The sequence below is a fragment of the Protopterus annectens genome, chromosome 3.part0 (genome assembly GCF_019279795.1).
Source record: "Protopterus annectens isolate FY-2018-M chromosome 3.part0, PAN1.0, whole genome shotgun sequence".
Lineage (NCBI taxonomy): Eukaryota > Metazoa > Chordata > Ceratodontiformes > Protopteridae > Protopterus > Protopterus annectens.
The window spans coordinates 580,075,773-580,147,861 of NC_056731.1; positions in this window are offsets into that span (position 1 = coordinate 580,075,773).

Sequence of the window (72,089 nt, forward strand, 5' to 3'; positions counted from 1 at the left end):
AAGCAGTCATTAATAAATTAATAACTGATCTAAAAAAATAAAAACTTTCATACATTAAAAAAAATCACTTAAACAACTACATAAACATAGCAACAGACGTTTATAACAATTCAGTGCTTCAAACACCTAGCCTTAAGCAGTGGTTTAAGAGGGACACTATCATTCAGACTCATGGCCTGATGTGCACCTAACCTAAGAATCCACTCCAGTTCTACCACCTCAGTGCAGTTCACCAAGTCCCCCCCCACGTATGTGCGGACATAAACATAGCAACAGACGTTTATAACAATTCAGTGCTTCAAACACCTAGCCTTAAGCAGTGGTTTAAGAGGGACACTATTATTCAGACTCATGGCCTGATGTGCACCTAACCTAAGAATCCACTCCAGTTCTACCACCTCAGTGCAGTTCACCAAGTCCCCCCCCATGTATGTGCGGACATACCACATGTAAGACTTGAAATAAGAAGGAGTGTGATGAATCTGTCTGTAATACATGTTTTGCCAGGGCACTATAATCGTGTCCTTTGTGAATACAGTATAAATGATCACTAATTCTCTCCTTAAGACTTCTATTAGTTTTGCCCACATAAAACTGGAAGCAGCATTGGAAGTGGGCAAAATAAACATCTCTGGAGTTACAAGTGGCACTTGTCTTGATACTCCATAAATGACTCCATCACAGGATGCCTAAAAAATCTGGATTCATCAATATATTGACAGTAGTTAAAGTTCTTACACTTAGATGTAGCATCAATACTGGAAGGGAATGGAACTCTAACTTTAGGATAACACAACCATTGTTTTAAATTCCTTTTATTTTTGTAAACAAATCTAGGACCATCCTTCAAGAGACCTGAAAACCTGTTGTCTACCTCCAGGATATGCCAGTTATCCCTAATAATTCCTTTCACATCCGTCACTCCTTGTGCATATGTTAGCACAATAGGAGGACAGTCACTCATATGATGTGGTGATACTGAAGTGAAACTCTTCTCAGAGAAATATGGCCTAGCTCTTCCTTCCCTTTCACTAAGGACTTTGAGACATGCTTTCTCTACATCTATGTCACTGCATCCCCTGGACATAAACTCACTTTTCAACCCCAACAGACTGTTCTCTAATGCTCTTTCCTGGCTAGACAATCTAGATACTCTAAGGGCTTGTCCAGTGACAATGTTGCTAAAAACATGGTTTGGATGCATACTATGTCTATGTAAGTAAGAAGGTCTGTAGCAATCTTTTCTATGCATACTAGTGCATATACCTTCAGATTCCTTTCTGATGTTGACATCAAGGAAATCAATAGATTCCTGTGATCAGGACATAGTAAATTTGAGAAACAGGCTGCTGCCATTCAAAACCTCTATAAAATCATCGCGTTATTCCCTGTCCCCCTTCCAGGCAATAAATAAGTCATCTACAAAACGTTGATAAATGACTAAATTGCTCACCCATCTCTCCATAATATACATGTGTTCCCATTCAGACATCAACAGATTTGCATAGGAATTAGCACAACTCGTGCCCATGGCTACACCTGATTTCTGCCAGTAGCAATTGCCCTGAAACAGAAAAATGTTGTGCTCCAATACCATCTCCATTAACAAACACAGTAAGTCAATATATTCATTGGTAAACAGGTCACTCCTGAGCAAAGCTGTTTTAAACATACCTATCCCCTCATCATTGGGGATGCACGTAAATAGTGACACCACATCCAATGTGACAAGGAAGTCGATGTTAACAACATTGACTTCCTTGGAGGTTTGATATAAATCCCTCAGGAAATGCTCTGTGTCTTTAAGGATCACCTCACTCAAGACAAGTACCTTTTTAAGTTGTTAATCTAGAAATATAGATATGGCCTCTGTTAGCCACCCACTGCCCGCTACTATTGGTCTAAACTCTTGTTGGAGGGGATTCTTATGTATCTTAGGCAACCCATGCCCCTGAGGTATCACAGGATACTCTACAAGAAAATAATCTAAAAGCTCTTTGGTTAATACACCTAGCCTGTAACTCTATAAAGGCTATTATCAATTTCCACCTTCATAAGATTTACAATTTCAACATCAACTTCTGTATAAACACTTGTATCAGAGAGCATTTGATGCATTTTAATACAGTAATATTCAAAATCAAGTATCACAACTGGGCCCCCCTTATTGGCAGGGAGAATAGCTATTGAATGGTTATTAGCTAATTGATTCAATGCATTGCATTCATCCCTGTTCAAATTGCTATATACACTGCCATGGAATCTATTCCTGGCCATATACAATTGTTTCTCACATACAGCCAAAAATACATTAAATACTGGTGGAAAAAATGGTGTGAACACACTGGGTTTTCGAAGCACATGAGAATTGTCAATCATAGTCTCGTTGGCAGATTCAGTCTTCTTGAACAAAACACATAACACTAAATTGTGCAAAAATACACGTAAATTCAACATGCAATCAACAAAATCTACCTGGGTGGTGGGTATAAAAGATAACCCCTTGGAGAGGACTGAATGTTCATCCATCGTCAATGTTTATTGCGATATGTTCCACACTAAGCCAGTGACTCCATTCCCCACATCTTTTTCAGTGATCGATTGTGTTGGAAGGATGGAAGATCCTTCCGTTTTTGCCCTTTTTGATTTTCTTGCCCAAATGAGTTTTGTCTCCCCATACGAAAGGGAAGAGGAAGTCCTGGAAAATCCTGTTTACTCTGTTCCAATAGAATCTTCCTACGGACCACCTGGCCTATATCCATAGATTGAGCCATTGCAGGAGAAGTATTCACTACTGGAACCTCTGTCGCTGGTGTCAAATACACCGATGATGGAAGAGCCAGTGAAGTCATACCTAACTGCTGCTCATCATTGGATCCTGGGTTCACAAACACTTCGCCATTGGTTGACACCTCCCCATTAGTTCGTACAACATTATTCAAGTCCTGACAGGATGGCAATGAACGTTCAGCAGTCAACAAAACTTTTGAGCGCTCTGTATCATTTACACTGTTAGTTTTTGTCATATTGCCACTATTTGACTTGACCACTTGTTGTACTCGAGGCCATGCAAACACATTTTGGTTAGCAAAGTCAGTAACATCTCAAGATAGTTTCTTTCTCTTCTCAGCCAATAAACGTTTCTCATAGCCATCTACCTTCTCAATAAGTTCATTCAGAAACAGTTCAGTGTCGACAGCCCCATGAGTCCATTCAGTTCATTCTGTTGTTCACATATCATTTGACCAAGTTCATTTTCCATAGGCATAAAAAAATCAATCAATAACTTTAAATAGGCTTGTCCAGTCTCTAAATTAATTCTCTGCCAACGGGCCAAAAGGTCAGGGTATGTAGTGCCATAAGACGGCATGTTCAACACCTGTAAACCCCTAGGGATAATGTAGTGTTCTAAACATGCCTCCAGATGAAAACTTTTGCACTGTAACCTCTTGAATTTATACAGGTTATTCTCTAAACCTCTTTTAGTGTCCCATACCTTATTGTCCACCGGACGTGAAGCCTCCTGTTCAGTCGCTAATTGCAGCTCACCCGAACACAACGGATTCTGTTTCAAATTTAAAATGTTTTCCAATCGATTATTCATGGACTTGCTCACCAAATCCAAAGCATTCTCTGCCATAATACAACCATCACAAGTAATCCAAAATAAACTGAAAGCACAGCAACACAGCACAATGTAGAAAATGAATCCAGTATCTTGCAGGAACAATGAAGAATCAAACTCCAACGTAAAATTTAATAAATATGTTAGCACTTTCACCGCACCACAAAGCCGATTCATCAAACAACTCAGAAAACAGCAATTTCATTAATATATCTTACTATAGCCTATTACAAAGCACATCAATTAAATGCAATTAATATTTAAAGCAATATAACAAAAAAATCACACAAAGACATGAAATACATAAAAAATATCACTATATAATGTACTAAATTAATATCAAAATATATATATCTAAAATGCATTCTACATTGATAAGAAAATCTAGTACAAACCATGTATGAGAAGCAGTCATTAATAACTTAATAACTGATTTAAAAAATAAAAACTTTCAACTTTCTAGTGATATTTTTTATGTATTTCATATCTTTGTGTGATTTTTTTGTTATATTGCTTTAAATATTAATTGCATTTAATTGATGTGCTTTGTTATAGGCTATAGTAAGATATATTAATGAAATTGCTGTTTTCTGAGTTGTCTGATGAAGTGGCTTTGTGGTGCAGTGAATGCACTAACATATTTATTAAATCTTTTGTATTTTTTTACGTTGGAGTTTGATTCTTCATTGTTCCTGCCAGATACTGGGTTCATTTTCTGCATTGTGCTGTTGTGCCGTCCTTTGGGTTTATTTTTGGATTACATGTGTATGTATGTGTTGTGTACTGTGTGCTGTGTTTTTTCGAGGTTTTATGGTTTTGGGAGTTTGAATTTCGCGGTTTTGTGTCTTCGGGATTTAGGTTTTGCGGTTTTGTGGTTTCGGGTATTTGGATTTTCTACTTTATGGGCTTGAGATTCTGAAATTCGAGATTTCAGAATTTCAACCTTATAAAGTGAATCCATATATATATATATATATATATATATATATATATATATATATGTGTGTGTGTGTGTGTGTGAGTGTGTGTGAGTAGAGAGAGAGAAAGTGAGAATCACAAGATCACACACGAGTGTCCAACACACAATTTAGATCAACTTCTAGAAGTAGAGATCGCAAAGTCTTCCGCAGTGAAAAAGTTGGCCCACAACACAAACTACTGGTGGTCACAATCAGCTGCAAGCAATATTCAGAGAAGGGTATAAGGTCAACAGAGACTAGGCTGAAGACCTGAAAGATGAGTGGACTGAAAGTACAGGAGTTCAAAGAAATATTTAGGCCTCTAGTACCTCAGGAAGAAGAGGAAATAGGTGGATTTGAAAAAGAATGTTAGTGTCTCAAAGCAGCATGTGTGAGGACTATAGAAAAGCTATGTGGCTGAGCCAGGTATGGAAATAAGGTAGATAAGGAAACAAGGTTGTGGAATACATAAGTTCAGGAAGTTAGCAGTATTAAGAAGGCATGCAGGAAAACGTGGGATATAGGAAAGTCAGACTCGGCTAAGAAGGATTACTGGTTGGCTGACAAGGAAGCTAAGAGAACACTCTACCAGCTTCTGAGTAATGCTTCAGCAGATGGAAGAAAAGCACTCTATCAGATTGCTAGGAAAAGGCAGAAAGATAAAGAAGATAGTCATCACACACCATTCATAAGGGATGCCAGCAATGATCTGCTCACCCATCAATAGACAAAGGCAGCAGGAAGGAGTACTTCCAGCAACTTCTAAAAGAAGAAAACCCCACAGAAACTGTAATGCCCATATTCAGCCTACAAAAGAAGAGTCCACCCTAGCAGAAGGACGAATAACACCAAATAAAATGAAGTGAGGGAAAACAGCAGGCACAAAAGAGTTCACAGCAAATATGATTAAGATATTGGATGTATTATGGGAGAAATGTCTCCTGAGAGTCCTTGTAGCAGTACAGAGAGAAATTCATATTTCAAACAATTGGAGAATAATCATTTTAATGCCAGTGTACAAGAACAAAGGGGATGTTCACAATTTGAGCAGTACAGAGGTATCTACCTGCTGTAATACTGCATAAAAGTGATGATGAGAATGACTGATGAATAAGCAGAGTAATAGAAGATGAGCAGTTCAGATTCAGATTAGGATGCAGAACAATCTACCCAGTGTTTTCAGTGCTATTTATCTATCTATCTATCTATCTATCTATCTATCTATCTATCTATCTATCTATCTATCTATCTATATATCAACATATATGAGAAGAAGTTAGACATGAGGAAGGAGTCCAAGTCAGCATTCCAAGACTTAGAGAAAGCATATGACAAGGTCACAAGAAAGTTGATTGGAGCAATCCTGAAGTGGGGTGGGTTCCCAGAAGCACTGGTAGAATTAGTGCAGACTATGTACAAGGACCCAATTACAATATAAAATACCTGAACTCCAGGCCACAATAGCACACTACTCCCCAGACATAGTTGCTTTAACAGAAACCTGGCTAAATAAAAACATAGCTAACTCAGAAGTTCTCCCTACCGGCTACAATATCATTAGACAAGACAGACCATCAATTACCAAACTCCTACCCCTCCCCCAATAATTGGGACATACTTATCTCACAACTTCAACTTCACCCTAATAAGGTCATCACCACAATTGTGATCTATATTCCACCTGGTAATACACCTGCTAGACTTGAAGACTTCTTATCCTGGTGTTCTTCCACATACTCACAAGAAACCCTTATTCTGGGGGACTTTAACCTAGATTGGTTCACCTGTTTATCAGAACCACCAAGTAATCTAATAAATCTCCATGGCTACCAGCAGCTAGTCCAAATTCCAACTAGATGTGATAAAAAATCTAAAAGGGAATCCATCCTTGACTGGGTCCTAACTAACAACCCCACATTGTACTCTCACACAGGCAGTCTCCCAGACACCTTAAGTGACCACAACATAATATACTTTATACGTAGTAGAACAAGCATATGCAAAACCATTAACTATATATCCACTAGAAACACAAAAAAATTCTCTCCTGAGGTCCTCAACACTTTACTCTGTAACTGTGACTGGACCCCCCTAAAAACCCTCCCACTTGACCAGGCTGTAGCATATTTCAACAAAACATTTCTAAAACACCTAGACACTGTCGCTCCATTGCTCAAAATCAAGGTTAGAACCTCTACAAACCCCTGGCTCAGTAAAGAAACCAAACAAATCCTCAAGTCCAGAGACACTGCCTGGCTTTACTATCAAAAAAACAAAGAAACACAAAGCCTAACTAAGTACCAAGAACTGCGCAACCGTGCAAAAAATGCATTAGGCTGGACAAAAAATCCTACTACACAACATTACAAACTAAATACCAACACAACCCACAAAAATTTTGGAAAAATGTAAACCAGCTACTAAAATCCACCCAAAAGGCTACCCCCAAACCAACCACCCCTGACACTAAAGTTCCCATCGAAACACAATTCAACTCCCACTTTGTGAACTCAATTCTATCCTTAGTATCACAGAACAGTTCATTCCTCACTATCCCCCAACACAAATAACACTAATACAAGCTTTACCCTCAAAACAGTTTCCACCACTTCAATCAAAAGCATGCTCTCCAGACTAAAAACCTCTTCAACAGCAGCCGACCTACTCCCCAGCTATTTCTTGAAACTCACAGCAGATGCTATTGCTATCCAAGTCTCCACTCTCATAAACAGATCAATTGCTGAAAACTATGTGCCAAAACTCTGGAAAATATCCTATGTTACACCCATATATAAAGGTGGGACCTCCACTGAACTTAATAACTACAGACCCATTGCTTTACTCTCCCCCATGGCCAAAATCCTAGAAAAATGCATCCATACCCAGATGCTAAACTATCTCCTAGACAGCAACATCCTGTCACCTACTCAGCATGGTTTCAGACCTGCCCATAGTACCACTACAGCCCTCCTCTGCTTCACAGACACAGTAAACCATCTCAAAAATGAAGGCCTACAAGCGTCAACTCTTTTTTTGGATATGTCCAAAGCATTTGACACAGTCTCACACCAACTCCTGCTAAACAAACTAAACTAATATCATCTAATAAATTCCACTCTTACCTGATTCCAAAGCTACTTAACTGACAGGTACCAAGCTGTGAAATGGGAAAATTCTGTCTCTCCTCAGCTGCCCATAACTATAGGAGTCCCAGAGGGTTCTATCTTAGGACCACTACTATTTACAGTCTTCACAAATGACCTCTATACCCCCACACAGCTTGCATCTATAATTCAGTATGCAGATGACACTACCTTAATCTGTGCTGCACAAAACATTCCCACCCTCCTGAAAACAACTCAACTAGCATTCTCTGATGTTGAAAACTACCTTACCAAAGCCCAACTTATCCTCAATCCAAAGAAAACTCAGCTTATGATTATAACCAGTTCTAACAAAAACACTAACAGTCAATTCACTATCTACTCCACTAATGCTACTCCAATTGCTCCAGTGGCACAGGCTAAGCTATTGGGAATAACCATAGACTCCCACCTAAAATTTGATAGTCATCTCAACTTAACTATTAAAAAAGTACTTACCAAACTGAGGTCACTCTACCATATCAAACCATTACTTACCAACAACACAAGATCAGCTATTGCCCGTTCCCAACTTCTATCCACCCTACTCTATGCATCTCCCATTCTGACTAATCTCAACAAAACTGAACTAAGCAAAATGGAAGCCTGCTATAACAGAATTGCCCGCTTTGCTGCAAATTGCTCATATAGAACTCATCACTGTACTGCTTTGAGACAGCTCCACTGGCTTGAACTGCCCAACCTCCTAACCTACAATCAGCTCTGCCTCTGTCATTCTATCTATTACCTCCCCAATAAGTGTCCTGCCCTCAAAAACCTAGTACAACATCACTCAGCCAAAAGGCCTCTTAGATCATCAAGCAAACTACTACTAGAAGTCACCAACAGCTACAATAGCTTTGGAGATGCACTATATAGTAGTTCAGTGGCTATAAAATGGAAATCTGTCCCTACAAGCATTCAAAACACATCATCCAAAGCCTCCTTTAAAGACCTCATCAGGCAACATCTCAAGGAAAGTTGGCAGTGCTATGATTGCTCCCCAGGCTAGTGAAAGCGGATAACACATACATACAAAATCTAGAGCACTTGATAATAGTTTTCAGTCTTATTCACAAACACTGGCTAATCTACAATGTATGTACTGTACCTGTGTATTATGTATGTATTCTACCTATGTTCCAAATTTCAGCTGTACACCACAAATCTATTAATTACCTTTATTTTTAAAATTAATATTTTTTTGTTTGTTCTTTCCACTGTAACTGCTTATGTGCTGCATGCCACTGTAAAAACATGTCTCCTGTAATTTGTGTGTATACTGATTATGTCTAAATAACTAAATGTGTCTGTAATTATTCTTTGTGGAGCTTTTCTCCCCGGGCCTCTGCTGAAAGAGGACCTTTTCGGCTCAGTCAGACACCCCCGGTTAACAAATGTAAAATAAAATAAAATAAATAAATAAAAATTAACAGTGTTCTGAGTCACAGAAGTGTTCCCCGTGGGACTAGATATGCATCAGGATTTAGCTATGAACCCCCTACTGTTTGCACTACTGTGCTTTCACTGCTCAGGTTTCAGAACTATGCAGAAGTACTGGCTGCGTCACTGTCTTGTTCCCCTTATTTTTCAGCTGATTTGACATTCTTCTGACACACGCTATCCCTGATGCTGTATATCTACATATATATATATATATATATATATATATATATATATATATATATATATATATATATATATATATATATATATATATATATATCCATATCCCCTTCAGAAGCTCAAAGTTTCAAAATGTTGAACTTCAAATGTCTGAGACCATAAGATTGAAGTTTTGAAACTTCGAACATTTTGAATGGAGATTGCCATACAGCGCAGAATGGGATATTTACCATTTTCCACACCATAGTGCAATTTCAGAGTTGATATATTTATTTAGCAGGGGTGTGGGTGGTGCAGGTGGGCGCCCTGCTCCACTGCAAAAAACGTAAAAAAAATGTTTTGGTTTTTATTTTTTTTTTATTTCATTTTTGTAGCTTCAAAACTTCGATCTTCTGGTCTCAGCTGTTTGAAGTAGAAGTTTTGAAACTTCGAGCTTTAGAAGTAGAACCATATATGTATATATATAATCAAGATGTCTATGACCACAGTTTTCTAGACAGCCCATCTAAAATCAAAGATATTCTTATCTTGATGCAAAGCCGATAATGAATTGATTAACACTATGACTTGATCTTCACCTTCCTTGTTTTGCAAAAGAAACAAATTTAACTTCCAGATGAAGCCAATATAGTTTTTTGGGTTATATAATAATTCTTAGATAGGTTAACAAATTATCCAAAAAAGACCTTGCTTCCGAGAAATATTAGAGGTTATATATTTAAATAATCCCTTTCCCCGTATTGTGCAAAGCACAATAAAGTTAATAGGGATCATATGCATTAATTATTAATATTTACATATCACAATTGTTATGTGGTACAGCTTATCAAGAGGAGTCAAGACTTAAATTCTAATCTCCAGCTAACACAAAACTGTAACTGATAAAGCCAAATAAAACATGTGAATATTGAAATCAAAACCTGGATCTGTCATAACACAGTGCATATGTATGTGCTGAAAGAGGGAGAACAATTGGTGATGCAAAATACTGAACTACAAATGAAAGGGAGGTGACATATAAAAGGAACACCCTGACTGGAGATGAAGTGAGGTGACAACTGCCTTTTGTGCTACCCGAAGCAAAACTAAGGCAGAGATGAGCCCCCTTGGTGAATGTATTCTCTGCTGCATCCTGACCTAGTTGGTAGTTGGTATGCTGGGCAGTATTGGGCAACAGTATAATTCTGCTAGTTGCTTGATGAAATTTCCCAGGCAGCCAATGCAGGTGTTAATCTATCAGTCCACCAATGCCCTCATTACCTCCTCCAGCTCCAGGAAGGTAAAATACTTCCACTGACTGTTGGTGTCACTAGGCGATGCAATAACACTCCCCTCTAGTGATCAACTGCTGGTGTCCATCAAGAACCCACCACAGCTGTTTTCCCAATGCATGACCTATGTCAGCCCCATGGAGAGCCAGATATGGAGGTATGTTAAGACCCAGAAGAGAACAAAAGAGAGAGTAAGATGACAGAGTGGGGACCGCTGCTGCACCAAAAACAGAGGTGTGGCTGACACTGCTTAAAATAGTAACAGATATGAAGGGAAGTAAAACAGCAATCATAAAAGTATAAATGAGGAATAGTGAGAAGGAGACAGAACAAATATTAGTATCATAACTATGTCTGACCATCAGGCACAGAGACAGCTTCAGATGGACTAAACATATGGTAGGTATGCAATTATATTAGGGGCATAATTATGATACTGCATATCATAATTGTGGATCTAACAAAATTTGGGTTTGTCAAGGGCAATCCTTGTCTACTCAACCTGATAGACTTCAAGAAGACCACCAAAGAAATGGACACGTGCAAAATAGTGCATGGTGCCTACCCTGACATGGCTAAGGCATTTAATACAATACCTCACTTGGTCTTTGAAGAAAAGCACACTAAAGAAAAGGCTGGCTCCTAATAGGGTGCATCATTTCTCAGTGCTTAGGCTATTCATGCTTGGCATCTGCTTCCCTGAGGTCAAGGCTAATGTCAAAGGCCTCTGGCTGACCAAGTCTGCAGATGATTGCAAATTGAGAGCAGTTATTGAATACCCCAAGACACAAATATTCTCCATTATGGATAGTCAGACATAGACTAATAATTGGTTTCAGAGTCAAAGTCTATAACTCAGTGCCAAAAAGGGCATCATAGTATCTTTCAGAAAGAAGGACACCTCGCAAAACTATTATATTGACAATACATCCCTAAGAATAAACTCTATATTCAGGGATTTGGGAGAGCATGTAAGCAATGATTTGACATTTAACCATGATGAAAGCTTGGTTTTACTCCATGGCAGACTAGTCATACAGATGGAATGACATAGGTATGCCATGTATAAGTGGCAGAGGTTTGGGCATTTTGCAGGGCATTGCATGTCACCTATGGGGAAATGTGCATGTTGCTCATTATAGTTTGACAAGTCATAGTGCCACTGTAAAATGGTATGTATATACATGGCATGACAGCATGGTTTTATAGTGTGAACAGTATGATGTCATGAGTGTCACAACAGCACAGTACTCACATTTGCTTCCAGGTCTGCACTATAGCAGCTACCACATATCTGCTGGGGTCAGTAACCCTCCCACATATGCACAAAAAATGTTCCAATCCGCAAGTGAGTGTGTGGTCTGGGATCCCTTGTAGTGCAGCCTTGGTTAAGTGTGCATTGCAATAAAAGTGTGGTTCAGAGACATTTAGTTGAAATTAGCTCATTAGCATATTTGCCAAGTTATAAGCATTGAAACTGCATGATAAATGCTGTTGTCATCTAGCTATGAAATTCATTGCTGTTAGCAGACTCAGAGTAAGGTATTTTTTGATCCAGTGTCATGCTATGGGCTTCCAAAACCATTACAGCTAAGGTAAGTGAACTGACGATATTGCCTGCAAAAGATGGAACATTGCTTTTGTCAGAGGCACAAGTATCACACTTGCCTTTGGTGCAGAAGGCTGTGAGTTGCATTCTCACAACAGGAATTGATAGCTGACACTGCAATGCAGTATAAGGGGAATGCTGCACTCCTGAGTGTATTTTTCTTTGGATGAGATGTTAAACCAAGGCTGTATCTGCTTAAGTTGGTGGTAGCTCAGATGGATGTAAAAGATCCCGTGGCACAATTCAAAAAATTAGGGGTTCTTTATTTAAAAATAAATTTTAGGTACAATACTATTTACAAACTTGCATATTTACATATTTATACAGTGTACACATTTCCATTATTTCCATTATTGTCATACTATCATAGATATCTTACTTTTCATTATTACGCTAAACTTCTATCTTTATTATCTTATTTGACCCCTACTCCTTTTTCCACAACCACCATCTATTTTTCTTAAAATTATTGCTAGTCACCATTTACCATTTAAAATAATTTCATTTAGCCTTTCATTCCAAATGGCCGCATGACATAAAATAATATTTTATCTATTTTACTAACATATTCCTAATTTTTATGGCTATAATATACATACATGATCATTTCCATTTTTATTTAATTTACTTCCTTTATATTTTAAAAGAAATTTTATTTACACAATTTTTCCACAATTTTGCAACCCTTATACATTGTAAGAAAATATGTTCTATAGTTTCTTCTTTACCACAATACATACAAACTCTTTCACTGATTTATTTATATGGCATATTTCCCTTTACTGGTAATTTATTAATCACTAATCACCATAAAAAATCTTGACATTCTACTTGCTTATTACTCCATTCTTTTTCTACCTTTATAGCGTTAACTTTTTTCATTTACTAGCTCATCCCAAGGATTAATGTAATAATATTTTATTGTGACATTTTATACCACACTTTCCTCTCATTTTCTATTTCATCAATTTTTATTTTCCGTAAAAGTTTTTTTTTCTTGATAGCATCTCATTACTTCATTTAAACATACTTTTCCTCTTTTGAATTTTTAACACATCGTAATGCCACTAATATCTGTACTTTAGTAAATTTACTACTAACTTTTCATTTTTATCATTTATCCAAAATAAAAATTTATACAAATTCAGAGAAGCAGCATAAACAATTGGGTTTATCAATCCTAAACCTCCAACTTTTACTTCTCTATTCACTAGATTCAATCTTTAAGCCCATATAAAAGAAAACATTACTTGTAGTATTTCTTTTTCATAGAATATTTGGCAAAATATTGACACAGGCTAAATATGCAGTCTTTCACAGTATAACTGAATTAGTAAAATAAATCTTTTTATTAAATGACAGCCTGTATGTTTCCAAAAACAATAAAACACCTTTACTTCATCTAGTATCCTGTTCTATTGTTTCTCACTTACATTTTTACCCCAATCTTATTCCTAACACAGAGATTTCTTTCACTAAGAAAGATACTCCTCCTATCTTTACTATATCACCCAGTCCTTTATTTTTTTCTTTATTTAAAGTCATGCCTATTGTGTTTAAACATTGATGCATATAATATATAACTTATTTCATCCATACTTTGTTTCTAGTAATCAATATAACATTTTCTGCATAAGTAAGCATGACTGGAATTTGTATCCCTCTCATGGTAAATTTACATCTCTGACTAATGCAAGAAATATACTACTCATAGGACATCCCTAGCATATGCCATTCTTTATATCTATGTTTTTGTTTAACCACCCATTCACTAAAATTCTTACTTAATTTTTATTATAAGCAGAACAATAGACATTCTTAATTGTCTTACTAATGTTATACTATTCCATAATTGTCAAATGTTCAAGTTGCACTGTATCAAAAGCTTTAAGATCCTATCATGATCTTGGTCTCATCAGTCCTATTTATAATATCATCCACAATTTCCCTTACTATGAATAATAATTATTGCCACTCTTTTCATTTTAAACTATATAAGTTACTGTATCTTTCATAGCACTTTTCATTTTATTTTCAATTCCCTTCTGAATTATTTTTATAAAAATCTAATAATCCATATTGTTGAATACTATAGATCTCCAATTTTAAATTTTATTTTTAATCTTCTTTTTTCCATACAAATTTAAGTATACCACTGCATAAATCTATATACATAAACCCTTCATTTAACCACTCATTCATAACTTTTAAGAAGCATTTTTTCTGCCAGTCCATAAAATCCTTACAAAATTGGTATCCTATTCCATCTGATCCTGAAATTGACTGTACATTAATGTGTCTAAGTACCTTATGAAATTCATATAAGGAAATCTTGTTTGAAGTTCCTTTTTTCTTGTTCTTTCAATGTTTAACACACCATTTTTTTGCTTTCTTCTATCTTAAAATGTCTTCCTTACAAAATGTATTATGATAGTCATAATTTGTTCCTGAGATCTTACCTCTTCTCTATCATCTTTCACTTTTCTCATTATACTAGTATATTTTTTTACTATGCTACTCAAATAAGGTGATACATCTTTTTTACCTTGTAAATAATATCTTTGCTTAAATAATTATTTAAATCTTTCTTGATTCTTTTCATAAATTCTATGTTCGGTCACTTAATATTCTCCATTATTCCTTTCCAAATCCTTTAAAGCATCCATACACAGTCTTTTATAATTTATTTTTCTGCTTTCTTACAACTAACTGCCATTCTAAAAACAACTTTTATATTTTTCTTTCAAAGCTAGCCACCACTCAGACTAGTTTTTATAACATACATTAGTGGAAATGTGATCTTTTCATAAACATACTTATTATTTTTCCATTTTCATACCATAATTTCTCATTTATTCTTTTTATTCCTTTTCCCAATCTGATATATATACATACATATATATATATATATATATATATATATATATATATATATATATATATATATATACTCCTTATTTTCTTGTATTTCTATCCATATAGCTGACTGATCTAAAAAGCATGTTACAAGTGTATCTCCCTTCGCCATATTTAATACTTGTGTTATAATAAAATAATCTATTTCCATCGTATATATAGCTTCACTGTTTGCCCACAAATTATTATTTTAAATCTTTAAATTGCTGCATTTTGTAACTTCCAAAACCTTTTCTTAATATCATTTCCTCTCTTCTTCTTTTTTCTTCTCAAATCACAATTAAAATCTCCTGTTACTATCATATTCATATTAATTACTACATAATTCAAACTTTTATGAAATAAATTGTCCTTTTCTTTACTTGTATCATAGGCATACAATGCTATAATTCTATATAACTGATTATGTCACCTGAGATCTACAATAGTTAATCTTCCCATTATTGCCAATGTTATGTTCAATAGTTTCACTAACGTTCTAAAAAGTACAGCTATGCCTGAACATAGTTCCTTTCCTAGGTTCCATATCTCCTTCCACAAAGATGTTTTTTTGTTTGTTTGTAATCTCTATTCTTGTGTCAAAAACTTACACATTCCAATATTATTACATCACCATCACACTTACACCAATTTAAGATGCCTATCCTTCTACTTATATTTTTGATACTGTTTACATTTACTGGAAGCACTCTAAAGTGCTCATTATGTCTGTGTTGTGGCTTACCAGAAATTATGCATATGTGAAGCATTTATCTCATTTGCATTATCCATTTCCTTTCTTTTTCTCTTATAGACTTATCCCTTTAAACTTTCTTTTTCTGTCTCTTACTCTTTTGCCAATAAAATTATTTTTACTTTTCACTATTTTCCAATTTATATCTTCATCATCACTTATTTCAGACTCTTCTTCTGTATTAATTTCTGTTCAATTTTTCATGTTATCCCTCTTTATTTTTATCTTTACTTTTACCCTGATCATGCTTCTCTACTTCCTCTTTATCTTCTATTAGGAATGTTTCTTCTCTTCATATACTGTCGCCACTTTTGTTTTCTTTTTTATCATCCTTTTTCTCTATTTTACAATCCATAAATGTGAAATTTTGTTAAATTTATAATATTTCAATTCACACTTTTTTTGCATCATGATCTGTTTTCCCACAAATATAACATTTCCTATTATTACAGTTACTTATGAAAAGATCATCTTTTCCACAGAAAAAATGTGTTTTAGTGCTCCCAATATTTTACGACATCTGTTTTACCTTCTATATTTATCATACTAGGGATATGATCATTTTTTTTCTTTCTCCATTTACAGTAGAATATGACAGTCCCACCCCAAGATCATAATTATCATAGACTTTGTTAATGACCATAATTTATTTGCAAAGTTTGCTTAAATGTCTCTCTAAAGTCTCTTTTTCAACTTCAGTTCAAAATTGAACATGTACTTTCTTTTTTGTTTCTCTGTGAAATGCTTTAACCCCATAGGATTCTATGGATTACAGTTTATTTTTTTTCTCATACTCCCCCAAAATACTTTCCAGCACAGACCTAGTCTCAAATATAATGTCACAAAATGTTTCTTTATGAATAAGAATAAAAGTTGTTACCTCCTGAGCCTTCACTCCCAATGGGACCATTAAATTATCACAAATGTCATATTTTTCCATGACTTTTTCATCATTGTTCTGAATTTTCACCATAGATTTCCCTTGATTGTTGACATTTCCTTCCCTGCATTCATTTATTGTTACTTTCCCTACATTTGTTTAACAGACTCAGTGTATGATTTATTTGTCTGGTAATTTTCTTTCAAAATAGCTTCTGATTCCTCCAACTGAATTTTGGCCATAATTTCACCCCATGAAATATTTTTTCCACTCTCCAGCTCACTCTGCAACAACAATTCACCTAAAATATCATCTGACAATCCTCCTATCTGGAGAATTATAGTAACACATCCATCATTGTTTTGAACATTTGTTTCTGATTAAACAAACACATTTTGCTGAAACAGCTCCTCAGAATCTGGAGGAGCTTCATATTCTGCAATGGCATTTGCTTCTGTGCTATCAGCCATCTTCGATCTCCTTGACTGTTGTTCTCCCAGCTGCCACTGCACTACAAATGAAACAAGCACTCTTGTAATCATACCTCTCAAGTGTACAGATTTTCACAGAAAGTCCAGATTTTTGCCTGATATTTTGTTCAGTTCTTCATAAAATTGTGTTTTTCTGGCAAATTAGTGGCAAATCATTAAGGATTGAAGTTAAAAAATAATGATATACATTTGAGTTTCAGACTTCACACCATTCAGAAAATCCATGCTAATGTAAAACCTGTTACTCTATCAACTTTCTAAGATTGTAAGAGCAATATTTAAAAATTGTCCCTATTTTGGGGCCTTTGTCCTACTTTTATTTATGGCTTTGCCGAGATTTCTTGCTCTAAGAGGTTGAGAGTTATGCTTGTAATAAGTAGTGAAAGTTTCAGATGCCTTGACCAAATTTCTTCTAGCAGTATAAATATCACTTCAGGTCTCCCCTGAAAAGACACAACTAGCCTAGTGGGGTTAACCCAGTCATCAAATGATAAATCAAAATCAAATCAGATTCTGTACATCAGCTGTAGATCTACTGTATTTGCTGAGTTACACTATATTTCTTTGGGGGATGTAAGTTGCTTTGACAAGTGGCAGAAGACTGGAGAGGGTACATAGAAAGCCATGGTTTGTTAACATGTTATGAAGTGTACTGCCACATAATTTAAATGTCACAGCAGGAGGTCTTGGGTGTGTTTTATAGGAAGTTGGGCACATAGATCTGGAGGTTAGACCAGGGTAATCTGGATGTCACAAAGTTGGCTTCCCTTTGTTGTTATATTAATTGCATACATGTATATAACTGCCGTGAATATCATTTGTCATTAGGAGTAATAGAAATGTGGTGGTAGAGTTTTGAAAAGGGCACTCAGTGTGTCATTATTGCTTAGTCAATGTTTGTTGAATGAACAGTCTTCATACAGTATAACAAGTTGTTTCTTGGCAGGATGTTAAACCATTTTTGCGGAAGCCTTTTGATATTCTCAGTAGTTAGTATAAAAGTAATGACACTGAATGAATGAAAATTTAGACATACATATATTAAATATGAGCCTGCCATTTCTTACAATATTCTCTTTGCTTTGAGGTATGGTTATTTTTGATTTGGAATATATAAGTTTGGGGGTCTACCCCACCACAGTAATATCTTTAAAGAAGAACAACTACATTAACCATTCACTGCTCACTTTCCTGTTCATAGTTATTTTTTATTCATTCCATAGTTCACACTCACAATTCTCAGAATTACAACAGGGACACCATTTTAACTGGTGTCTCCAGGAGTGTGATTGCAATCGATCATGCAATGCACAAGTCTCTGTCATATGGATCCTTTTGATGGTAGGTCCATTGTCCTTTTCCAGTCATCTATGGTAATTAGTGCCAGTGGGAGAGGATAGGTGTTTAGAAGGCCATATCTAACCATTCCTGTCTTGTATTGCTCTGCATGGGTTTCATGTGAACACACTTTTCATCTCTGTTTCAATGCTTGCTTTGGGAGAAGTAGATGACAAAATATACTTTTCATTTATGGACTATTTTGTAATACAGCCATAAGATGTTAGAGGGGGCTTCAGACACACATATGTAGGAAGCATTATGTGGATCATATGGGAGGGGGGGGCACAGGCTTAGTCACAGATGGCCAGATTAGGTTGAAGCCTTCTATTGTTCTGCACAAATATGAAAGCCAATGATTTTACATCAGTGGTCTATGGTTACAGAGAATGCATACTTTGGCTTTTATTGACAATGGATGGCATAGGAAGGGTGGGTGACATAAGATAGCACTCAAGTGCATTGCTGGACCCTGCAGCATTTAAAAATTATGGGAACACAGTTTTACCCATCCACACTTTTGATGACTGCAGAATGTGTGCTTTTGTGGGTTGTTGAGACATAGAACATATGACGTGCTTCAGAGATCCCTGTATTATACATATATTACTATGTCATACTGACTGTCAACAAACAACAGGGACCTGCACATGTATAATGTGCCCCTTTATGGGAGAGATCTAGGACTGCCCATGGTAGGGGGTATAACACACTGATATCCTATAGGTGCTTGCATCATTACATTTACAGGTAGGCATGCCTGAGGCAGACAGAAAGAGTTCTCACAAGCAGAGAATGACATTGTTTTGCAGGCCTTCTGTGAATATGGTTTGTTCCTAAACTATAAGAAAGACAAGGCCATTCAACAATGTGTCTAGTGGGACCATATTGAACAGGAGAATACAGCTGGTAGCAATAATCGCACACATGACCACATATAATGTAGGGCCACCAATATCATTGCTCATGCACTTAAAAGGCAACCCTTCTGGCAGAGGAGTGAAGGGCACTTGGTGGGGCCAGTCAACAAAGTCACCATTAACTCACAGGGAGGAGTCCCTGGCATCTCGGTCTGGGGCATATAACAGGTCTCTCATTCTTGTTGGAAGACTTTACCTCAATGCAGAGCTTCATGGACTACCTCAGTTGTCATTGGTAATACCCAGGTGGATATTACCTAACATCTATAACATACATTGCAACCTGCTGACTCAGATCCATGAAACTAATGAGCATGGTCATTTTGTTATTACAGGCACAGTGGGACTTCAGCAGTAATATCAGTCTGAACAAAGTATGTAACCTATAGCTAATGCATCCCACTCTGTTTTACAGCTGTACCAACAGTGGGATGCAGGTAAATGAGAAATGTGCACTGATGCACTCTGGTGTATTTATTTGTGTTCTTAGGTGCTCTGCTGGCAGAGTCCCCACAGTGGATAGTGGCAGACCAGATGAAGTTAGCTAACAAAGCTCTACCTAGCCCAGTCTGGGTTTATACTGGCAGTATTAGAACAAGGGCATTATGAGAGAAATATAATTGCCTTCTTCCATGGAAATTTCTCTTATTTCTATGCAGTGTATCTCTCATTTCCAGGATGCCACAAAAGGTCAGGAGTTGCCTGACACATAAGAAGAGGGTGTGGCCTCTTCCCCTGCAATAGCGCCATTTTTGGTTGTTGGAATCTCCTTTAAGTACGAAGAAGGTAGCTATGGTTGGCATTCTGGTGGCCAGTAACAGCATGGGTACCAGCCCACCTCATAAACTGAATATCACCATGGCCATCATATAGCATATGTGCAGAGCTATCATACAGGTGGGCAGTAGGATACTACTGCAGCCAAAGCAAATCTGTGTGGTGTGGCATGTGGTCTGTGTGGTGACTCTGAGGGGGGTCTGTCGCATTTGTGCCGCACTTTTGAAAAACAGAGTAGGGAGCCTGTATGTTGCAGATGTCCCTGTGTATCCACATATCATGGACATTTCCATTCTCATAGCAAGTCCTCTTCCACTTCTGGTGGGGATGGCTGGGATTGTTTTGGGAAATGTCTAAGCTCCACAGAGCCACCACCTCCACGCCAACAGCTAGAGTTAAAGACAGAGATGGACAATATAGTGCAACTGCAAATGGAGTGCTCTTGCCAACACCACCTAGAGTATAGCGTGTTATTCATGCTGAAGGAGTACTCAGTCCTGTATACTATGGATCCTGTAAGTTTCAATACCTAGAGAGGGTACTCCAGTAGATGAGAACTTACATGATAAATCCTGTGTGTGTGTGTGTGTGTGTGTGTGTGTGTGTGTGTGTGTGTGTGTGTGTGTGTGTGTGTGTGTGTGTGTGTGTGTGTGTGTGTGCAAGAACTGTCCCTCAGACCCCAGCACTGAGCAGAATCTTCTGCAGGGGCTAAGTCCATGTATACTCACATTACATCACCACCAACCACTCCTGCCCAGGTACACCACAGTTGAGATGCAAACCCCCTCCCTGACCAGTCTTCATGGCTCACCGCTATTAAAAGACCAAGACACACACACTCATCCATGCCAGATGCCCCCCCCCATTCACCCCCATTCACACACACATGCATGCAATACCCATATCTGACACCTGTCACTGTGACCATCTCCACATCTGCATTGGATGACAAGTGTGTCCTTCCTTTAGTACTCTCTTACAAGGTTATTCTGTGACTGATGTACAGTGTAATCAGTTCAGATATGGTATGGTACTAGACACTAAAGATACTTTTTAAATATCACTCTGAATCCCTTAAAAAGCAGAAAGACAGGTTTGGCATCATGCAGCATTTCCTGAACAATAAGATGTATGAAATGGTAATATCTGGTATTATTGCCTGACTGTAACCGTCCATGAATTATGACTGACAGTGCAATTTTAAGAGGCAAAATCAGATATTTTCTATAAAATCTGGGACAGTCAGATGGTATGTGTGTGTGTGTGTGTGTGTGTGTGTGTGTGTGTGTGTGTGTGTGTGTGTGTGTGTGTGTGTGTGTGTGTGTGTGTGTGTGCGTGTGTGTGTGCGTGATTGTGTTTGTGATCGTGTGTGTTTGAATGTGTGCCTGTATGTGAGAGAATGTGGGTGGCATCTGTAATGCAACACATGGGCTGCCAGTGGTGATTACTGCAGGAAACTGCACACCACACAATTTAAAAACATGCAATAAGCCAATAATGAGGTCTTTCTTCATTGTGGTTAAACATGTCTCTGAATCACATTTCAAATGACTGAGGAATCTAACCCTTTTGTCTGCAGCAGTTTCACTGAGTGCAGAAAAAGTTCTCAATTTCAGCCAGTATTTAGACAATTTAACAATGTTAAGTGTATTTATATGATTGCAGTTCCTCTACATTGCCAATTGAGAGTTTTAGCTATTTTACATTGTTCAAAATGTGTATCTTTGTATAAAAAGTAAAATTTGAAAATAAAGCTTCACACACCAGCCCAGCAGCACTGCTTTTAAGATGTAAAATATCTTTGCAGGGCATGGCTAAACCAACTTATTTCTGTAAGTTCAACATATATACGGCTAAATGCGCAAAATTAAGGAGCACATTTATATTTTAAAACACTAAGGTACTACTTCACAAAAGCATCTTGTAATCCATCTAGCATATAGAGTGGGAGAGTGGCCTAATGGTTAAGGTGTTTGCCTTACAAACACAAGGTGCAGGGTTTGAGTCTCACAAGGGATAATTGGCTAGGCTTAAAATGGCTCGCAAGGGCAGTTAGCTTAGTGTGAACCTATGAAACTATTACAACTTTCATATACTGAGACAATGCCTGGACCTTCCCAGGCAGTTCATAGTTGGTTTTACTTAGTATGATTTCAGTTACATTTTCTCATATTTTTTCTGAGTCAGTAAATTTTATTTGCAAAAATATGGTAGAGCAATGAGCCAGGAAGTAGCAGTTACCATGCTTTCCTTTTTAAGGTTATTCAGAGGTGACATCCTAAGTTAGTGGTTGGGGATATTTCCTAGGATTCAGAAAGTTTTAGCATATTGTGGTAGGTAATTATTGTTGAAAAACAGCCATGCATATAGTAAGTGAAGCTAAATGTTTATAGTGAAAATATACTAGTGGCTACCACAGTAACAGCAGTATTAGTTAATGTGTATATGTAACAAGCCACTATTATTGCTGTGAGTCATTGTAGTGTGATTCATTGCTCTCAGGGGAACAATGTCATCAGACTATGCTTAACATTTCACGGACTTCACCATCACCATACCAACATTGAGAACTGGTACCAAGTGGATAAGGACACTATGCAGAAGTTGGTGTACATCAGTCTTATCTGCAGGCCCATGGGAATAATGACGTATCTATCCCAGTGGATACAAACGTATGTGAGGCTTTACATATACTAGCTAGAGGGATACGCTGGTGACCAATAGGGGACACAGTGAGGGTATCTTAGGCATCTGCCTTGAAAATATTCCCACAGTTTGTCAATGCTATGCTGCAGCATGTGGGGGAATGTATATAGTTTCTATGTACCGAAAAGAGAACAGAACCAATACCGTGTAGGATTTCTATGATGCAGCCTATTCCCTGGTGTGAGTGGAGCCATATACAGCACCCACAATGAAATAAAAGGTCCATTCGGTGACCTGGGAAGAAAGTATATGAACTGTAAAGAGAATAGGTTCATAGTTTCATAGGTAACTACTAGACTAGCTACCCTTATGGGTTATTTTAAGCGTAGACAATTTCCCTTTTGATGCATGAATTAACCCATCCCATTTGGTGTTAATTTGGCCTTCCCCATTCCATAGTTAATAATTATATATATGTTACCCCTACTGAGAATAACTAGGATAATACCATAGATAATCTGAGTGGCCTCATGCATGGAGTAAAGCTTTTAAGAGTTGCCTCTGTTCATTAGTAGTACAGGAGGCAGTCCTGAGGTAAATTATCTGTCTCCTATCCATATATCCAAGTTGCCTTTGAATATGGACAGGAATTAACTTTGTTTTATGTGGATGGGGAGTCTGTTCCAAAGCAGTGGTATCCTCGGTGAGATATGCCTGTCCCTCCAAACCATTCTGTTGATGTTGAAGTAAAGATTTAGATACTTGAGTATTTCTGATATCATTTGACTTGCTGATATGCAGTAAATCCATTAGTACTGAGTTGGACGATGACTTGTATACCAGATGTATGTGACCTCTTAGCAGTCTGTAGGATATCGAATATAGTGAGAGGGCTTTGAGTCAGTCCATGTAGGACATATTGTTTAGGCTTTGTAATCTTTTAGTAAAGTATCACTGTGTATCACTCCATCAACTGCCAAGTGGTCTGTAATGCACAAGGTATCATCTGCAATGTGTCTGCACACAACCCAACCAGCTAATGTAACTCCCACTTATGGCAAGCATGTGACCTTTATCAACATTTTTGTAAGCAGCCACTTCCCCTAGGGCACCTTATTGTCGATGACAGATATGGCCTGGATCTTCGGCTGATGATGCTCATCCAAAATTCAAAGACCATGATAGCTCAGAAATCTAACTATGCCCTATGACAAAACCTGGTCATTGTGGAGCATGTGTTTGGGCTACTGAAGACATATTTTCTCTCCTGGATGTGGGGGTGTTTTGTAGTAAAATCCAAATACATGTTAAAGTCACTTCAGTGAGCATATTGTTATACAATATCCTGCTTACAAACAGTTGAAGCAGAAAGGCCAGTTGCATGGAGAATATCTGACAGCACACCACACAGTGGAGACTTGAGCCAGATGAGGAGTCAATGGGCGCCCAGCAGCAGCAGGGGATGAACATATTACACAGAAACAGGAGCAGTATGTAGTGGCACTGGGAAAGAGGTAATGGCTGGCACACAGATTCAGCCTATAGTACAACATATACATTATAATAAAAGTAATGACTACAAACCAAACACCAGACTGTGCCTATCCATGCATAGGCTGTTATAATTGTGCATCAGTTATAGGCAACCCAAGTAACATAGTACAAAGGGAAGGGCACAGTTACTGTTAGCTGCACAAGCTGGGGAGAGAGCATGAGTGTGCAATGTCTTCCACAGAAAATGCGTAAGTGCTGTACAAACTGTACACATATTTCTGCAGTGTGTGTGTGAGATGTCATTACCATCACCATTATCAAACCCCTTTTTCCAATTTTTCTACATGGAGCCTGAGTGCCGTGTCAACTGTCGCCATCTCTCTCTATCTCTCTTTTCAATACCAGTCACCTGACTTAATTAACAGTCATGCTGGACTGTCACAGGTTTTCTCTCACGCAGTCCATACACATCTTTGCTGGATGCCCTTGTTTCACTTTGCTTTCTTCCTGTCTGCCCCAAATCTTCTTCACAAGATTGCTTTCTTCTTTTCTGGACACATACCTGAACCACAGTATCTTTGATGTTTTCTGCAATTGGAGCTACTTTAGCCTCTGTTCCAATGTCCTTATTTCTTCATCTGTCCTACAGTGTGCATCCTACCACCCATCACAGGCACTTCATCTCCATTACCTCTAGCTTCCTCAACTGCTCTGCCTTTACTGCCCAAGTTTCTGTACCATACAGTAGTACTGGTAGCACCACTGTTTTATACATCTCTCTTTTTGGCTTCTTTGGCATTCTTCTGCCATAGACTACCCCTGACACTCTGTGACAGTTGGCTGCAGCACCTCTGATTCTAGCTTTGACCTCCTCATTCAGACTTCCCTTTTCCTCAGTCACCCCTCCCAGATACCTGAAGATGTTAAACCTGTTCCACTATTTTCCCTTCTATCTTATTTCTCAGCTTCTTCTGATTTCTCCCATTTGCTGCCATTCCCACTGTCTTACTTGTACTCAGTTTCATCCCGTGTGTCTTGTGTTTTGCATTCCATTCCCCATCCTTTGTTGAAGCTCTTGCTCAGAGTCTGTCTGTAATGTCACATCATCTGCATACAGCAGCTTTGTTGATCTGTCCCCTTCAGCCTGTTTACTAATGTAATCCATCATCACCAGTATGAACAGCAGTGAGCACAGAGCTGAGCCCTGATGCATACCCACTCCCACTGGGAACCTTTCTGTGAGACTAAACACTGTTCGCACTTGTGTCATTTGGGGTCCTCATACAAAAACTTAATTTGACAGTGTTTCTGGGATTTGAAACCACCGCATGAGTGTCAAAATCAGCTTTGTTGGGACCTTGTCATATGCTTTTTCTAAGTCTAGGAATGCCCATTTGGAATCTTTCCTCATCTCTACCTTCTTCTCAACTATCTCTCTAACAGCAAACATCAGGTCAGTTGTGCTGCATCCCAATCTGAATCTGAACTGCTCATCTCCCATCTTACTTTCTACTACTCTGCATATTTATTTGTCAGTCACCTTCTCCAGAACTTTCATGCAATGTAACAGGAGTTTGAGACCTCATTACTGTCCACTGTTGTGGATGTTCCCTTGGTTTTTGTACACTGGCACTAGTATGCTTATTCTCCAGTCGTCTGGGATATGTGTTTCTCTCCACACTGCTATGAGTATCTTCAAGAACCATTTCTCCCCATCTCACCCAGCATCTTTATTATATCTGCTGTGACCTTATCTGAGCCTGCTGCTTTTACTGATTTCATTTTCCTTAGTGCTGGACTTACTTCTGCTGTGGTGGGTTCCTCCTCTTATCTCATCATAGGCTGTGTCTGGGGCAATATAGCCTCTGTGAGGGTTTTTTTTCATTCAGAAGCTGCTGGAAGTACTCCTTCCATCTGCCTTTGAGGTCCTATCCATTGGTGAGCAGGTTGCTGCTGGCATCCCTTATGAAGGGTGCCTGATTATCTTCTTTATCTTTCTGTCTTTGCCTTGCAACCTCATAATTTTTGTGCTATCTACTGAGTCACTTTCCAGAAGCTGGTAGAGTGCCTCTGGTGCCTTGTTCTTTGCTATGGCAACTCCTTTCTTATCTTTTTGTTAGCCAACCAGTATTCCTGCCTATCCTGGTGCATATTTTCTGTTTCCCACTTTTCCAGCACTGCTTCTTTATTTCGATGATTTCCTGGACTACTGAATTCTACCTCCAGCTTTTCTTATGTACCTTATTTCCATACCTGACTTGACCTCATATCTGTTCTATAGTCCTCACACATGTTGTTTTGAGGTGCTGCCATTCCTCTTCAACTCCAACTATTTCCTCTTCTTGAGGTGCTAGAGCCTTGAGTAATTCCTTGAAATGTGCTTTCTCTACAGCCAACTTCCAGGTCATCAGCGTGGTCTCTGTTGACCTTAGAGCCTTCTCTGACTACTGCTTGCAGCTGATTGAGACAACTAGTGGTTTATGATATGGGCCAACTCTTTCACTGGGGATGACTTTGCAGTCACTGATTCTAACCCAGTGTCCTTTCTCAACTAGGTGGAAGTCTACCTCAGTTGCATGTTGTCCACTTTTGTATGTGATCTTGTGACTGTCTCGCTTTCTGAACCATGTGTTGGCTACTATCAAGCCATTTGCCAGACAGAATAGAATGGCCTCTTCTTTTTTATTCCTGTTGACCCATGTGGTCTCAGGCAGTTCTCATATCCTTTTCTGTCTGTTCTGATATGTGCATTTATGTCACCCATTATCAACACCAATTCATGATGTCCTGCTTTAAGCCCTGCAACTGCTATCTGACTGCACTCTTTTCCTCACTATCACAACCCTGCCATAGGGCAGAGGCTGAGATTATGAATACTGCTCTATGATTACATTGGGATCTGATTGCTATGAATCTGTCACTGATTCTGATGACATCTCTCACTGCTTTCTGAAGCCTCTCCCTCACCCCAATTACCATATAATTTCTAGCCTGCCCTCCACTTTAGTAGTAGACTCCTGGCTTAGCTGCACTGACCTTCCATCTTGTCTCCTGGATACAAAGGATGTCCAGCCTCCTCCTTACCATCAAGTCATCCACTTCCAAACCTCATCCTATCAGTGTACCTACACTGAGTGTAGCAATTCTTGTTTGACAGGCTAATTGGTTTTATGTGCAGTTTTTGCTCAACAGAGCTATCCCAGGTAACCTAAGCTGGGCAACTGGACACCAGCTGGCCAGGGCTGTTGGGCTTTATGGTGGGCACATACTAGCTAGTAGGGGTACATCCACCCCTTCCACTGTTAGCATGGGTTTCTGGCATAGGTTGAAATAGGCCAGGTCCTCAAACTACTTATCACCAGCAAAGACCCATGCCCATTTGGTGACATTAGTCAACACGATCAAATCACTTAGAGCCATATTTTACACCATTGAGTGGCTAGCCCTGCCATGGCATGCAATCTGTGTTCCAGGTTCTTCTATGTTGGGATACTGGGCACCACAGTAGATGCCCAAAGAGGTTGGTCTATGCAACTCTTCCCCATATACGGCACCATGTAGAGTCTGTGTTGTTGTTCAGAACTCTATTTTTTGGAGAGTTTAAGATAGAAACACTCAGCATGATTTTTGGAGGTGGAAGGACCCCACAGAGACACAGGGAGAACATGCAAACTCCAAACAGGCATAGGTACCTTGTGCATTGGAGAGGAAGAGCTTAACCATTATGTCAACTGCTCTCAAGACATGGAGCTGAAAAAGATTACCACAGAATGGTGTTTGATGGGTCAGTGGTACTGGTTGCTTGAGTGTGTGAGACAGTGGGGGCTGTGGTGGTGGTGGTGGTGTGTGTGTGTGTGTGTGTGTGTGTGTGTGTGTGTGTGTGTGTTTGTGTGTGTGTGTGTGTGTGTGTGTGTGTGTGTGTGTGTGTGTGTGTGTGTGTGTGTGTGTGTGTGCGTGTGTGCGTGTGTGTGTGTGTGTGTGTGTGTGTGTGTGTGTGTGTGTGTGTGTGTGTGTGTGTGTGTGTGTGTGGTGGGGCACAGCCTCAGCAGTAATGTTACCACTGTGACTCAATAGAGTGGACACATCCAGGGCAAGCATGGTTGATGGTTGGATGTTCTAAATGCCCCCACCCACAAGAGCCATCTCTACCAGGAATTGAGTTGGTAGCACCATGGCACTGGCTAATTCCAAGTGTGCTACATGACTTTTAGCAGTATCCGTTACTAGACATGTCTTTCTCACAACTCAGGGAATGCCCTGTACTGCCTCTAGGCTCCCTCTCACTTGTTGTTGTTGTTGTTGTTGTTGTTGCTGTGGAAATGCTGGTACTGCATGACCATTACTTTAGACATCCAAGTACAAAATTGCTACCATCCACTGATGAAAAAGTAGATTAAATAAGTAGACCATGTCAGGTACACAGTATGTAAACCTGAGAGGATCTCTTTTGTGCCATTATGAAATCAAATCTGTCAAATATATCACATATATTGAACATGCACTCCCAAAAGTCAACTCACACAACCTGCATTATCCACATCAACTCTACAAAGGCCATGTGACTACTAGCCTGTGCCTTGCCCACACATATATTTTGCCAGATTCATCAACACAACTAGTTGAATGGGAGCACAGTACCCATACCTGCAACTTGCACCAGTATGCATACTTATATAATTCTTTTCTCCACCCTATGGGGTTTGCGGCCGAAATTGATACCTGGGGCATAAGGGTGAAACACTGTCCTGACTATGAGTGTCCACACTAACCTGTCTGTCTGGTATGTGTTCTTTTGTTGTCCACAGGCACAGAGGCTGCATCCATGGACTGGTAAGGAGATATTGTCTTTACACTCCTTGCGCCCAAAATGGACACTGTACTCCATGATGATGCCAACTGTTCATTAATTTTGCCATCAGAGTTGTATGATTCTACAACATTGTGGTGGGACTGGATAGAGAAACCACCTGTGAACAAAACAAAGCATAAAGTCCAGTATAAATATAACCCATCACATCTATCCCTAGTGCTGATTTAATACTACAGTGTTTACCAGCCATACTGGATAATAACTTACATTGCACAAGTGCCCATGGAGGTCATACTTCTGATTCTCCAAACATACCAGGGCACGCAATATTAGTGACATATGAAGTGATAAAGGGAGCCGACAAACATAATCATGGTGAGCAAATGTATAGCAATACTCACCTGATGCATTCTTGGGGCATGTTGCAGCACAGGTCCAAGATCAAACACTAAATTATGAGACTGTGAGGAGTTCATCCCCCCCAAATGGGCCAGAAACCCCTCAATTTCCATCAATGTAAATGCTCCCTACCAATTGCCGCCTTCTCATTTAAGGCAAAGAGCCTGTTTTTCGGCATTCCAAGCAATGTCTGACCTGCTATTAGCAGTACTCACCACAACAGCATTGATGTCAACCACAAACTCTTGCCAAGCACAGTCATGGTAGGGCTGGTCAGCAGCCTTCTGTCCAAAGAGTGGTTAGCCATGGAGATATAGGGCCTGAAGCAACATCTCATTTTCTGCATTTGAGAAATTGCTCTTTCTAGTCTTTTCTTCATCAGAGACCTTGGTCTTCCTGTTCTTCCCCTTGCCAGAGATGTTGTTGTATGTATAACAATACACCATGTGGGTATGCAAATGCAGACTGCTTGCAAACCTATTCTATGCACATTATAGGATTATAGGCTCATAGGATTATAGGAGATTACTAGGCTAATGGTCCTGGGGCCCTTACAAGTCTAGCCAAGAGTTTATCCCCAAAAAAGAAACCTCAATCAGCACCTGTCGCCCTGTCAATGAGGAACACAGGTGGAACCCCTGGGACAAATATGTGGTTTCCCATCCATTCATCAAGGTTGCACTTGAAGAGGTCAGTGACATACTTCATTTGATGTGTATGGGGAGTCTATTCCAGAGATGGGGCAGTCTCTGGGAGACAAACCTGTATTCTCCAGCAGATTTTGTTAATGTCATATATTAGATTTAGGCCTTTCAATCGGGTAATGCAAGAGGAGTTAGACTTACAGATATGGAGCATCTCTAGTAGAGCAGAATCTGAGATTGCCTTGTAGGTGAGACACAAATCACCTCTGAGCAATATGTACAATACCGAATAGAGTGATAGTGATTTCAGCCTGTCCACATAAGACAGATGTTGGAGGCCATGGATTCTTTTTGTGAGGTATTTCTGTGGGCTTTCCAGTTGGTGCAGATGTTGAGAGAGGTACATACTAAACAGGGCATTGTACTCAATTATTGGCCTTATGAGGGAGAAGTACAGAGACATAATAACCTCTTTTTTACTGGATGCAATCCTTTTACTTATGAGATGAACCAAGTAAAAGGCTTTTCTGACCACTGCTGGTACATGACAGTTGAATGTGAGATTGTTGTTAACCTGTGTACCCAGGTCTCTCATCATAGCTTGTGTGCTTAGGGCATTGCTGCTCATGCGGTAATCAGTAGGGACCATGTTTTGGCCGAATGGTATGATAATACATTGTTTTGCATTTAACTTAAGGCCATGACATTGTCAGCAGTCATTTGTTGCTGTGAGACCCTCTTGTAGTATGTTAACATCATTTGGGGAGTCAATGACAAGCTCAGCTTACAGTCATCTGCAAACTTGGTCAGCCACAGGCCTTTTGTCTTTGCCTGGACCTCTGAGAAGTAGATGCCAAATAGTAGGGGTCCCAGGACAGACTCTTGGGGAACACCACTAGTGACAGGTCAGCTGTTGGAGGTGGAGGCACCTATTTTGATCTTGTGGGTCCTATCAGTGAGCTAGTTGGAAACCCACCTGATGAGACAGGGATTTATGCCAAGTTGTGTTAGCTTTTTGATGATGCCCAAGTGGGGGATTGTGTCAAAGGCTTTGGCCAAGTCAAGGTAAGCTGTATGTACTGACTTTCCCTCATCCAGTTCCTTGGTAACAGTCTCAAAAAGTCAGCCAGGTTCAACAGGTAAGATCTGCCCTTGATGAATCCGAAGTGGATGGGGTCAAGTGCTTGGAGATTGCTTTTGTCCTTATTTATGAGGTCCATAATAATACGCTCCATGGCCTTACAAATCAGACTTTTCAAGCTAATGGGGTCAAAGTTTCCAGAGTCAGTAGTGGCACCACCTTTGTCCAAAGGGATGGCAATGGCAGTTCTCCACTCTGCTGGAATGAAACCTGTACTTAAGCTATGGTTGAATAGACTGCTCAGTGACGAAGCTAGTTCTTGCTGGAGATGGTGCAGAATACAACCTGAGATACTATTAATTCGCATGGAAGCTGTGTTCTTTGTCTTGGATAGGACCTTTAACACTTAATCTATGGAGATATGAGGTGCGGGACAAGTATTGGGGATGTCAAATGGGCCTTTTGGGGGACTGAGCCTATCTGCCAACAAGTTCACTAAGTCAACAGGATCAGTGTAAGTGGTACCATTAAGAACTAATTTGGAACAAACCTGGGCTTTGCCATGGAGGTTACTGACATAACTGAAAAAGGCTTTGTGATTAGCCTTTGTTTCAGAGGCTAGTTTCAATTCATAATTGGCTTTGGAGGTTTTCACTAGTGATCTAATTTGATTGTTGAAGCTAAGGAGGGAGATTTTCCAGTTGGAAATTCATGCCTTTTTACCCTTGGACAACAGTTTCTTCCTTTTGTTGTAAAATCTATTGATAGAGGATGTCCACCAGACAGGTTTGTGTTTCCTTGAGGAACAGGTTTTAGTTCTGTTGGGTATGGATGAATCCATGCAGTTGTACAACTGCTTGTGTACTGCACTAGCATACTATTCAGCATATTTGTCTGCATCCTCTGAGGGGGCAGTGGTGTGAAGCAACTGATACCCTCCCTTAGAAGGTTGTAGTCAGCTTTTGGAAAGTTTTTTAGCCTGGTTACATCTGGGGAAGGAGGCTTGGAAGGGATAGACACTTCGAATGAGACAGACCAATGGTCTGACCTCACCAGGTAAGAACTTACTATGGGGGTGGTGCAGCATCACCCATGTTGGTGCGAACCAAGTCTAGAATGCTATCTCCCCCTGTGGGAGATGAGACAAGCTGGTCTACTGCTTTAGAATTCATGAAGTCAAGGAATCATTAGGTGAGTGCATTAGAGCAGGAATAGCTCACCCAGTCTATGGTGGGGTAGTTGAAGTCACCAAGTATCAGGATGTTAGGAGGTACCTTGATGGAATCAAGTAGGTCCAGGTAGGAGGATCAGGTGTCCTGAGTCATGGAGGAGGATCTATAGCTAGCTATAACTTGGATGGGTGTCTTGCCAATTGTCAGTTGCACCTAGAGTAGTTCTAGTGCATCATGCTGGCAAACCAGTCTGGAGATGTGCTTGTCTTTAATAAAACTAGAAACTCTACCACTCTTAGTCTTCCCAACCTCATTTTGGGGTGAGAATGTGTGTAATGAGGTATAGCCTGGTAAGGCAAGGATGCTCTCAGCAGCCTTGAACCAAGTTTCTGTGATCGCACAGTTGTCGACATCTTCCAGTGCTAGGAGAGCCTCCAGTGAGTGCATTTTCATGCTAAGGCTCCTAGCGTTAAGCAGTATGATCTTCAATTTGCTTTTTGACAGATCTTTTATGTTGGAAGATTTGTCTTTGGGACATAGCCAAAAACAGGCACAATGGGGGAGGCAAGAGCCTTGGTCAGAATCTTGAATCCCAGGGTGACAAGTGGAGGCCATCTCCAGCAAAGCATCGAGGCCTGTCAACAGATAATGGATCCCTTTGAAATGACATGAGAAACTAAGCCAATTGTTGAAGCCAATTATTTTTTGTTGGTATTGTGGTATCATTCTTGGTGAAGGTAGGATGCTGCTTAGTATGTTTGGTTTATTGTTGTGCCTTATGGGCTGAGTGAGTTTATTGTTATGCCTTATGGGTTGTGTTTGTGAGACACTGGTGTGTTGTCTCCTGTCTTTTTTGTCTTTGGTGTTGTCTGTGGAATGTTTGTGAGTGTGTTCTGGAGGTCTCTGCTGTTTAGGTAAGTTTTTTGTCCTCAATAAAACCTACCTAAACAGCAGGGACCTCCAAAACACACTCACAGACATTCCACATACAACACCAAACACATCGCAGACAGCAGACAACACACCAGTGTCTCACAAACACAGCCCATTAGGCATAACAATAAACTCACTCAGCCCATAAGGTACAACAATAAACCAAACATACTAGTCATTGGCAACTCAATTGTGAGACACACCAATGTCCCCCTCACCAGGTTCGACAAGGAGAAGATTACATTCAGTTGCCTGTCAGGTGCCAGAATCTGGCACATCACACTTGCACTTAAGTCTCCCCACAACAGGTACAACTATGACTCTGTCATTGTTCATGTTGGTATGAATGACTTGAGATGTACCTCCCTGAACTATATGAAGAGAGACATGATTGAGCTCTTAGAGTATGTGTCCCAGTCAGATATGACCCTAGCCCTAAGCAGCATCCTACCTTATACTGCCTTTTTTATACACTCCATTGGGAGTGTTAATTGTGCACAGAGGAATGTGCTTTATAACTTTCAACCAATAACAGGTAAACACTCAACAGTACAAACATTTGTTCTCCCTCCCCCAACAGCACACAATGAAGCTGAAGTTATGCAGGTAACCTGTCTGATATCACCACATCAGACTACTTTTGTGTGCACAGCCTGACATGTGCCCTTCAAAAACCATCATGGGGTTATGACTATCATGGTCACCTTCAAAACACACACACACACACACACACACACACACACACACACACACACACACACACACACACACACACACACACACTCCATCAACATGCATATTAGTAGGGTGTCCTAGTATAATGTGAGTGTGGCAGTACCATGTTACTATTATATACAGCAATATGTTTTGTGAAAATAAATACACTGGTGTAGTTATGGCCCATCTTATCACACAGTGCTGGCCTGGTTTCTTTCAGAGCTATATTTTACAATTGGTTTTAGATGTGGCTCCCATTAACTCTTAAACCATTGTGTACACCCTTCCTGTGCCTCTCTGACTATTCTTTTACCTTGTTAAAACACAGCAACCAGTGTGTATTTCTCCAAAGAATGTATTTTTACTGACAAATACTCATGTATATAGCAGCAAAACACAAGTGTATCCACCACGGAAATGACAGCAAGTACTCACAAAGTCCAAATAATACGAAAAATTCTTTATTCCATGAACAAAACCAGGAGAAATGAGCGCTTTCGCGTAGTAACTGTACGCTTCATCAGATTCTATTTCTAATATGATTAATTCAGTTTATATAGCTATACAATATGCTTAATTAATGTGATTAAACAATTAACTAGCCAATGAATCATCACATTTTAAAGCGACATCTTCCTTATATTGCACTACTATTCAGTTATCTCATTTCTAAAACATATATCCATTTTAATGCATTCTTAAAACTTTTAAAACTCAAATATTATATAACTTACATAAACTAACATATGACATTAATATATGGACTAAATATATGTATATAAATATAACTAAAACCTTATTAACATTTCAGTGTGTAGTAAACTTAAAATCACCTAACATTGTACTAAACTAGTATATAATTAATGAAGTAAATAAAAACATATGTTGTCTAAACCATTAGATGGCACATATTAAAGTGCTTAGTGCAAAAATGTATATAACTACTCAATATATATATATATGTGTGTAAAAAATATGAATGACTACCAAATTCCACCTATTAAATATAAATATATATAAATATATGAATATATAAAAAATGTGTTAATATATAAAAAATACATATAATAATAAAAACTGCATTATTTACGATATTTTAAAACTGGCTTCAAGGGGACATATTGATTTAATCCCGGAGGGCAATGTGCTCTCATCCTTAATATCCATTCTAATTCCTTCTGTTCTAGTACATTCACAAAGTCACCTCCTCTTTCATTCTTATTTACAATTTGTAAAACTCTAAATTTAAAATCATGACAATTTTACTGAATTATGTGCTTTGCTAGTGCATTAAGTTCATTACTCTTCTTGATGTCATATGTGTGATTGTATATTCTTTTCTTTAATTCTCTTTTTGTGAGTTATATAAAATGCAGAACAACATTCACAGGTGGCTAAATAAATGATATTACATGTATCACAAGATGCAAAAAACCTAGGGGTGAAGGAATAATTCAAAACAGGATGAGTAAATGTCTGTGTTCTTGTAATGTACTTGCACATATTGCAATTATTACAAGGAAAAGTTCCAAATTTTGTTCCAATATGTGTTGCTATTCTTTCCCTATTATTATGTGTAGTGCATAACAATCTCTTTAAGTTCTTACTGTTTCGATAAGTAAAACTAGGAGTATGACCTACTAGTTCTAATGTCTTGCTATCTACAGTTAATATTTGCCAATGACTACTAATAATATCTCTAATTCTTTTGTTGTCATTGGTGTACGTTGTAACAAAGTGTATTCTCTCATTATATCTCAAAGTTTGTCTCTTGTTTTGAATAGAGCGCATTCTTACCATCTCTAATTCATTTGATGTTCCTGTGGCTCCCATTACATGATTTCTGACTTATTTCACCATTACTTTATTATAACCCCTCTTTATAAATAAATCTTCCATCTTGTCAGCCTCTACTATACAATCCGAGCTTTCTTTACAAATCCTAGCTAACCTAATAAATTGGCTTTTTAGAATGCCCTTAAATACATGTCTCGGATGCATACTATCGTAACTGAGAAGTGTATTCTTTAAACACTTTTTCCTATGTAACGTGGAACTAATTCTACCATTTTTAATTCTTAAGCTCACATCCAAGAAATTAACTTCTATGTAAGAAGCTTCCATCGTGAATTTTAGAAAGCTGGATGTACTTTCTAGATAAAGTAAAAACTTCTCAAATTCTTCCACTGTGCCCTCCCACACAATTAATATATCATCCACAAATCTAGTATATAATAAAATCTTTTTATATAACTCATTTGTAAATAGATGTTCTCTCTCCCAATGATGGACGACTAAATTAGCGTATGTATTTGCGCAGGGTGTGCCCATTGCAACACCCCACTTTTGTAAATATAATTGCCCCAAAAAAGAAAAGGCATTGTTGGAGAGAACAAGTTCTAATAGTTGACAGATTAATATTACTTTACTCTGACTAATTTCAGGAAAAAATTGTAATAATTCTCTTATGGCTTGTATCCCTTCTTCATTCGGGATGCAGGTGAATAAATTTTGTACATCTAATGTCACCAATAAATGAGTGCCTTGTTGTAAATCAACTCCAAGATGATCTATTATATCTAAAAGCTGGTAAGTATCTCTCAGAATTGTGGGGATTTTATTTACTATAGGTCTCAGGGTTTTCTCTAAGTAGATGGATATATTCTGTGTGATCCATCCATCACCATCCACAATAGGTCTAATTGGGGGTGGAAGTATGTCTTTGTGCATTTTAGGTAAAGCTTTTATAGTTGGTATTTGAGGATGTTCAGTGACAAAGAAATCATATAATTCCTTATCTATCTGATAGCACATTAAGAGGTCATATAACTCTTCATTTATTCTTTTCACAATACTTAAAAACTTTTCAACTGTAATCATTAAATATGTATCTGTATCTCCTAGCATTTGTGTCATTAACGAAACATAATCTTCAGTATTAAATATCACTAAACCACCTCCTTTGTCTGCAGGTCTAACTGTTATTGAGGACTCATTAATTAACTTCTTCAAAGACAATCTCTCTTCAGAATTCATATTAAAGAACAAACATTTTCTTCTCCCATCAAAGAAGTATTTATAAAAACTGTGTTCACATAATTTAATAAAACATTCTATATGGGTGGGTAAGGGGGGTGAGTAAGTACTTTTTCGCTTAAAACATAAAAATTCATCATTTTCACTTGAATCCCTTGTTTTTTTATCATAAAAAAGCAGTCTTAAAGCTAACATACGACCAAAAGTTCTTAGATCAATTAATATGTTTTGTAGTTTACTTTCTTGCGATGGTATGAATGTCAAGCCTCTATTTAGAAGGCTAATGTCAGATTCAGACAACATAAATTTAGATAAATTAAAAAACAAATTAGTTACTGTCTCTGGCGGCGTCTCTGTGGCATTTTCTCCCCTGAGAACTTCCGCTTTCTCCTGTCCCAACTCCTGGATCAGTCTCTTTGTAGTATGGGTTTCCGTACTGGATACGGTAAAAAAGCTGCAGAGGTAGTGCTATATTTCGGTATTGCCCCACTATTTTCAAAGCCTGCTTTGTTTCTATCTGCTTCCTGGTTCGGTAAGGGAGTGGAAGCAGATGTCACTGTTGCCACTCGTTCTGTGGTCTCCGGTGGAGTAACAAAAGCATTGTCAGGAATATTAATGAGCGAATTATTCTCCGTGGATACAGGAAGGCAAGACATGCCTTCATTAATAGTGAGTGTGGTGTCTGACTGATTCGTCGTCCTCTCCCCGCTTCTGGTTCTTACGTTATCATTCACACTACGTGGCCAAACACATTCCCTTCCAAGAAATCGCGATGATCTCGTTGTAATTTGCGGTGTTTTGTTAGTTGCAATTTGTTGCTATACGACTCAATTTGTACATACAGATCCTCTAGTCTCTTAATGCAGGGTTCAGCATTAAAAGATTGCCGTATCTCTTTATTTAATTTAGTTGCATTTGTTAACAATTCTTGTTCTAATGGCACAAAATGGTCTATTACAAGTTGCATATACTTGCGACTTGTATCTAAATTAATCTCTTGCCATTTTCTGAGTAGTTCTGGTTGACTTTCCCCATATGTGGGCATGCATAGGATTCTCATGCCTCTGGGGACTATGTTGAAGTGTATACATGCTTCTAAATGTTTTCATTGCCATACATATCTCTGCATTTTATATAGATCATTTTCCAGTTGTTTAATTGAGATATTAAATCGTTCAATGTCAGCAAAGTCAGTATTCGCGTTTCTAGCATTAGGCATTGCTAAGTCCAGAGTCAATAAAGGGTTAGTTTGATGTTTGGTAATGTTTAACCATCTATTGTTTATTCCCCTCGATTCCAGATTGTAATCTAACTCTACTGACATATTTGCCATTCCGTGTGGTGAGGCTGTTACGTTGAAACGAAAATAACAGTCAAATAAACCGCTCACACCAACACTGAAACACTTGTCAAAATAGAACGAGAAATAGCAGCAAAACACAAGTGTATCCACCACGGAAATGACAGCAAGTACTCACAAAGTCCAAATAATACGAAAAATTCTTTATTCCATGAACAAAACCAGGAGAAATGAGCGCTTTCGCGTAGCAACTGTACGCTTCATCAGATTCTATTTCTAATATGATTAATTCAGTTTATATAGCTATACAATATGCTTAATTAATGTGATTAAACAATTAACTAGCCAATGAATCATCACATTTTAAAGCGACATCTTCCTTATATTGCACTACTATTCAGTTATCTCATTTCTAAAACATATATCCATTTTAATGCATTCTTAAAACTTTTAAAACTCAAATATTATATAACTTACATAAACTAACATATGACATTAATATATGGACTAAATATATGTATATAAATATAACTAAAACCTTATTAACATGGCCCATCTTATCACACAGTGCTGGCCTGGTTTCTTTAAGAGCTATATTTTACAATTGGTTTTAGATGTGGCTCCCATTAACTCTTAAACCATTGTGTACACCCTTCCTGTGCCTCTCTGACTATTCTTTTACCTTGTTAAAACACAGCAACCAGTGTGTATTTCTCCAAAGAATGTATTTTTACTGACAAATACTCATGTATATACCTACACACAATTCTAGTTAGGAAAATGATGTGCATACCCAGAGCCAAAACTGTCTCATCTAGTGCCCAATGCCATTTCATGATCTGGTGCCACTCAACTGGTAGAAAAAAGTTCTTCCTTTTCTGATCACTTAGTCTGTTGTTCCCCCAATCTTCTACATTCCTCAACTGTTGAGCAGAAAAAACATTTTTTTGTTTTTAAAACTGTGGCAAACCACACACAAAGCAAACTGCTCAAGTGCTTCAGTTCTGCAGTCCAAAAAGCAGAACCAGGATTCATTTCTCCACTGACATTAATAAATGCCAGGGGAGAAATGAATACTGATACTGCACTATTATTCAACTGAGCCCCTATCAGCTTGTACCTGGGGAAGCTGCCCCCTTCACCGCACCCTAGTTATTCTTCTGCACATACATTCAGGAAGTATAAAGTCAACTTTCCACAGTGTGGATTATGCTCAACAGGTGAAGCTGGCTCTGCTCACAGATCTCTATGTCTTATTATGTAGTTCAAAGATGCTCTCTACAAGCTGCCGGGGTTTATATCATGCCTTGCTAGGCCTCTGAGTGCAATGATGCAAATGAGAGATCAGATCATGATTACCTCTGAATTGCTCAATCAACATGTCATGTCCACGAGCAGACTCTTGTGGAAAGCTCTGCATGACATCGTGCACACTCCTGAAAACCTGTGAGCATGTTGTGCATGTCTGATCATGGGAATATTGTTAGGAGGTTCACTGCAATTCCTACCTTCATCCTGCTAGGTATGGAGTCATCAGAGGGAACTATCACTGTAATAGTAGCGCAACATGCAGTACTACACTCTGGTTGCCATAATTCTCATTTTTAACCCTGTATCATACAAGTTCAGAAATGGCATATTCCATTTTGATCCCTGCCACTGATCATACTGTTGAGTTGCTGTATTTTGTGCAACAATTCTTGAAACAGGAAATGGCCATGACCATGAGATGCCCTATTCAGATAACGGAGGTTGCAGAACCCAAGTTACATGTGTTTTCATTGATAGTAGCCCCTGCTATTGTCAATAATGTTTTTTTAAGAGTACTACACTTGTAGTTGCAGTACTAAATTTTCATTAAGTACTAATGGATTAAACTGCATATTCTCATTTCTCTCCCCTACCCTCTTTGTTGCTAAGTTTTAAGTTTATTACATTTCTGTTTGGTTTGTTCTTTATCTCCATTTATTTTCCTTTTTTATACATACGTCCCTATAGCACCACCTGCAGCCCAAGCACAGACCACTAGTTCCCTGTGACTAGCACCACTTCCACCATCACAAGACCAGACTGCTACCTCTCAAGATATGCCTGTGGCAGAGGACGTTGATAAGGCCCACAAGCACTGTCACTGTTGAAGCTTCAACAGTCAGGGCTTCTGCTGCTGCACTGGCCCCCACTTGTGGCTCTGACGGGGTGGGGGGGTCCATTTATAAGCAGGAGTCAGCTAGTACAGATGGTACATGAGATGGTGGACCAGTATCTTAATGCCCTCATCGGCCATCTGGAAAGACTCCTTTTGGAGCTTGCAGAGTAATGTCCGTGCCTGGCACTAGTACCACCATCAGAAACAGAGCTCAGAGATGAGGATGTCCAAGGTGAGGGTCTTATCTCCCACTGGATCCAATATAGGCAGAGTGATACCCTGGGTTATATCCACCCTATCCCCCATCCTGATGTTCCTCTCTCTTTTGAGGCTGTGCTTACCCTTGTTTGTTGTCCAGTCCTCCCCATCACCATTGTCTTCTGTGTTTCCTTTCCCTTTTTGTGTCATCTCCTCCTCTGTTAGTTTTCCCCATGTTCTATGTTTGTTCATGTGTCCTGCTACCTACATAACTCTCTTACCTTTCTTCAACTTTCCTTACTTCTTTCCTCAATTTACCTTCTTGATATATGTAAATTTTTTCCCAAAAATGTACCCTACCTTTCTCACCACCATCCTGTTCATTTGTTAGCATTTCCCCTTGTATGTTTCCCTCTGATGCCTTCTCCATTTTTTACAGCTGTCCTATACTCCTAATTGTACTCTTTAATTTGGTTAAAAATAAATGAACTGTGTTAGCCATTTATCACTGCCAGATGCCTTTTCCATCTTGTGACTTCTGTGTGTGTTTGAACATGCTAGGCTGCATTCAGATTCTTAAGCTCACAAAGTTCACAAACATTTCTCCTCACATACTGTCTCCACTACCGGAGAATATATGCTCTCACTGCAAGCCTTGCTCTGGTTGTATGTAAGAATTTTAATTAATGTTGTGTTTACACTGCTGTTTCATAGGTTTATAGGTTCATATGTGTGTACCATCCTAAAGATGACGGGACCTTTTTAAATCTAACCATGCAAACTCAAATCTGGCAAATTCTGGTAACCTTGGTAGTTTAAGTAGGGTCTTAAGAGATGAAACATTTACAAGTAGGGGCCTGGGAGATGAACCGTTTACAGGCAACCTGTGTCCATTAGAGACATAGGTGCCAAACCAGCAGTGAATTTTTTGTTCCCCATCTAGTTGTCCAAGTTACATTTGAACTGGGTTAGGAAGGAACTCTGATTCACATGGATAGGGAGCCTGCTCCAGAGAAACCATAGTCTCTGTCTTTCCAATAGGTCCTTATTTATATGACAGGCAAAGTTTATGTCTTTAGAATGGGCAATTCTGATGCTGTTTGTTTTGTGGCTATGAAGGAGGTCCATCAGAGTGGGGTCCAAAGATGCCTTGTATGCTAGGTATAGATCTCTCCTCAACAGCCTGTAGGAAACAGAATGCAGGCATAGAGCTTGAGGTGGTCTTCAAAGGATATAATTTTTATGGCATGCATTCTTTTACTAAGGAACTTCTGTGGATATTCCATTTGTTGGATGTGCCTGGTTAGGTACATATCAAAGGGGATTCAGTACTCAATGGCAGGTCTGATTAGTGCTGAATGCAGTGGAACAATGACATCCTTGGACCTAGATGCCATACCTTTGTTTATAAGTTGAGCAAAAAGGAATGATTTCCTCAGTACTGTAGATATGTGATGGTCAAAGATTAGAGTACTGTCTGTGTCCTCAAGTCCCTGACTACTTGGTCAGCTCACATATTTGTCTGTGTCATCCTTCTTGGTGTGAGTTAGTGATTCTATGACTTCTAATAATTTGTAATTGTCTGCAAACTAAGTCAGCCAGAGACCTTTGATGCTGGCCTTGACTTCATACAAGTAGACAATAGCCAAAAAAGGAGTGGCCCCAAGATCAATCCCTGAAGGACTTTGTTAGTCATTGATCTCTTTGCAAAGGTAGACTCCTCTTTTCTAATTTCCTGAGTCCTGTCCTTAAGCCAGCTGACTATCCACTGGGTGGCATAAGGGTTTATGCCTGATCTCTTGAGTCTGACAATAATGCCTGTGTGAGGTATTGTATAAATGTCTTGGCCAGGTCAAGGTAGGCGGTGTGAATAATTTTTCCATTGTCTATTGCTTTAGTGACTTTCTCAAAGAAGTCTACCAGGTTGAGTTGGCATGACCTACCCCTGACAAAACCATACTGGGTTGGGTCTAGTGTTTGGAGGATTCCTATGTCACTACTGATAATTTTCATGATAATTCTTTCTATGGCTTTGCATATGAGACTAGAGAGAGTTATGGGTCTATAGTTTCCAGGGTCTGTAGATTGTCCACTTTTGTGCAAAAGGATGACATTTTTCATTTTCTGTTCTTTTGGTATGAAGCCTATTTGGAGAGTTGCAGTTAAATAGTGATCCCAAAGGGCCTGATAGGTCATATTTGATGCTCTTTAGAAGGCAGTCTGAGATCGTGTTGGGGTTCTTCATGGCCTTAGTGAGAGCATTGATGATCTATTCCCTAGTGACAGTTGTTAGCGGGGTATTATATTTGATGGTCTTTCCTTAATGAGCTTTGGACCCTATCACACCTGGTAGGTAAACAGTGGCTAACCCAGCCTGGACTTAATACTATATCAAGCAAGCAAGCATGACATTATTTCTTAATAAAATGCACAATAAATTACAATTTTAGAGTTTTATAGAAACTGTTTTTAGCATGCATGTTTTAATATGTTTTTAATATATTGGATGTTTTTGCATAAAACATTTGAGGCTGCATTTGATTTGTTGATTATTGACATAGGATTGATATTTAAACTTTTGTTTGATTGTAGTTGTGACAATACATGAGAAAGACCTAGACCTGAAAACTTTGCTGTTTACATGTCAATATTTGTGGAACTTTGATGGACTATTACAATTTGGTGGTTCAGGAGTTCCCATACATATGCCCTTAATATACCAACAACTGTGGGGTAGCTTGAAAGTTCTTTAGTTGTATTCCCCTTTTTTAATTATCTTAATACATAGATTACATACTTTGATAAATGGTTTTGTTTCTCAGAGAATTCTTCACTATTCAGTCACGTGGTGCTGGTTAATCAATTCTAGGAAGGTTACATCATAATTACATCAGTTAAAAATGATGGGATAAAGTTACTTGTAGTTCTGCAGAATGTTGTGATTTGAAGTTACTCATTTGTGACACACAAACTGAGTCAAATATATTTAGAAAATTGCTAGCTAAAAAAAATAAAACCTGTTTAGACTACAGCAACTTCCATCCACCAGTTGATAGAAGTTCCATTCTCATTCAGCATTTTTGTAGCTTATAATACATGCAGCAGATCTACTTCTAAATCCCATAATTCCAGAATCCCAACAACGAAAATAGTGAGGCGACAGTTGCAAAACTTAAAATACCGAACCGCATAAGTATGCCCAGGGCAAGTAAACACTTGTGCAACATAACAATAAAACACATCTCTAACTAAATCCCACCTAGGTGGTGGGGCTACATCCCCAACTATATATATCAACTCCAGGATCGTACTACAATGAAGAAAGAGCATAATTCCCCAACAAATGTGGTTCAGTATTTTAAGTTTCGGGATTCTCATTTCAGTATTTTCATCTTCAGGATTCTGGAATTATGGGATTTAGAAGCAGACTCCATGCAGCACATGTTCAGATTTCCAGTCTCAGTGTGACAAAAGAAATACAATTGTACTACCAAATTTCTTTCTGTTAGAAGAAAAAACTTGCTTGAATGACCATTTTAATCAGAAATAATGTCCTGACTATACAACAAGCTCAGGGAACTAAATCTAACATTATACTTTAGTACATAATATAATGAAATGGCAGATAGTGTATGCAGTACTGACCATGTGTCACAGAGGTGATTACACAGATATCCAAATGTTGGATGGTAAGTGGGTAATGTCCAGCTAACTCCTTCAAAAATAACACAACTTAAAACAATCAAATGTGTTCCTTTTCACTGTGAAATATCTACAATCTGGACTTGTGTATTTTACAAACCATCTTTTTGTTATAATCTGGTCTTAGGTTTTGTTTCTTTTTAGAACCCATCATTTTTTATTTTATTTTTTAATTATTTGTTACAGAAATGTTCAAATATTTATAATAAAAGATTTGAATTTATTAACCCATTGATATCAGATATGAAAAATAAGTTAGTTCATGAACTATAACACACATATTGAAATTATAGAATCTGTGTGTCTCTTCCATATGTACTGTGAAGATCGAAAGTATAAAATTAAAATGTGGAATCACAGCATTCAGAGATCACTGCTGATTCTTCAGTCTCATCACATTTTACAGATCTCTGCTGGGGTGGAGACACGCATGAATGGGCGTACCTTCATTGAAGATTGTGCGTCAGGGCTGGCAACTCGGCACGTAAAAATCCACTGCCAATCATTAGCAGACCGGAGTTCCACTGTGGCGACCCCTAACCGGGAAAAGTCGAAAGACACAATAACTGGGGTGTTGTTTCAACATCATTTAAATTAATGTTTGTTTGGGTTTTTATTTTTTTTTAACATATTCCCCCAGAAATAATAACATTATCCCATAGAAACAGTTTTTACAGAGGTCAAAGGGGACATAGAGCGTTGTACTGCATGTATAAAGTAACAAAAATATAACCCCAGTATAAACAGACTACCAGGAATACTACACTACACTCTAAAGGATCACTTTCCAGCCCTGCTCTGTAGCAAAGTTCCCTCTGTACTGCTGCACTGCCTGAATAAATCAACAGTGACATCATCATCATAGCATACTGTGGTCAAAAGACCACTCTAAGCAAGGTGCACTACACAATACTATAAATGGTCACTTGACTAGCATTCTGCAATAACAGGTGCAGCAACAGTATCTTTATGTAACAAAATGTGAGTGGCCATTATACTTCATTAAACAGGTTGCATTCACATCTCCTGCCTGTATACATGTGTTCAGTGTGATGTCTGAGCACCACAAAGTAAGAAGACTTTTTACTCATGGACACCAGCACAGCTTCCTGTGCTTTCTCACAGATCACTCATCACAGGCAACATTGCCTGCTGCTAGCCAGCTCTCACAGACATCCCACATGTTTTATGAGGACTAATGGCAATCTCAGGTGCAACATATGCACAAATGTGTAGGGACATGTACAGCTGTTCCCTTTTACTCCCTCTCCCTAGCCATTAACTCTCCCAATCCTGCCATTATCCCTCCCTAAGTTAGTCTGCCTTATACATTGATGGCTTCTCCCTCCTCTTTAACAAGCAGTGACAAACAATCACACAGCAGCCAGTCATAAAATGTGATGTCATAGCCTGTCTCCCAAAGAATATTAACCTTTCTGATATATGTTTGCATTCTGGAGACTACCACTGAATGCCTTCTAACACATGCTGTCAGTTTTCAGTGACCAAAGCATTATACTGTATCAAGTTAAGCTTGAAATTCCTGGTCTTATTTTATTTTCTGGAGAAATCCATTCCTTCACAAACCAAGGAAACAACAGCACTGCTTTGACTCTTCTAATAATATCTGGTAAGACTGTAAATGATTTAAAGTGACATATATTAATGAAATAAATATGAGGAGAGAAAAGATACTTGCTTTAAAAAGCTGGATCACACTTTGCCTAATGGATATTAAGATCACGTCTACAATTTGGGTAATGCAAAATATTCCAGATTCAGAAATTGCTTCAACAAGTTATGTAATACTGTGCTTTTATTGGAAATTTAATGGGGCTGGTGGTGCTACTAGTTTCTTATTCCAACATTACCTATTACTTAACTGACATACAGAACTCCTTCTGTGTACATTGAAATTCCATTGTAATTAAGGTTAAAAATGATAAAGAATAGGCTGTATACTGTCTTACTTACAAAATGACATCTGAGTTTATTGTATTATGTAATCTGAAGTTGTCAAAAGTTGAGTATATTTATCTAACACCACAGAATTTTGGATTATACATTTTACTTGTCTCTACAGAATTTTGGTCTTGCACATTTTATTTCTTTCTCTACAAGACCCTGGCTCTGACAGTACACTAGAGGTGAACTAGCATTAGTCATTACTTATACTTCTACCATCACAAATGTTGACGTGATGGTTGGAATATTCAATTGCCATCTTCTGTCTATGGAATACAGATATTCTATTATTCACAACATTTGTAAAAATTCTATCCTGAATATTTCAGAGCTATCTTATTCTTCATAAATTTGACTCTTTGGATACTGTGGGATGATGTCATATAACACTCTAGTGATAAATTTCTGAAGACCCTGTACTGCATAGTTCTACTTTGGAAGCACGGCATTTCTAATCTCCCGTGGATCACTGCAAAAAATAAAGCAATGATGTCACATGCAGACCATCTTTAGGCCATCCTACACCAAAAGAAATTATCTGATTGCCTCCAATGATTTTTCTGAAGCTAAAAAATTGAATAAGTCCTCTGTAATTTCAGCAGAAGAATACACCAACAGAAACAATTAAAAAATAAAACCCTACAATATGTGGAATACCACTGATAAGCACACGAATCCTGGCTGTATGCCCACCCCTTTTCCATTACATCAACTTAACCATGCAGGTATTGCCATCTGTTCATTTTCTTTATTATATTTCCTCTAATGACTAATGACACATCACTTTTTTACAATTCCAGTCTCACTGTCCTATTTTCTTGTTTTAAAACTTTAAGCCTTTCATGGTTCATAAACTGCTTTGCAAGTGGAAACCTGGACTGGCTTTCATTAACAGGTTCTAATGTTAATAGAATCCACAGATAAACTGGGGACTAACAAGATGTATACACACTGATCAACAGCTTAATTTCATCTTTTCCAGAGTGAAAAAAGAAATGAGAGATAGGGGCCAGTAACTCTGCCAGATTTAGTGAATTCAGTTACTGGCTAGTAAGTTCACTGCCTGGATGCCACCAATGAAGAACTTTGAGAGCCTGAAAGAAAATCAGCTAGAAAAGGGTGGGTCAAAAACACAAGAATCCTGCAGCTGTTCAGCAAAAAAAAAACAGTTCATGCTCCAGCTTTATTGCAAGATATGGCTTCCAGTAATCCAGACAGAAAAATTAATCAAATGTGCTCAGAGCTGATTAAAATAAATGAAACACTGAAGGAGTATATCAATTCAAACAACAAAAGGCTGGACAATGGAAGAAACTTTAAACAGCAATTCAGATGAATTGATAAAACTGTAAAAATCAGAGAGTGAAATGAAAAGACTCTTTGAATATGAGATTGCTCTTAGATGACAGCCCACCTGCAAAATCTGAGATTTTCTGCTGTACCAGAGAACAAGCTGTATTGATTTTCTGAAAGCACAAATAAGTGAATGGACTGGTATTCCACAGCAGGATTTGTCAATTGAAGGAGTGCATTGAGTCTGTGCTCCAAACCTAGCCACGAGAAAGCAGACAAGCTCTGTATTAATAAAGATGCAATCACACCAGCAGAAAAAGTTGATATTGACAAAATTATGGCAGAAAATTAAAGTATTAAAAACTGGACACAGTAGAGTATTTGTGGAAAATTATTTACTGTACACAAGGCAGAAGAGAAGCAAAATGTTCCCAGCAAAGAGGGAATGTTAAAAGGCAGGTGTGAGATTGAAGCTGTTGTATCTGGCTATCTTCAGAATATTTTTTTTTCTGGAGGATCAAAGTCATTTTTGATACAGAACAGGTTAAGGAGGAAAGACAAAAGTTTGTCCAACAAAAAGTGAGACAACAAACAGAAGGAGACACTGCATCTCATTCTGCTGATAATAAAGCTCTTAGACAAACTTTGCCAGTAAATAAAAATGCTTGAGGACATAAAAAAAGCACAGGAGTTGACCAAAAGAATCAGTAGTTTCTTGGACTTGAACAGGAATCTGGGGTTGGGAGATGGAGATGAACAGGAAGAATACCAGTTACAATGAAATTAGTGAATAATTGTGAGATTATAAATCATCAATCATATTTGGGAAATATGACTTTGCAAGAAAAAGGGGAAAGATTGGACATTGGTGACTTTGTTAAACTTGTGAGGGACTGAACAGCATATACCCATTTCATGTCATTAATGTTGGGAAGGACATTAAGTGCAACGTGAAAAGTAAAGAAAAAAGTAACTGTAAGAAAAACAATTTTTGTTTTTAATAGTATTTGCATAAAACATTTCATGATACAAACTGCATGTCATATAGTGAAACATTTTCAGTTATTGCTATACATGATAAAGATACTAAAATAAGCAAGTGCCTTTTTCCTTTTTTTAATTTTAAGAAATGTAGACATTAGAATGTAAAAAGAGAAGAAAGGCTGGACAAAATCATGTTTAAGTTAATATGCTGTAATCTTGGGTTGTTGAGGTGGGGGTGTGGTGTAAAAGAGCACACATTATAATGTAATCTATGTAGAGTTGATGTGATTTTTTTTTAACTTTTGCATGGGTGAAAATCTGGATTAAGACTCCTGTCTTAATCTAATAGCAAGTTATGTAAGCAAGCAAATAAGAAAAAATTGAATCTAATGAAAAGTTTCCCTTTAACAAATGGTATGCAGTTTGATATGTATGTAGCTGAGGGCAGATGTACTTTTTTATTCTTAGGTTTCCATGTAGAAAAGCTACAATAAAAGCCAGAACACTTTTTAAGGCTAAAAGTTAATGTTTTTAAAAATTATACAAAATGTTTTTCACATCTGGGAGAGGAATAAAAATAAGACAAGAACTGTTGGCAGTTAGTGTAAATAGGAACACAGGCTACAACATGCATCCTAGCATGGACAACCTTAATTTTAGGTTAGGTTTTGCCTGTGTGTGCAGCTGTTGATTTGGGACAATTGTTCCTATCAAGAGGGTTAAACTTCTTTATTTAAAGATGTACATATTTCTGTGTGTTTATTTTACGTTAATAGGTTATGGGGGTGTTCTGGGCCAGTGTTCATTTTTTGAGGGTTTTCATAAAACAAAAACTCTTGTAAAATATGGCATAGTTTCAAATGGAGATGACAATAAACAGCCCTATAAAAGATCACCCTGCCAAACATTAGTGGGTGCATGCAGCACAAAAGTTAGAAACAGACAATTAAAAAAGTTATCATATATAATAAGAGGGAATAATAAAGTCTTATAATGGCTACTCTAAATATATTATTTTGGAATGTGAATGACCTCACAGGAATAGACAAAAAGGAAAGTGTACTGAACTTTATTAAGAAATGTAGAGTGCAAATAGCAATGCTACAGGAGACATACTTGGAAAGAAATAAGGATGTGAAGTTGATAAAGAATTAAGTGGGTATCTTCAACAGAGTACCAGGGACAAAGGAAAAGGAAAGTGCTTATACTATTTGCTAAAGGAGACCCAATATTGATAGAAGAAGAAAAAAGATAATAATGTTAAATGTGTGGTAGAAAGTACCTACTGGCAAGGAAAGAAGATTATGCTGGCATTTATTTATATTCCACCTAAAACTGCTATTACAGAAATTAAGAAAATTTTGGTGGAAATAATAAACTTCCAGCAGGGAATATTACTTTTAGGTGTGGACTGGAATTTGATTTGCAACAGCATGGAAAACATATAACATAAAAGGGTTGATTTCTGAAGAAATTTATGAAGATATTTGGTATGGAAGACACAAATTCAGTAGTATGAACTATTTGAGAATTTGCACATTATTCCGCAAGATACAATAATTGGGCTAGACTAGACAGACATTATATTTCACAGCAACGTATGCAGTCAATTGAATGTTTCAACACACATCTAATTATAATTTCAGATCATGTGCCAAAACCAATTAAAATATAAATGCAGGGTAATAAAGCAAAAATGAGACACTGGTGTTTCCATTCCTATTTGTTAAAAAGGCAGGAATTTAAGGAATAGGTATTGGAAATTATTTGAGAGTTATTAGGGAAGACAGAAAGTAAGTGAAATAAAATAAAAATAGAGTTTAATAATAGGAATAGGATAGAAATAAAAATAGATATGGCTAGGAAGTAACAGGAATTATTTAGAGGGGCTGACAAAAGTTAAAGTACTGCAGAATAAACGGAATGTCACGGAACATGAAGAGGCTCATTTGCAGAGTGCTAAAGAGAAACTAATGGAGCGTCTGGATAAGATGCATGAGTGCAGAAGGATTGCTGTTAAACAGCTGCTCTTGATAATAACTCCACAGTACAAAAACTTTTTGCACAACTGTAACTTAGGCAACAGAAGGTACAAAGGGTGGTTGTCAAGTTTAGGGAGCCTATAACAAGAACAATAACCACAGATCCTGTAGAGGTATTAGAGATATTTTGGAAATGTTATGAAATTTGTATAAAGTAGAGACATGTGGAATCAAGAAAGAGCACAAATGGAAATATTTGTGAAAGACTTAAGTATACCAAGGTTAGAGGAATATAAGGCTCAACAATTAATAGTTAAGATAGGAGGAGATAAGAGAAAAATGATGATTTGCCATCAATTTGTAGGGAAGTCTCCAGGAATAAATGGTATTCCTGTGGAAATTTGAAAGCTAGGAGGGAAAAAAAGTAATAAAGATACAGGAGAATTTGTTTAACAGCATTTTAAAAGGAGGGGAAGCACCGGGATCCTGGAAGACAGATGTGGTGGCTGTAATACCTAATGGTAAAAGCCCATCAGACTCAGCTTCATATAGGCCCATTTCAATTTTTAAACCATGATTATAAAATGGTTATACCTATAACAGCTAAGATAATGGCAAAGATGACACCAACATTGATAGATATGGATCAATGTGGTTTTGTGGAGGAAAGGCAAACATTTGACAATATTAAAAGAACACTGGGGATTCAGAAGGAAAGTGGAATATAAGAAAATACTGCTGCTGTTGGTGTGCCTTGATGCAGAGAAACCATTTGAGAGAGCAAGAATGTTTTATGAGTAGGGCAATGGAAGTATTTGCATTCCCTGATACAATAATATTTATTAGAAAGATATATGAGTGATCACAGACAAAAATTAAAGTGGAATAGTTCCTTTCTTACAAGTTGTGTCTGAACATGGGAACCAGACAAGGGTGTCATCCTTCCCCTTTGTTATTTGCTTCATATTTAGGACCATTGAGAAAGAAAATGGGCAGCACAGTGGTGCAGTGGTTAACATTGTCACCTCACAGCAAGAGGTTCTCCGGTTCGATTCTCGGCTGGGGTGCCTTCTGTGTGGAGTTTGCATGTTCTCCCTGTGTTCACGTGGGTTTCCTCTGGGTACTCCAGTTTCCTCCCACATTCCAAAGACATGCATCTGGAGCATTTCTCCCCGGGCCTCCACTGAAAACAGGCTCTGTGGAACTTAGTCAGACTTTCCTGGTCAACAAATGATAAATAAAATAAATAAAAATAAATAAAATGAAATAAATAATTGGTAAGATAATCAGGAAAAGTTGGCTTTATTTGCAGATGATATTATTTTGTTACTGATAAAACCAGAAAGGGGCATCTCAGTGTTGTAGAACATCTTGAGACAGTTTCAAATCTTTTTTGGGATATAGCATTAATGAAGATAAAGCAAGGGCTATAGCTGTAAACTATGTACCCACAAATAAATTGGTCCAGCAATACACATATTAATGGTATCACAATAAAATGAAGTATTAAGGAATACAAATTAAAAAGGATTAAAAAGGATTTTGTTATGGCAGATAAGAATATATGGGAAGAGAATAAACAAAATATAAAACAAAATCTGAGAAAAATGGAAGCTTCTGTTTGTGGATATGGATAGCAAGATACACGCAGTGAAACTGTTTTAGTCTCTTTAGTTTTATATACAGGCCAGACACTTTTATCAACTAAAGGAGAAGTTGTGGAAAGTAATTAATAAAGAGTTGAAGGATTTTATCTGGGAAGGGAAGAACGACAATAGTCATGTGGGATAAGCTATTCCTTCCAAATGAGCAAGGTATATTAGGATTATGTGATTTGAATGGATATTTTAGAGCTATGCAGTTAAGGCTTATATACATAACATGGGCAGAGAGCTATAATTCAAAGGGGAAAGGGATGATGATGAAGCAGTGGGGAAATCTGAGAAATAAGGAAAAGAGTGGGATTTTGGATATAGATCCTTAAGGAGAATTACAACATCCATGCAGGATATTATGTTCATAATATTATATTCATAAAGTAGCAGAACGTGTTCTAAGAACAAAGCCAACACGAGAATGGAGAAAGGAGATTTTACCGATAGGGATAATTGCAATTAATGGTACAGAAAATAAGAAAGAGGGGGTGGAATTTTACTAGAGAAGACTGTCAAAGGAACCAAGGTATTGGGAGCAAGTATCTTGGCAATGAAAGGTAATAGAATGGGAATAAGCAAAGAAGACATTTGGACTGCATGCGAGAAACTGCTTTCCTTATCAGAGGATTGCTATCTGACTATAGGCAAAGAGAAAGGGATAGGGAAATCCCAAGTGAAAGACCTGCTATGGTAGAGTTTTTAATTGAATCTTGCAAAGAATCTACTATTAAAAGGGATAATAAGTAGGGCATATAAAATACTCATGATAACTATAGGAATCACTCAGAGGAGGTTAGAAAAAATGGGAAGAAAGACTGTAAGCAATTCATAGGAAAACAATGGGAAGACAGTTGTATGGCTCCCAAATATGCAACAAAATCTAGAAGATTTAGGCTTTTTTCTTTGGAAGTGTTTGCATAGGTATTTTGTACCTTCAAGCAGACTCCAAAGATTTTTTCCTAAGATATACGGCAAATGTTGGAGATGTGATTGGGAAGACAGAAGTAACTTGGAATGTATGTTTTGGGAGTGTAATGAGTTTATTTCTGGTGGCTGCTAAAAAACACAATTACTGGAAATGGAAATCAAAGTTTAAACCAACTGTATTTGATATTGTATCGGAGATAAAATAACTGGAAGTGGGATCTTTAGAAAAGGGTAGGAGCAAACTGCATAGAAAAAAAAGAAATTGTGGAAACCATGCATACGGAATAATGTTGTGGATGAGGCATGAGTTTTAATCGAAGGCAGGAATTGATCAATTTATGTAATATTGAATTGATGTTAAATATACAAAAGCATATATTTGATGTGTAATGTTTTCAACTGGGAATATGTTAATATGGCTTGTTTTCTTATTTATTTAAGATAAATTGAAGAAGAAAGAGTATCTGCAATCTAGAAAACCGCTCCCTATCCAAAGTGCAAGACCTGTAATTGTGAGGGCCACAACTACAAAAATAGCTTTACAAACATATAAAAAATGCCAGTGAATCTCAAAAGTTGCTGTATTTCCATTAGAGTATTATGAATATTACAAGAAAAAGTCAGCTTCATACTTAGCATATATTCCTTTTTCACACTTTCCATGCCATATTTCCAAAGATTGCAAATGAAGTTTGCAGAATTCAACCAGCAAATCTCCAGTGCCAGGCCTTTGTGGTACCTCTGCATAAATATAGTGCTTTGGCTGTTCAAAGCAATTACCAGAGTATTCACATTCTACCTCTTTCTTCCCCACAAAAAAAATTACAATTGCTTCAATGATGGCCTTTTCCAGCATTTCATCAGTAATAATTTAATATCTAGTACAGAATTTGACTTTAGCCTTTGCAATGGAGTAGGTATGACCTGATGTCATATAGCGTTTTTGCATACAGCATGATCACTGTTAATAAACCTCTTCAAGCCATAAGAATTACCTCGTATGGGAACTTGTAACCTTATATAGGTTTTCCCCCAATTCTTTTAGATGGCTCCATAGCTACCTTGAAGATGGAGGGCAGTGCATCAAGTGGGATGATCCACAATGCTAATTGACTGGCACCCGCTATGCACTGTATTCAGTTTATGGGACAGTGGCACTGTGACATTGGTATACTGCTTCACAATCTGGTAGCTCTGATATTCTTCTTGCCACTGATTTTATACTGTCACTCTTGCCAGTACATTCTGATCCATACAATCCTGGTTTAATTCTTTTGGAGTATCTCAACACTAAGAAATCCAAATCCATTTTTTTAATTGCAAGGTTCCTAAGACTGAGAGGGGCTGTCCTTTTATGCACAAGGCATATAACCTTACCTTATACTCTTTGAATTATTCCTTGACTAAAGTAGCTCTGCCACATCAGCAGCACTGAAATCGATAATGAATTAAAGTTTAATTAGCTTATCTCAGACAAATCTGAAACTCCAACAGCTTTACAGAGGCAGGATTTTTCATACCCATTTCCTGATGTTCTACTGTAATTGTGTACTTTATTCTATCCTTATATTCTGTTCATGTGTTCAATAACTTTCAGTCTCCAATTCAGCACAATCTAATCCATGGTTATTGCAGATCTACTAGATTTTTAGAAGGTCTCCATGTTAGAACCCAACACTGTTAAAGACTTTGCATTTGTTTTTTTTATTACATACATACATACATTTCAAACATGGGCATTAATGTCTTTCTAGCTTGTCAATATACCAAAACACTTGTTACCATCATAAGTATCCAGGCTGTTCTTAAAAATATCTAAACTAGTACCTGCTTTAATGTCATTTGGTAGTCTGTTCCATGCATTAGCTACTCAATTACTACACTTCTCATTCCTATAGAATCTCGTACATAGGTTGCCTGATGAATCTCTAGTACTTTTTGTTAACCCCCAAATGTTCCCAGAGGAAGTTCTCACTAAATGCTCTATATACCTGAATAAGATCTCCTCTTAGATATCTGTAAGAGACACTGTACAAATTCAGATATGTTAATCTTTCATAATAACTCCAATTTTCACATCCACGGATTCCCTTGGTATATTTCTGTTGTATTCTTTCCAATTTACTCATGCTTGTTTCCTTATAGGGTTTCATATTGTTATTCCATACTAAAGTTTGGGTCTGATATAACTAACAAACAATAACTTCATTATTTTTGATTTCCTAGACTTTATAAATCTTTGTATACAACCTATAGTTCTGTAACTATCATTAACCAATTGGATGATATAATTAGAAAAACTCATAGCTGAATCTACCCATATACCCAGGTCCTTAAATGAGTCTACAGTTTCAATCACTGTGTGCTGTAGTAAATATTCACCTTTCAATCTATGCCTACCAAATCTCATATGCTTAGTTTTTTATGTATTTATCAGTATATTATTCTCCTGTGCCAACATGCTCAATTTAGTCAAGTTATTTTGCAGATATGCCTTATCTGTAACACATATAATTAGTTTACCCAATTTCAGGTCATCTGCATATAGACTGTAGAACACTGCAGATGAAAAAGTTAGGTCTGAAAGATACAATCTAAACAAGTAAGGGCCTAGGACAGAGCCCTGTGGGACACCCTAACTGTAACCAAGGATTTTGTCTGCCCAGTTTCTGTATGATACTTGCCATGTCCTATCATCTTATCAAGAGTACATCAATACCTAGCTGTACAAATTTTTTGATCAATGTTATGTGTATGATCCTGCCAAATGCTGAAGTTAAATCTATATAAATTACATCACAGCACAGTTTTTCATTCATAGCTGTTATTATATTGTTATAGAACATTATGTTACAGGTGCAATAGATCTGTTTTCAACATATGCATGCTGATATATAGTTTCAAGTCCCAACCTATCCAGTTCTGACAATAACTTATCCAATATTACCTGCTCCATTATTTTTCCACAACATGAAAATAGACTTAAGGGTCTATATGACACTGGGTTTGTCCTACTCCCCTTTCACGTAAAAACAGGTTTAATAAGTGCATGTCTCCAATCTTGAGGAATCGCCCCATATTTATATGACCTAGTGAATAATAGATATAATGGTACTGTAAGTTCTTGCTGAAGTGTTCTCAGGTCATTGTTACTAATTCTGTCTCCTCCCTGTGCTTTGTTTGGATCCAGTTTGTACAGTTCTTTTTCAATATAATTTAATTTGATTCCATTATCTGGGGTTACCTGAATGTCACTAGCCACCCCTTTTGTGGAGGCAAACTGTTTTGCATAAGGTTTTGTAAATATATCTATAATCTGTTGTGTCTGAGAATACATTTTAGAATCTGCACACAACAGTTTACCAATTTGTGTATCTTTACTCTTTCCACATCTTATGTATCTATAAAAAGATTTCCTATTATGATCAATATCTTTATATAAATTTTCTTCAAATTTTTCTTGATCTTGTCGCACACTATGCTTAATCTGTTTGTTCAGCTTGTTTATTTCAGTTTTCAAAGTTGTAGTTCAACCTCTCTTCCATTCTTAAATTTTTGTCTCTCACCTTAGTCAGATATCTTGTCCTTATGGAAATATATCTGCCTGATGTTGTATGCACAGATCCTGATGTTAATTTTTTTTTTTGCATTCAATTTCTCTTTCAAAACTTTCCACATTCCATCTGCAGTTTTTCTACTGAACACCTCACTCCGTTAGTTTTGCATAGTGACTGTTTTGCTTCCATATAATCTGTAATTAACCTTCTGTGCATTTGCTTAGATTTCAGTTTGGCAGAATTAACTAGTAACAAATTAACCTGTATAACCCCAATAATCACTGCACATCAATGGTGGTAAAACTTGACTTGAAGTTACAGTAATTTCTTTGGGAACACAAACAATGTCTAGTATGTTCTGTTCCCTGGTAGATTTTTTTACAGTCTGAAGCAATTGTTGTTCCTGAATATATGCTGTGAATAATTTCCTTACTAATTTTGTAGAATCAATATTATTCCAGTCTGTTTCTGGTAAATTTATGTCCCCAGCTAATATTATTCTTCCCTCCTGTCTTTCATGCAAGAAATGTATGAATTCCTCTAGGTCATCTGCACTTGACTTTGGTGGTCTATACACTCCAACATTTGTTATATGTCCAGAGTTGTCTTTATTGTCACAGTTACACAGTCTATAGTGTTGGTGTTATCATTGAGCATGTAATAATCACAGGTCTCATAGCTATCTTTAATCCCTATCATAACACCTCCACCTGATTTTTTATTATAAAGTCTGTTAGAGTAAAAACATATATACCCTGGCAGAACTGGTTTCCAGTCATTGTTCTTTAACCATGTTTCACAAACAATAACAACATCAATCTTGTGGGAACGTAGCACATTTTTCAATTAAAAAACGTTATTATTAATGCTCCTAGCATTAACCATCAGAGAGGCATCAAATATTGCTGTCTGTGAATTGACCCATACTTGTCACTAATTTAACTAAAATTTGTGTTTAAATTAAGTTACAGCAACTACCCACATATTCTGGAATGGCACAAATCACATTAAATGCTTGGTTGGACTCAGAAACTTCTCAGCTTAACAATTAAACTCAAGAGTCGATTTCATAATTTGTGCTTCTCTCTCATTGTCCCTCTAGGACGACTTCCACTTGCATTGTGACAATTTTCTTCCAAATATTCACTCAAAAACTCATGAAAAGACTATTTTAATACTAAGTGGTCATGTCAGATACAGCTGCATGGACATTCTCTGCTGCAATAGCATCATTTAATTACAGCTGTGATGATGTCTATACCTGCTGTGTATGACTGTAATACAGAAAGTGAATTATATTAACACTAAAAAGTAGTTCATCATTCTTTCTCAAGTTCAAAATGTGTAGCACTTGTTTCTTTTGTATACTTATCTCATCTTAAATTGAGCATTATGTGACAATAGTTATTAAGCTGACTCATGTTCTCCTTATCAGACCTCTCAATAGTCCACTTCTTATTATTCATATTTAGGAAACAGGATGACTGACCGTGGACCATATAAGTAAAAGTCAACTGACTTGGTCCAAATGATAGTACAAACCTGTTCTTGAATCCTGCCAGTGAATGTCAGCCCTGATTATCAGGCAGTACTGTATTATCCTTTCCTTCTTGCGCTGGGTATCTTACAATCATGAAGAAGGGGTGAGAGGTGATATTACAGCTCTTTCATTTTCTTTATATTTGTGGGATCACTGCACTAATATATGTAAGGAACAAGGGGAGTGGAGAGTGCAACCACTCACATGATTGTGTGTTTTTCGCATTCTGGAGTTTTAGGTAATATGTGTGGTTATCCAATCAGTGGATTCCTTAATGTGTGCGTCGTGTCATTTTTTTTTTTTTTTTTTTTTAAACAAGCATCAGGGCTAGCAAAATATGTGGTCTTTCAATTGTTGCTGATATATTAGTTTCCAATTGTCTGATCAATAAAGGCATGTCCTATAACCCTTTCTAAATCATCATCTTCATCATCATCTTTCGGCTGTTCCCATTAGGGGTCACCACAGCGGATCATCTGTTTCCATTTCTTCCTGTCCTCTGCATCTGCTCTGTCACACCAACCACCTGCATGTCCTCTCTCACCACATCCATAAACCTTATCTTAGGCCTTCCTCTTTTCCAGTTACCTGGTAGCTTCATCCTTGGCATCCTTTTCCCAGTATACTCAGCATCCCTCCTCAGCACATGTCCAAACCAACATAATCTTGCCTCTCTGGCTTTGTCTCCAAACCTTCCAATCTGGGCTGACCCTCTGCCACATCCAGCTCTAACTCCTGCCTTTTTGTCAATGCCACTGTCTCCAACCCATATAACATAGCTGGTCTCACTACCCTATTGCAGACCTTCTCTTTCACTGTTACTGGTACTCGTCTGTCACAAATCACTCCTGACAGTCTTCTCCACCCACTCCATCCTGCCTGTACTCTCTTCTTCACCTCTCTTCCACACTCACCATTACTCTGAACTATTGCTCCCAAGTATTTAAATTCATCCACCTTTGCCACCTCTACTCCTTGCATCCTCACCATTCCTCTATCCTCCCTCTCATTCACACACATATATTTTGTCTTAGTCCTGCTGACCTTCATTCCTCTTTTCTCTTGAACATATCTCCATCTCTCCAACGTCTCCTCCACCTGTTCCCTACTCTCACTACAAATCACAATGTCATCTGCAAACATCATAGTCCACGGGGACTCCTGTCTGATCTTGTCTGTCAACCATTCCATCACCATTGCAAATAAGAAAGGGCTCAGAGCTGATCCTTGATGTAATCCCACCTCCACCTTAAATGCATCCGTCACTTCCACTGCAGACCTCACCGCTGTCACACTACCCTTGTACATATCCTGTACCACTCTTACATACTTCTCTGACACTCCCGACTTCCTCATACAATACCACAACTCCTCTCTAGGCACCCTGTCATATGCTTTCTCTAAGTCTACAAAAACACAATGCAACTCCTTCTGACCTTCTCTATACTTCTCCATCAACACTCTCACAGCAAACATCGCATCTTTAGTGCTCTTTCCTGGCATGAAACCATACTGCTGATCACTAATCATCACGTCCCTTCTTAACCTAGCTTCCACTACTCTTTCCCATAACTTCATGCTGTGACTGATCAGTTTAATCCCTCTGTAGTTACTACAGCTCTGCACATCACCCTTATTCTTAAAAATCGGTAACAAAACACTTTTTCTCCATTCCTCAGGCATCCTCTCACTTTCCAAAATTTCATTAAACAATCTGGTTAAAAACTCCACTGCCATTTCACCTAAACACCTCCATGCTTCCACAGGTATGTCATCTGGACCAACAGCCTTTCCATTCTTCATCCTCTTCATAGCTATCCTTGCTTCCTCCTTGCTAATCCATTGCACTTCATGATTCACTATCCCCACATCATCCAACCTTCTCTCCCTCTCATTCTCTTCATACATCAACCCCTCAAAGTACTCTTTCCATCTGCTCAACACAATCTCCTCGCTTGTAAGTATGTTTCCCTTATCATCCTTTATCACCTTTACCTGCTGCACATCTTTCCTAGCTCGGTCTCTCTGACTAGCCAATCGGTACAGGTCCTTTTCTCCCTCCTTAGTGTCCAACCTTTCATATAACTCTTCATATGCCTTATCCTTAGCCTTCGACACCTCTCTCTTTGCCATGCACCTCATCTCCTTATACTCCTGTCTACTTTCTTCATCTCTCTGACAATTCCACTTCTTCTTTGCCAACCTCTTTCTCTGTATACTCTCCTGTACTTCCTCATTCCACCACCATGTCTCCTTGTCATCCTTCCTCTGTCCAGATGTCATACCAAACACCTTTCCAGCCGTCTCCCTTACTAGCTCTGCTGTAGTTACCCAGATATTTGGTAAGTCTTCACTTGGTGCTGCCCTCACACTCATCCTCCTCTTCTTGATTACCAACGTCATCTTACAAACCACCATCCTATGCGGTCTAACTACACTTTCCCTGGTCACCACTTTACAGTCTCCAATCCCCTTCAAACTGGCCCTCCTACATAAGATATAATCCAACTGTGTGCATCTTCCTCCATTCTTGTATGTCACCCTATGCTCCTCCCACTTTTTAAAATACGTATTCACCACAGCCATGTCCATCCTTTTCGCAAAATCCACTACCATCTGACCTTCTGCATTCCTTTGTTTAACACCATACCTACCCATCACTTCCTCATCCCCTCTGTTCCCTTCACCAACATGCCTATTGAAATCTGGTCCAATCACCACTCTCTCACCCTTGGGTACAGTCATCACGACTTCATCCAACTCATTCCAAAATTTTTCTTTCTCATCCATCCCACACCCAACTTGTGGAGCATATGCACTAACAACATTCATCATTACACCATCAATTTCCAGCTTCATAAACATCACTCTATCTGACACTCTTTTCACCTCCAAAGCACTCTTAGCATACTGTTCCTTCAGGATAACTCCTATGCCATTTCTCCTCCCATCCACACCATGATAAAACAATTTGATCCCACCTCTGATACACCTAGCCTTACTCCCCTTCCATCTGGTCTCTTGCACACACAATATACCAACCTTCCTTCTGTCCATCATATTGGCTAGCTCTCTCCCTATACCAGTCATACTGCCAACATACAAAGTTCTGACCCTCACTACTACAGTCCTAGCCTTTCTCCTGTCTTCCTGCCTTCAGCCATGCCTTCCACCTCCTCTCCTCCTCCGGCCAACAGTAGCCCAATTTCCGCCAGCACCCTGTTGGCTACTGGTGGCAGTCATTGTTAACCTGGGCCTCGACCAATCTGGTATGTAAATCTTTTCTGGTGTCTGCATGAATAATCTGGCCAAGTTTTACGCCGGATGCCCTTCCTGATGCAACCCTTCCCATTTAACCAGGCTTGGGACCGGCACAAAGAAATGCACTGGCTTGTGCATCCCCAGTTGTTGGGTTCCTATAACCCTTTCTAAATAATTCTTAGATAATGGGTAAAATGTACATAATCACCATATTGAAGAATAAACATTCTCCAATAGGGTGTTACTGTACAGATGCTGTGAAGGGAAAAAAAAAAACAAGTCTGCCACTTTATCTCAGCATAATTAAGCTGCAGTGAAGCACAGACTGCAAAATATAAATGGCTGCCTGGTCTTTTAAACTAACTAAATCCAGCTTTGCTATTTAGAGAATGTAAAATAAGGAAAGAAAGAAAGAAAGAAAAAGTGAACTAGCAAAATTTAAGGCAGTAGTTATATATAAAAACTTTAAAAACTTGCTATTTTAATTTCCCCACACTAATTGTGGCTTAAACAGCTGGGTTTAGCAAGCTTGAAAAAATAAATTAATAAAATAATGCAGTTTTATATTTATGTAAGTGTGGCATTTGTGGAGGGAATTCAATAAAGCCTAAACTGATTGATTGTTTATGTAGGCATAGTGGCATGGCCCCAACACCAAAACCGGTAGCCATGTGATCCAGTAAACATAGCCAAGGGGCGTGCACCAGCATACTGACATGGAAGTGTCCGTGGAATGCAAATCACCTCATAAGCTGGTGAAATCCATGCTAATGAAAGTAATTTGAGATCCAATATGCAGAAAGGCACCCGTGTAGGTGCCATGTTGGTGTCAGAAATGTACATGAAAAAAAAGTGTACCAAAATGTACATTTTAAGCAGGGGCTATAAAAGCCCATAAAAAGGCTGGATATTGCACTGTAGACATGTAAATGGCCAAAACTATGGCCAGTGAGTCCAAAAAACAATGTACAACAAGAAAAAATAAAACGTTTTTATTAATATATATATATATATATATATATATATATATATATATATATATATATATATATATATATATTACGTTTGCACAGTGCACAGCAATGCACAAACATGCTGTTTTGCAAAAAAAAAAATAATAAAATGTTTAAAAACTGAAAATACAACATTTGGAAAAATAATGCATTATCGTGCCCTGCATGCAGTGTGTACAATGGTAGGCTGCAGTGGTTGCTAAGGAGGCAGGCCCTGGTGTAGTGAAGTATCCAGCATATATTCAAGTAGATGTATGCAAATGAGATGGGGTTACTGAATAGCAAAAAGGGCCACTATGTCTGCAGATACAACCTGTGGTAGGGCTAGACTGTGTTGGTAGTAGTAGAACAGGTAGATGACATCAATAGGGGGTGTGTCACTGTATGTTTAAGTGGATAGGAGCTCAGTGGCACCTGCTTGCACTCAGCTAAGCACAGCTAAGCAGAGGGGGTGTCCGATGCTGCTGAGCTGTCTTTAGCCTTGCCTTGCATGCTTTAGCTGGTTTAAGAAAAGCTGAGCGTGCCCGTGCAGATGGGTGTGTCCAAACTGCTCAGCACTGTTTATACTAGCGCTGCAGGTTTGTGCGTTGCACCCCAGTGCTTAGAAGTGAAAGAATTTTAAAAGAAAAAAAGGAAATAGCTAAGGGAAGCCAATCAAGTAGAAATGACGGATAAGCCCTGTTTAACAGACACTGGCCCATTCAAACCCCCAATGATATACCTCACAGGTGGAATGCATCATAGTGAGCTAATCACACAGGCTGCATCTGCAGCACACCAGGGTAAAGTATGAGTACATCCTAGAATCTTATTTTTACCACATACTCTGCACCATTGGAGTACACACTTAGGAATTTTTACTGACAAAATGATAGAGGGTGCTGCTACTCTGCTACATCTGTATGTGCTAGAGGCTGGGGTCAGTGATGATGCTGATGCAACAATAGGCCCAGACTGTGAAGGAGAAGAGTGTTCAGGCCTAGGGTAACCTTCCAGAGGCTACATGAGCTGGAGACTATAGAGCGCTACAGGGTAGACAGGGACATATTAGAAGAACTCACTGAGCTCTGCTACCCTCAGCTCAGACCCAGAGCCAACAGAGGGGAACCCATCCCAGTGGAAACAAAGGTATGTGTAGCCCATAGAATATTAGCTACAGGTACTTTTCAAAGACCAACTGGGGAAATAATGGGAGTGCTACAGGCATCTGCATCCAGGGTACTCCACCAGTTCCTGGATGCCATGCAAGCACAGGCCAGTGAGCACATTTATTTACACTGCACCCCTGAGGAGAGGGCCAGCAATATGTGTCTCGTCCACCATGTAGCACACTACCCTGAGGTACTGGGTGCCATAGACTGCATTCATGTCCACATCAAAGCACCATCCTGTGATGAAGGTCAAGTCTACATCAACCGCAAGGGATTTCACTCCATCAACTGCCAGGTCATGTGCAATGCCCAGGACATTATCATGAATGTGTGTGATGGCAGCCCTAGCAGTTATCATGACTCCCACATCTAGCATGCAACACAGCTGTACCAGATGTTTGCTGGGGGGGCATCCAATCCAACCATCTACTGGGGGATGCTAGCTCCGCATTGGAACCTTGGATGATGATACCCATCAAAAATGCACACACACCTACCAGAGAATGCCATAATGAGGCACATGCATACACTAGGAACATCATAGAGCATGTGTTTGGGCTTCTCAAGTCATGATTCCACTGCCTCGATATATCGTGGAGCCCTGCAGTACTCTTCAGCCACATGTTCACACATGTTCACAGTATGTGCCATATTACTCAATATGAATCTGCGGAAACAGCTCTGGCAGGAACATCACAGGGTAGGAACACACAGTCCCCCACCAGTGCCAAGGTCCCCACACCCACTGGGGGACTCAGAGGAGGAACTCCCTGAGCCTCTCCCTGAAGGCAGACATAGGCATGGCCAGTACGCCCTGGCCTTGGCAAAGAGGCAATGCATAGCACATGCAGTGACATCCTAGAGGACCTAGGAACTGAAACCTCATTCCAACTCACATACATAGTAAAAAGGATGCCAGCCGCACCACACAACCTGTACCTTACCATGTACTGGCTGTGTACTGTGTGTATCTGACAGAGTCAGACCTGAAGCACTGTGATCTCAACTGCTGCAGGCACAAGGTATGTCACTCTTCTTTACAACAAATGTATGAGATACTAGACTATGGTAGCATATGTATGTACCTGCTGCATGTATGCTAGGGAATAGTGTGGACTACTCTAAAACTTGCAGACAACTGACAGCTATGTGGAACAACAGGAGTTATCAGCCCAATACTGGCCGCACCATAATATGCAGTAGGCCCAAAGGCAGCAAAACCCACCACTTCACTAAGCGAGGGAAATGAGAAACAGGAGGGTCATAGGACAGATGCATGACTGTCAATGCTAGAGTCTCCTACCCCTAACACACCTGTGTTCCCATACAACTGCAGTAACATTATGTTTGCAAGGTAATAGCAGCAGACCACATAATCCCTGGGCTGTCGCAATCAACCTGGTGATATGTTCCATTTCAACAATATGCACGGGTCAACGTGCTATGTATGTCTGTGCTTGATAGTGTCAGGAATTAAACCACACCATCAGGTGGCTGATGTGATTTAGTGGGCTAAGTACATTACCATGGTTGATTGTGCTCATGGTTTGAGACTGGCTGTGCTACTATTTTGCATGTGAGCTACACCTATGGTAGGAGTTCTGCAGACTGTCCATATGTCACTATTTGTAACTGCAAGAAAGCTGGACAAAGCCAGAGATAATGGATCGACTGGCGGCCATAGATAGCTCTGAGTTACCTACATGGTGGCTAGTAGAATAGCAGGTTGTAACAGGTTAGAGTAGCAACAGGATGTCAAGGCTGTTACATAGCTGTGTCAGTACTTACAGCAAGTCAATGGGCACCAGCATAACTATCAAATGTACAGAGTTTCACAGAATGTCCACAGTGTTGCCTCATATGTCTGCTCCACTTTGCATAACATTGCAGTTTTCTGGCAAACTATTAGCAAATCAATAAAGGTTGATGTTAGAAAATAATGATAGACATTTAAGATGAAGACTTCATACCCATCAGAAAATTTATGCTAACACAAAACCTGTTATTCAGCCAACTGTCTCAGTTTGTAAGAGCAATATTAACAAATTGTCCTTACTATTGAGCCGGTGTCCCACTTTTATATATGGCTTTGTCCAGATGTCTTGCTCTAACAGGTTGAGAGGTATGGGCACCATAGCATTATAATACCAGTACAACACAAACTGTATGAGGACCAGAGCAGAAATAGGAGCACAATGCTGGACATCCTGCAAAACAGGTACAGTCAGGGGTGTGAAGTCTGTAACACTGCGTGTGGTGTTACATCTTCTACCCCAGTGACAGCATACTTACAACTACATAAAGCTGTAACTATGGACAAAGCCAGGAACAGGAGCAGGACAAAGACCCACAGATAAGGAGAAGGATGAACTACTGGCCAGACAAATGTAGAAAGTGCAGAGTAGAACAGATTGTGCAGTAGCATGGGTTCCCTGCTGTGTATGGAGTCAGTAACTCAAATGTCTGTCAGCAGTTCCTCACTTCAGTCTATAATGATCTGCCACTGATGTACCAGGAAATCATACTGCTGTGTAAAACATACCAGACATAAGATGAAAAACCCTGTTCGGTCTAATTCAATCAGTACACACCCTAGCTATAAGTCAGATATTATGGTCAGCACACAGCTGGGTAATCCATTGGGCATGCTATCAAGGAGGTGCTGGACTGTGTAATCAGGTGCAACAGCCATCTGGCTGTAGCACACTAAATCCCGGACTGGAGTACAGGTAGGTCTGGACTGGAGTTCCCTTGTAAGTACTGATGCTCACACTGGGCATGCTTTTACACTTTCAACCCATGTCTGAAGACTCATCTGCCTATAGAACTGAGATGCCAGTATATCTCTGTGCATACAGACAGCTATATATACCTAACTGCCTCTCCCTATACCCATCAGACATGAGTACCCTTATCTATCAGTATGTGGCACATATACAATATATATGTATCTGTACAGTTTTATATAGATACATATATATATATATATATATATATATATATATATATATATAAAATTTTAAGGGCCTGTTAACCCCCCCACTGGCAACCTTTACAGTGCCTGCACTTGTTATCCACCTGAACAGTAGTGACAGATACTCCAAAAACACTTAACCTCCATAGCGCATGCAATATAGTATGTACAACTGGACAGGTAAGGGTTCTAATCTCAATAAGGGCAGCTTATGAGTGTGTGTGTGTGTGTGTGTGTGTGTGTGTGTGTGTGTGTGTGTGTGTGTGTGTGTGTGTGTGTGTGTGTGTGTGTGTGTGTGTGTGTGTGTGTGTGTGTGTGTGTGTGTGTGTATGTGTAAAACTAGACAGGTAGACATTCAAATCTCAATAAGGGTAGTTCATGAGTGTGTGTGTGTGTGTGTGTGTGTGTGTGTGTGTGTGTGTGTGTGTGTGTGTGTGTGTGTGTGTGTGTGTGTGTGTGCGTGTGTGTGTGTGTGTATTCCTTTGCAGCAGTGTAACTGTGTTACAGTTACCACTGTCCCACTGTGCAAGTTGCAGTCCATGTCTGGACAGATGTGCCCTGCAAAAGATAAAACAATACAAATGTCCTAAGAGTGTAGGACAACAAACATTTCTTACATTATTGTAATACTTGCATAAAACAGTCATTTTACAGCACAAACACATAAACGTTATGAGAAATAGCATAATCTAGGCAAATGCTACAAAACTAAACTATTATAATGTGAAAAAAGTGAGGTTGTGTCCGTTGCACTTACTGTGGGTATGGTTTCTCCTGCCAACTCTGACATTACTACAAAATGTGTCCCACATTGTCATCTGCTAAGCTGGCAAGCATAGTCTGTCTTGCCTATGTGTGTGTGCAATGTGTATACATTTTGAGGCCTTTGAGTAGCTGCTGCACCCAAATAATCCACACGTATGTAGGCATGAATGCTATCCGCCACCACCTACAGTTGTAGGTACTGAACACGTTTGTGGATCAGTTTAAGTTGGGTGCTGTGGATGACTGTATGTTGGATGCTGTATGTCAGTGATTCCCCAAATTATGTTAACATACTGCAAGATGGTCTTACATCAACTACAGACTGGTGCCAAGGTCCTGGCCTCAAGCTAAATGCAAAAATCTGTATCATCATACCATTCAGCAAAGACATGGCCCCCTTGTTTACCACATCAATGGCAACCCCCTAAACACACAACCTGTGTTGAGAGGCCTGGGTTCTCAGGCTGATAACAATTTCCCATTCAACTATTGTGCAGCACCAGTGCTCAGTAAAGCCTTGTACATGGTTTATTGCATAGGTAAAGGGATTGCATCCAGAAAAAAGGTGGTCATTACCTCTCTATACTCCTCAGTCACTCTGTACATTTTACTACAGCACCCGGTTTGGTATGTACCTATCCAGACATCTGCACCACATGGAAAGGCCATGGAAATACCTCACAAAGGTAATCCATGGCCTCCAACACCTGTCCTATGCAGACAGGCTCAAATCACCATTGCTCCACTCAGTATCAGACAGGTTGCTCAGAGGTGGGCTGTGTCATGCCTACAAGGCAATGTTGGACCCTGCCCTACTACAGCTGCCCCATATCTGTAAGTCTAACCTCTCGCACATCACCTGCATGACAGGCCTGAATCTGATATGCAACAGCAACACAACCTGCTGGTGAGACAGGTTTGTCTTCCAGAGGCTGCCCTGTCTCAGGAATACACTTCCCATACACATCAAACAGAGTACCACACTGACCCTCTACAAGCACAACCATGATGAGTGGATGGGAAACCACAATCCTGTCCCAGGGATCCCACCTGTGTTCCTCATTGACAGGGGCAAAAGGTGCTGACTGATGTTTCTTACTGGGGATAAAATGATGGCTACCCTTGTAAGTGCCCCAGGGACATTACTCTAGTAACATCCTATGAGCCTATGAACCTATGATCCTACTAAACTCCCAGGTGACATGTATCATGAGCCATACCTTGACTAAGTCACATTTCTGCATTGCCACCATGCCATCCTGAGCCTCTGCATTGGCACCAGCTCTCCACAGCATAGACACACAGACCCCTGGAAGAGAAACAGAAAAAAGTGTGGGAGACAACTGTCAGTTAGCAATACTAACAGCAAAGCAGCATCATGGAACAAAGGTACATGCACTTTGATGTGTACTCATGACACATGCCAGCAGACAGCACCTTACAAAGCAGAACAATACTGCACTACAAACTGTCATTAACTGTACTATAATCACCCTGTGCATCAGACACATATTTGCATGTCCCTGCATCGATAGTATGGACAATAGGGATGTGGCACAGATATCATCACATGCACAGGATGTGGTGTGGGGTTGCCAAAGGCCTAGGCTGTGCCCCACACTTGACATTGTGTGTGTATGTGTCTGGAGGGGTGCTGGTCAGATGGGCCATGGAGAGGAGCTGTGTGTGTTTGTTGGTGACCTGCATGTGACAGTGATGTGTGAGTGTGTACGCATACACAGTCAACCCACATGCTATCCCTACACAAGGGTAAGTTGGACAGCCATAGACCATACATGGCAGAATATACAGTTCACCATCTCTTGCCAGGAACACAGGAACTGGCTCTGCCAGGAGTAGCACTGGCATCATCATGCCCACGGTCAGATGGGGTACTACTTGCTGATGGTGACTGGTGTCTGCTGGGTCCATGTCCCTCATAAGACTGTCCAGGACCACGTGCCCATGGCCTGTCACTTTGTGTTGTAGACAGCACCCTCCCTTTGGTAGTGTTGGTGGTACTGCCACGACAGGAGTGTGACTGTGCACGTTCATGTGAGCTTTCAGCTGATATTGTTGCTGACCTACGTCCATGAGTCCAACACCTTACTCCCACCACATTTTCAAACACAGACAGTGCACAGTTAAGGAATTACAATGTCTCACCCCACCTCTGCCCACTACATAGGCAAAATGATGTAGGGCAACACCAATACCATGGATGGAGTGATGGATGCCAGGCATGATACACCCATGATCCTGAGCATCCATCTGGTGTTGGGTTCAGAACATGTCTGTGCCCCATGATGGACCAAAACATGCATCTGGTGACAAGTGATGTGACACCTCTGACAGGTGGTGGATGGGCAGCAGTCCTCCTTCAAGCACCCCTGTCAATCTGCTTGTGTGACATCTCACCAGCTGTCTGGCTATGGCTAGTGTCTACAGTCACAGATGCCCTAGTCACCATACTCTCCTCTTTCATGTCACCACCCTCTGACTGTCCAATATCTGTGGCTGCAGGGGACTGGGTATGTGAGGGCATACTGACTGCCTGTGGAGACATTGGGGGAGGAAGAGGGATATCAACCCATGGGACAGATTCAGCCCCCAACAACCCCACCTGTGCCTTACTATGGCCACCATCATCTTCAGAGTCCGATGAGACACTGACATCAGGTTGTGAGGGGGCAGACTCCAACCTGCATGGTCACCTGTGAGGAGGAAGACAACATGACTACATTAATTCCTGCACTATTATGTCTGCTGATCCACACACACACACACACACACACACACACACACACACACACACACACACACACACGCACACATGCACACATGCACACACACACAAACATGTGAGGTGCCACATATGCATTCTACCTACCACACCTTATTACTGACCCCATGCACAACATACAAGCAGACAACAGACACAGACAAGACAGGCCCTTAACAACATGCAGTGCAGCTATGTCCAGTTAATGTTGCCATTACTATACACATGTGAGATAAGCGACATGTCAGTGTATGTCATGGACCTTCACCTAACAGACAGTGCATCCGTGTCCACCATACTAATGGCTCCCTTTATAGCACACTGCCTAGACCTTCACAAAAATACCTTCAAATATGTTACAGCTCCTGCAAATATGCTACTGTGATTAACAATGTAATGCACTGCAGTGAACCACTCCACAAATTAACATACAGGTATTGCAATATGGCTAAGCTTAACAGTTGTGTCTGTAGCAAACTGGCAGCCTTTAACATGCCTAGGGTATAAATGAGCCATAACAAAACAGTGTCAAACTCACCAGCTTCAGAGTGATGGACTCCGACCACACCAGAGATACCTATGGAATTGTGGGGGGAGGGTATCATGAGCAGACACAAATGTGGCATTGGTACAGGATAATATGTAATAAACAAGCAGAAGACCGTTACTAAAACACCACAATCAAGAAAAACTGTTCAGGCGAAAACAAGGATGGCTGTCAACTTATTTATTCAAATGTCACCTGATGAGAAATCCTTCTTCAGCTGCCTAGTGGGTATCCAGCCTTTGAATGTTTCAAAAGTGCTGGAAGGAATCTACTTCAGATTTCAATGTATTAAATCCCCATCACCTTACAGTATTTTGGTAAGGCTGCGTTACCTAAAAACTCTGACACTGGCTTGTGACGACACAGGATATGTGCATATAACAACATGTACAGTACGAACCATGATACTGCTCACATTGATGACATTCACACTATGTGTGCACATGTGTGCATTATAGACCTCTGGCCATACCTCTCCACTATACAGATTTTTGCAGAATGTCCAGATTTTTACCTAATATTATCAGTCTGTTTTTCATAAAGTTGACATTTTCTGACAAATTAGTGGCAAATAGACTGACACTAGTAAATAATGCCTGTCATTTGAGTTTCAGACTTCATACCTTCAGAAAATTCATGTTAATGCAAAACTTGCTATTCTATCAACTTTCTAAGTTTGTAAGAGCAATATTTAACAATTGTCCCTATTTTTGGGCCTTTGTCCCACTTTTATTTATGGCTTTGTCCAGATTTCTTGTTCTAAGGCTGCCACTATGACTGCTTACCTGGATGATCCTCCACTGTGGAAGCTGTGCCACCCACCTCCATGACATATGGGGTGATGGATCTTTGTGAGCTGGTGGCCGAACCTATGTTTGCCAGGAACTCCTCTGTGGCTGAAAGTGGTTGTTGTGTTGCATACCCTCCATCAGTGCCATCACGGTCCCTGGCCACAACTGTGGCCCTTTGCCATGCATTATTTATCATATCAATGGCTCAGTGTTGGACCTGCTCATAGCTCCTTTCCTGTAGCCCAAAATGGTGGGTTCTTACATCTGAACATCATGCCTGAAAGACAAGAAGAGGGGAACACATCACAGCACCACATACATTGCTCTCCATTTTGT